This window comes from Rhinatrema bivittatum, chromosome 5 (genome assembly GCF_901001135.1).
Source record: "Rhinatrema bivittatum chromosome 5, aRhiBiv1.1, whole genome shotgun sequence".
In the NCBI taxonomy this organism is placed as follows: Eukaryota; Metazoa; Chordata; class Amphibia; order Gymnophiona; family Rhinatrematidae; genus Rhinatrema; species Rhinatrema bivittatum.
In genome coordinates, this window is record NC_042619.1 from 294,450,232 (window position 1) to 294,522,320 (window position 72,089).

General features: G+C 44.8%; 1 long non-coding RNA gene across 2 annotated transcripts; it reads right to left on the reverse strand.

Annotated features, from left to right (window-relative positions):
- Positions 1-18,202: 18,202 nt before the first annotated feature.
- On the reverse strand, positions 18,203-57,197 carry LOC115091644. Of its 2 annotated transcripts, none has more exons than XR_003856791.1 (3): positions 56,837-57,197; positions 18,671-18,835; positions 18,203-18,437 (listed from the first exon to the last, which is right to left on the reverse strand). It is a non-coding gene; the product is annotated as an uncharacterized LOC115091644 (long non-coding RNA). The 2 variants fall into 2 exon arrangements; XR_003856790.1 differs by lacking the exon at positions 56,837-57,197 and adding an exon at positions 19,641-19,775.
- Positions 57,198-72,089: the final 14,892 nt, after the last annotated feature.

Genomic DNA, 72,089 nt, shown 5'->3' on the forward strand with positions numbered 1-72,089 from the left:
AGCGCCCTCTTCCTATTACACCAAGTTTCCTTATTCCTTCAGCCTCCTTTAATTTTCTCCCTACTACGCTCTACTGCCTTCAGTCCCTATTAATCAGTGACTTTTAATCCCCTACCCAACAATCATGATATCTGGTTTATGTTTCTCCTCAGCCCCTATTAACTATTATTGTAGCTTCACTGATTAAATATTGTTCTAAAATCGTTCTCTGTAAAGCTCCTTTAGATTCTATATATCCATATTGTTTAAAAACTGTTCTAAAACCATACCCTGTAAAGCTACTTTAGCTTTAATGTTTTTCTATATTGTTTAAATACTGTTCTAAAACCGTTCCCTGTAAAGTTCCTTTAGCTGCATATCTAGTTCATTGGAAACCGGTGATGTTTCCAAACGAATGTCGGTATATAAAATAAATAAATACTGTCTGAATCCAATTCTGTTATCCTTTGCCGTTGAATCAGAGAGCAATGATGGAGTTGCATTAACAGTATGTAGGCTTATTGGTTAAGGGTAGTAACCACCCCAACAGCAAGTTACCCCTATCTTCATTTCCATCCTCTAGATTTTAGGGATCCACGGTGTTTATCCCATGCCCTTGATGGACCTTGGTCTGACCCAGCATGGGAATTCTTATATTCTTATGTTCTTTGGGCTATAATATCATGAATCTTCATCCTAACTACTTGGGTTCACCCCTATTTTTATTTCTTAGCACAAGCATCACAGAAAGTCTTTAGCCAAAATTCTACCTAACATGGATCCTAAATTTTGCCACTAGATGGTACCATTGCATGATGATTGGGGCTGCTTTCCAGCATCCCCAACTTCTCCTGACCTGGGAAGTAGAGGCCTGTTTCAAGAATCAAGCCCAGCTCCCTTCACATAGCAGCAAGCACCTGTTGCCACTGAGCCATTAAATTGGCCCATTCAAATTATTTAACCTGAACCAAATGAGAAGTGAAATCTTTAATCAAACATAGGAATCTATCCTTGAGGCCATTCTCCTTGGAGCTTTGGTCAAGATGATAAACAACAGCAATTCACGAAAAATAAGGGGAGTCAAGCTAAGCAGTATGTATTTCACAACAAATATAAGATAGAAGAATGATGGAAAGAGGTTGGGAATGCAAAGGATTAGAAAACAGCAATTCAATTCCATCACCAATGCTTTTCTTTATGTGACCCACTTTGCCTGTCACTAGTATTTTTGCCCTGTTTCACCTTCTAAAGGGGGTTTTGCATTTTTGCATTCTTCTTTTGCTTTCTCTTTTTGTCTTGATTTTTTGCCATTCTCCAGGTGGACAGATTAGATGGTGTTGCATTTGGCGGTCCAAGGTCCTGCCTCATGGACCACTGCACTTATCTCTAGCCCCAAGCCCAGGGGAACATATTCCATCACCAGGGAAGACCCCTGAATGGATGTCCAGCAGGTCACCACACAGCCTGCTGTCAACACTGCTGCTTTCCCCAGGTCCTCCTACATTATGTGCACCACCGACGATGATAAATTTAAAGGGCCTGCGGCAGGAAAAGGCCAGTGGCACCCGATGATAACCTCACTAAAAAAGGCCTATAAAAGGCCACAGCAGCAGCTCCTCCTTGCCTCGGCAATAGAAGAACTAGTGTCTAGTAGAGTGAGTTGCCTCAGTATTCCTGCCTGTGTTCCTGATCTCCTGTGTTCTTGTCTCAGTGGTCCTTGTCTTTGTATCAGTCTTCAGTTCTTCATGTGGTCTTTGTCTTTTAGTCAGTCTTCTGCATCATCTGTCTCCTTGCCTGCTCGCTTGTGCTGTTCCTCACCTCCCTGCCTGCCTATCTGTCCCATCTTTCCTTGGACGGATTTTCAGTTCTGACTTCGACCTGCCTTGGACTCAGCTTGACCACTGCCTGCTACTGACCACCGCCTAATACTCAACTACACTTGGTCCCCACCTGCCACTGACCACAGCCTGATTCTTGACTGTTCTTGAACTCCATCTGCCAGACCATTGCTTGCTCTCCGATAACATCTGAACTCCACCTGCCCTGGACCTTGACCTGTTACCAAATCATCTCAATAGACCTCCAGTTTGTTAGCGGAGGCCCCCGCCTAAGACCTGATGGCCCCGGCACCCGAGGGCTCAACCTAAGGGGTGAAGCTCCAGCTGGGCCTCCGCCTCATCAGGTTCCGCCAGCCGACAGTTGGGACCTGCAGGACTCCAACCTTCAGATTGCGCCAACTGAAGATGGTGTTGGTGGTCATTATCTCTCTTCAAGAGGACTGATCAAGAGAGAAGTTTTGAGAGTGGAAGATTTTAGAAGACTTTGCTATTTTTGAAGTTGAACCAGTTCCTGAAGGAAGGGGAAACCCTGGTATCTGGAAAGGCTGGATTCTATCTCTGTTAATAGTGTGAAAATGTTTTGAGATCTTGGACATTGCTGAGAAGTTTTTGGATTCATCTATTTTGGACTGCTAGTTTTGAGCAAAACATTTTTGTCATCTTTTTCCAGTCCTTGTTTATGCTGGAATTTCAAAAATACTACCCTACCCTCCAAGGGGAAGGGATCATGGAAATGGATGCTGATGCAGGGTAAGAAAAAAATCTAGGAGTGTCATGGATAAAGAGACAACAGTTATTCTCACTTTGATTTTCCTAATGCTATTTCTCATTTTTTCTAAATTGGCTTGAATTTTGATTTTCAAACGCAAGAAAAAAAATTTTTGAATACCATTGCTGGACTCTGTGATTTCTTTTTGCTCATCCTTGGACACTGAGACGCTTTAAGTGGAACATATAAGTTGTAGGGATGTGCATTTGTTTCATACGTTTCCTATACAAGCATGTAATATGAAACATATGAAACATGAAATGAATGCACATCTAATTGGCATATAATGGGAAACTATGAAATGAATTAAATGAATGAAACAAATGCCCATCCCTAATAGGTTGTGGTCTTCTTTATTTGTCCTCCTGGAGGACTCCCTTGCTCAGTGATTAGAAGCTGTGGAGTGAGACCCAAACAGAGTAACCATATCCATGACTGCATTCAGCACCCAGGAGGTTATCCTTCCCCCTGCCAGATGGACCCCAATATTGTAGTTCCCTGATTCCAGCCAGCAAGCCAACTGAGGAACATCAGAAAAAAACTTGAATTTTTTTACTATGGAAGGAAATCTCCTTGTATATAAAATATTGCTTTAGAACAAGGTCTTTGTTTATTTCAGAACAATAGGAGACCATGAGTATGGCCCTTGATGAAATATCTTCTTAGGATGTCTTCAAAAAAACTGATAAATCAAGAATATCCATAAGAATGGCATCCATAGCTCATTCGCCTTAATTCACTGCTCTCTTCTTCAATGGAATATAAATTCTTGAGAGGGTAATAACCTTCTCAATGGAAAATTTTTAAAATTCTCAGAGATATTTCTTAAATAGTTCCTGTGTGGACAGTAACATGAACCTTGGAAAATTAAGCAGCTATACATTTTTTGCTCTAGCTGCATGCTCCAGGGACTTCAGGTTGTTGTACAATGCCAGACTGTTCTTAATACAGACAACACCAGAGGCATGTAATGTAAAATCTGGGTTCTTAATGAGGATACCATCCTCTCCACTTCACCCAGCTGCTTTTTGTATAATAAATTGTATAATAAATTCAATCAATGTGCTTTCAGTGCAAATAACTACCCGCTAGCTAACATCCAGAAGGGTGACATTTGGCGGTACGGCTGAATAAAGCCCTTTCACAACCTCTCTTCTGCTGAGGAGGTAAAATGACCACCGGCACTGGACAGTCTCTGCGAGGACACCACAGTGTTTAATTATTAGATGTTCTGTTTGTCACCTGTTTTAAAAATATTTATTCTTTTTACTAATATGGTTTTACTGTTATGATTGTTTTATATTTCTTGATTTTACTGTTTAATATTTTATGAGGAATGATAATGTTTCAGTTTTTCCATTGTTGCACTACATACAGAGCCTGTCTTGTTGCAGTTTCCTGTTCAGATTTTGTCTGCACTTTCTATTTATGTTTCATGGTCTCTTTTTCTATTCTTTATTTGGTGAAGAGCTGTCTGCCTTCTACATGTGACTGAGATGAAATATTCTGCTTGTGTAGAGATCTATAGCAGCTTGGCTTGTTCTGTTTCCTAACAGCAGGTGTACTGGTGTATTAGGGTCTGGTGTAACATTTGCAGTGTTGCCTTTTTCATAGGAAAGCAACACTATTACTGTTTGAAGGCTGTCAATTAGCGCTGTTTTGGTATAGGAGGTTTACTATATTGTAATTCAATTTACTTATGGCTGTCTTAAGGGTCAAGGCCATATCCAACATGTGTTACAGTAGGCCAAATACCGTACCTCAGTAGTACATGTAAATATATACACATTTTTATATGTGATTATTTTCCTCAAAGACTGTACTTTGATGTCCTTTTTCATGTAAGCTCTTGTATTAATGCATACTTTTTAATTGTGTATGGGAAGGGCTGGGGGGAGGAGGAGGAAACAAGGCTGTAAGGATCACCTAGGATGCCACACACATACCACCACTATTCACCCATCTCCCACTTCCCCAATGCACAGATGCTAGGGAAACATGGGAGACAGGTGGCAGGGTTTGAGAGTGTGGCTGGGTTAACAGACTCCTAGAAATATTATCATTGACACTCTGCTTCCTCTGGGAACCCAATCTCTGTCTCTCATAGCTTTTAAAATTACCAAAAGGGCCAGACTCCAAGGAGTCTCCCCACCTCCTTTGCCTTCTTGTGATTTGATCTATGCCATGCCTGGAGGGGAGGGGAGGGGCACAATCTCATTGCTTGCCTCAGGCAGCAGATTGCCTTCAGCTGCCCCTGGGTGAAACTCCAGTCTGTCCTGCTCCATGAAGCGTGAGCCAGCTATCAGCATAGGCCTTGTAAGTCCACCTATGAGGTTGCGCCAACTATGTCATCACAGCACTAAGGGCTCACAGGCACCATGGTCATCACACATCATCATCAGCTGTGGCAAGAAAAGTTCAAAGAGTAGCACAGTAAACTCCCAAATCAATCAGCAGCATGGAGGAGTGTTTCTTATGTCCAGATTGATCAAAACCCCTGAAACAACTGAGGCATCTATAAACAAGTTATCTTATGCAAGAGTTTATGGACATTGCAGCAAAACATTATCATCCATAGGGTCCCATTTCAAACTTGAAGCCCCAAGTGATGCTGCAGGATTCCCCATCATCTTGTTGCCCATTTTCTGCCAAAAGTGTTGCAGGAATGGACTCTTGGGCTGAGGCAGAGATGGAGCAACTTGTAGGGAGGAGACCCACAGGTCCCCATCATTGGCAGGCAGAGACCCAACAGGAACTTCACCAATACCAGCCTACGTTCCCCTTGGGTTGAGTCCTCGGGTGCCAGGGACAGCTGGCCTTAGGTGCAGGCCTCTGTGAAGGTGATGATCCATCATGATGGAGACATTACAGGCCAGCACTGAGAAAGAGGTAAAGTCAAGGCAAGCAGCGATCAGGGCAGGCAGCGGTCAGACACAGTCAAGTTCAGGCTGTGGTCGGAAGCAGGCAGAGTTCGGAAAGTGTCTAGGTCCAGGCGGTGGTTGAGGCAGGCGGAGTTCAATCAGATTTGGTGAGATGGCAGTGGTCAAAGGCAGGCAGAAGTCAAGCAGTGTCATAGTGCAGTCCATGGGTCAAGCCAGAAGTCCAATCCAAGGGGGATGGAGAATGAAGACAGGGACCACAGGAGCAGGAGATGCTGAAGACAGATAGGGAAGACTGACCACAAAGACAAGAACTCAGGAACACACAGCAGGAACAGGAACCAGGAACAAGGACACAGACGCAAAGTACTTCTCAAAACGAGATGACCTATTGGTGAGGCACTGGAGGGTTCTCTGTCTCAGTCTTTTATAGGGCTGGCTGAATGACGTCATCAGGGGGCATCTTCCTAGGTTTCCCACCGCTGGTCCTTTAAAGTTAGGGATCATGGAAGTGTACCTTAAGGTTCCAGCGACGTACTGCCGCGAAGAGGAGAGCAATCGCAGTGCAGCCTCTCGCCGCACTCTGAGGAGGCCTGATGCCAGGGAGCAGATGGGGGCCTGGAGGCAGGTGGGTGGCTGCATGTCAGAAGTCTAGCTTGACATCGGGAGTTGGAGAGGACGGGTCAGGGCTGGAGGTAATAGCGGTAGCCACAGGACGGGCCCGGGGTCCACCAAATGCAACAAAAAGAAGGGAAAAAAATACAAGTAAAGGAAATCTAACAGACTATAAAGTGCTTCTGTTTCAGAAGCCATTTGGACTTTCTGTAGCAGCCATCTGGGTTTTTGATTACAAAATACTTTTAATATATATATAGTTGTATTGTATATACTGTACATATGTCCAGAGTTGGGGAAGGGGTTTCTAATGAAATCAGATTGGTTTAGCTAGGTCCAGCTTGCTAAAAGGAATAAATCTGCATGTATATTTGGAAGCAGGATTAGAAATTGTCCTGCTAAAACCACTGAACACACCTCACATTCCTGTATATCCACATCTAACAATTGCCCTACCTCCGACTCGAGTAGATGTTCATGATGGCTGATTTAGGGCTAAGAACCTGCATTCATAAACAGTACAGCCTGGCCACACCCTTTACTTGTTCATTACAGAAAATCAAGAATAAACCAGAAAGCTTTTATTTTTCCTTGGGTCAATTTCTCAGGTTTGCAAACCATAAAGTGTCACCTTCTCGGATGAACAGGCGAGCAGGCAGAATTTATCACAATTAACAGGAGCTTTGACATGTAACTCTTGTAAGGCCCATAGAAGTGATCAAATGGTCTTTTAAAGTGAATTTTGTCAGTGTACAGCAGTTTGCTGGAGTGTGCTGTTCTCAGTAATTTACAGTGATTGTAAAAAAAAAAAAAGACACTTTCTTCTGCCAAAAACATTTCAGAGATCCTAGACACACTGTGCACATACTGACATGGAATGGTTTAAAATCTTTTACAATGTGTGTTATACAGTAAGATACAAAAAAACCATAACCTCAAAAAAATGTGAGTATATAAAGACTAAAAAAAATCATGCTATCATTAATAAACACAGCAAATCTTTAAATGTTTCTTGACAAACACACTCTAACGCCATATACTAATCCAGAGTCCAAGACTAATTTAAACTTCTGTACCCAACCACTGTGAAGCAGCCAGCACTGTGGCGGTTCTAAAGTAAAGATAACCCAGAGTTACCATAAAGTTGCCACACACATTTTGGCCACCTGGAAGTTATTTTAAGAAAATTGCTTATTCCCCAGTGGACTTCCCCAGGCCCGCTGCAATGGGGTAGGGTCACGTGCAGTGGAAGAGATGGAAGATGGACTTTTCTTATCAGCCTCAGCAGATCCAGGGATTTCTGCATCAATCCACAACATTTTTGGCACCAGCAGTGTGGTTTTATTCAGGGCTATTGCAAAGAGTAGGTAACCAGGGCAGCTGCCTAAGGCACCAAGCCCTGGGGGCACCACCGTGCTTTTTTGAGTTATTCTGTGAGTCTGTGAACATGCAAGCCGCATGGGCACCGTTTTGTCCAACGAGCAGCGACTGCCCTGGCTTTATTATAGGGATTATGTTAATTTCACTTTCTCACAATATGCTGGAAATCTGAGTTCAGACCAGTTATTCCATGACAGTTGCATTTAAAAAAAAAATAGTTTTGTTTTTTTTAACTCAGTGGGAAATAAAGCTTTAAATGCTTGAAAGGCTGTATAGCATATTGGCTTGACTTTCTGTAGTCAGAAAAAATGCTGTCAGCTTATTTCACACATTTCTTATAATCCTATCCAATGACTTCAGTCCTGATGAAGATATAAAATAATCAATTTTAGTAATGTTGATGAGATCACACATGTAAGATAGTCCTAAAATTCCCCTTACTGGTATGTAGCTTTAAAGGTTACTAGTCTCTGAGGGCAATGGTGTGAGTATGCTGATTTCCCTGCCATAGATGGGAGGGGTTTAGGAGGTAAGCCTTTAATATAAATCCCTTGTGTGGGAGGCGTCTTGGGGGCAGCTGAGGCTCGGAAGGAGCTAGATAGACTCCAGGGAGTGGTTTCCTTTGGCCAGAGAAACTGGGATTTGAAGAAAGTGCACCACAGTCCTCAAGAAGTCGGAGGAGAAGAAAAGGAATCTGGAGGAGTAGGAAGGAAAGGCAATACTCACACCGTTTCCCTCAGAGTACTGGGGCACTGCTGCTGGCCATTAATTAGAACTGGAGACTTGGAGAGTGGAGACCAAAGAACTGTGAGATCCCAGAATTTCACCACAATGTCTCAACCTTTCCTTGAAGTGTGTGCTGGATATGCCTAAACCCCTGTGACCTGCTTCTTTTTCTTTTTTTCAGAATTTCATCAAGAAATAACTGTTATTTTTACAGTCAATACAGATTGGACATTGGCCTTGGTTGGAGATTACTGAGTGTGCTTGGATACTTGGAAGAGTGAGAGGAATACATCACAGAGGCAGGGCCTTGAAAACAAACCTTTTCCCCCTGGTACATGAGCTCAGAGATATGGGATATAGAATGCCAGCCCCTACCCACCAAGATACCCTGGTTACCGCCACAGACGGACACCAGAGGTACATACATTTCATAAATGTTATTAAAGGAAGAGTATTTTCCTTTCCTCCTTGTAGATACAGGCATTTAATGGCATTTAGCTCGTATATGAGCAACAAGTAACACTTTCATCATAATAGGTATATATTAAAAGGACTTTTGTCAAGCTGTGTTTTATTTTAATGGCAAGGTTTGTTTTTATAGTTCTTTTTTTATTGCGGTTTAAATCAAACTGAGGTCTTAAAACTAGAAGGATTTAATTTGTTGTAGCTACAGCTCTGACGACGATGTTCCCTTTTCCTCTGTCGCTAAGATATTTTCAGCTCTGCGGGTTTAAGGGCTGTCCATCTGGCTTTAATCAAGGTAGCCAAAGGATCTGCTGCGGCTATTATGAGCACCAGGACTGTGCCTATAGTTTTCAAAGTTCATGAAATGCAAAGCCGGGGTTATAAGCTTTTGCTGTATATGTTAGTCAGTGTCTCCCAACCCAGTTCTCAAGGACCACCCAAGTTTTCAGGATATCTACCATGAATATGCATGAGATTATGTTTGCATGCAATGCCTCCGTTCTATGCAAATGCATCTCATCCATATTTAACTGCATTATACCATGGTCATTTCACTTCTGGCTGCTGTTTTGTATGTTTTCCCCTCCTGGAAATGTATTTTCTATTGTACTATGGTGCTGTTCCTGGAGGGACAATTCTTTCAAACTTTATTTATAAACTTTTAAAAATACAAACATATGCAGAAGTATGATGACCATCATCAGAATGCATCATTGTGATGAACAGAAAATGCTCACCATATTGTAACAGTATATTGGTTGGCTATTCTGAACTGAACATCTGCTTTCAGTCTAGCTCCTTGTAAAGGGATGTGAACATCATGAAAAAGAAACCCACTATCACAACTGGAATAAATTGACACCTTTTTAAGTTAGTCTCAACAGAGAAGTAAAAGACTGAACAGACGAAGACAGTAAATTTTTCTTTCACTCTTAGAAGTGATCTTGCTTAGGCAGAGAGATTTGATAAGAAATGATTTCTTTGGAAAGGTTAATAAAGGTTGGATTGATTATTTTTTTTTCTTAAGCTGGAGGTTTAAACCTTCTGATTTGCCAGTGTTTGCAATATAATTATTGTATTCCCCACTGGGGTTGGTTGGCAAGTGTTATTCCTCCTTCCCTCCATATTATACAAATTCTCTATCTCAGCCTAAAGGCCGAGAAGGGACTGTCCTCAACTCATAGCTCATACTCTGTGCTTGGATTGCAGCCAAAATAAAAGGATGAAAACTGCCCACATCATCAAAGTCAATGCATAGTTGAGTACATCAGCTATGAACTCACTGACACCTTGACTGGGCTCCCTTGTGTCATAGTAAAATTGTCCTACTAAATGTTATCAGTAGAGATGTGTGCAAGCATTGTCACCCACACAAAACAGAAAATTCATAATCTGGAGTATCCTGCACAAAACAAATTCTTCTTTTGCTTTAACCTTCTGGAGAGAGATGTCCTCATTGTTTTCTAACTCATGGTAAAACCTTCATGCATTATAGAATGAATGCATAATGAAACACTATCTACCTCACTATTCATTCAGCATTATTTTTTCAGTAAGTCTATAAGAAAAGCTTTCATTAAACAGGCAAAGAACAAATTCTTCTGAAACAGTTTGTGAAGTAAGAAGATGACAGTTTTTGCACATCCTTGATCTCAGGATCAAGAATCTAGTCTTTTGGGAATTTGTCCTCAACTTTGACTCAGTTCTGGCAGTGTCTGTATTACAAATGATGAGCTTCAGAATCTCAGCAGGTTTCTTGAACTTTAGGGTAAATTTGGAATATGATTCCAGTTTTGAACTTCAACCCCAATTATTATTAAATTTCATCACAGTTGTCCCAAATTTCCATACTAATCAGGCCATTGGAATTCAGATTGAATTAAGAGCAGAGCAATAAGGAACTCAGTTCTTGCAAGGTGAATGAAACACACATTCTGCTTGTTCCTTGTCTTAAATACAGCTATAGCTATAGATATATATGAATATGTATAAGAGAAAATTATAGAGTTTGCCCTTGAAAATACCATACATAGCAGTGGTTTCTGATTCTGTCCTATTGACCCAATAGCCAGCTGGGTTTTTAGGATTTTGAATGTAGCCCCTCTTCAAATGTTGGCTAGAAATGCAGGAGACACACTTAATGTCAAGTCAAAGTCTCTTCAAACCCTGGCATGGATTCTCCAAACTGGGGGGGAGGGGGGGGAGGGTTTGGAAATATCCCTCCAGAGCCCAGGGCATTGTACAAAGGTCTTGCTATGGGTGGGAACTCGATGCTTAAGTCTCCCAGTTTACCACGGTCAAATAAACAGACTTAACCCTCAGATTGAGGGTTCTAAAGTAAAAGTTAAGAACATAAGAAGAACCATGCTGGATCAGACCAAGGTCCATTGAACCCGGTATTCTGTCTCCAAAGGTGGCCAGTCTGGGTCATAAGTACCCGACAGATCCCCAATAGTTGATCTATTTCTTGTATCTCACTCCCAGGGATTAGCGCAGGCTAATAACTGTTTATGGACTTTTCCTTCAGGAATTTGTACAGTTCTCTTGATTGAGCGTTGAGTGAAAAAATACTTCTTATGATTTGTTTTAAATCTGCTGGATGCTAGTTTCATGGAATGTCCCCTAGTCCTAGTGTTGTTTGAAAGAGTAAATAACCATTTCTTATTTACCCATTCCAACCTGTCAGATTTGGTTTATTGTAATAAGCTGGCACCAAACATACTTTCTTCTACTTGCATCCATAATCAGTCTCAAACTCCCAATTTCAAACTTAATCTGTGATCTGTGTATGTGTCCTCTGGTATTTTTTCCCCAGGATTCCCTCTCTTCCAAGGAAGCAGAACATGAGTGGCTCACCCTTTCCAAAAAATACCTGTGGTCGACTGCTTGACTCCACAAACTCCACTCATCTCCATCCTGTTCTCTAGGGTAGAGACTCCTTAAAGGATTCTCCAGTCAAAATCCTTGAAATTCCCAGTTCTTCTCTCAGATGTTACACTGGTGTTGTGGGTGTGGACCCTTGGGCCAAGGTGGAGTTGGTTCAACCTGCAGGGTGAAGCTCTGCAGGTCCCACCATCAGCTGGCAGAACTAAATGAGGCAGAGGCCCAACTGGAGCTTCACCTATACCAGCCCTTGTTTCCCTTAGGTTGAGCTCTCGGGTGCCAGGGCCTCTGCTGATGAGCTGAAGGTCCATAGTGATGGTTGGGTTGCAGGTCAGGGTCTGGGTCTGGGCAGGCAGGATACAGACATACTCAGAGAGCAGGCAGTGGTCAACAGCAGGTGGAGTTCAGGCATGGTTGGGAATCAGGGAGTGGTTAGTGGCAGGCAGAGTTCAAGTGTAGTCCAAGGCAGACCGAAGTCAGAACCGGAGAAGCATCCAAGGGATGGAGGAACAGATAGGCAGGCAGGGGGAGCAAGGATCAGCACAGGTGGGCAGGCAAGGTGACAGAAGACACTAAAGAATGAAAGACTGATCACAAATGAAAACGAGGACCACCGAAACAAGATACATATGAGACCAAAACCTGAAGAGACAAAGACCATGAGCCCAAGAGACGAAGACCAGGAATACAAGCAGGAATGCTGAGGCAAATCACTCTTCTAGAAAGTAGTGGACCTTTTGCCAAGGCACAGAGGAGCTGCTACAGTGGCCTTAGTTAGTGAGGTCAACATCAGGTGCCACTGGCCTTTTCCCACTGCAGGCCCTTTAAATGAATCAGTGGCGAGTGCTTGTGCACCTTAAGAGGTCTCAGGGAGAGTGGCGGCGTCAGAAGCCAGTTGAATGTGGCAGCCTGCCTCGTGTCCATTCTGGGGCCTTCCCTGGCACTGGAATTTGCTCCCCTGGGCTTGGCACTGGAGGTAAATGTGGTGGTCCGCAGGGCAGACAACTGGATCTTTTGAGCTGGAAGATCCCAAAAATCACATAGCAGGGGAAGTAAAATCTTTTCCTTTCCCCTCTCCTCTCTCTTGAGCAGGAAGGGTGGACACAAAAACTTACTTCCAAAATCACAAGTTCATCAAGAACTCCATAAATACTCAAAATACAGAAAAGCCATAATCCAGCCACTGGATGTGAGAGAGAAAAAGGCGGTTTCTCTCTTCCTAGCCTCACTCAGTGCAGGAGTGGAATCTCATACCAGAGCAGGGATAGAGGAACCAGCAAAAGAGAATCTTCCCCTTCAAACTCGAACACAAAATCCTACACTCATACCAGGCATCACCTGCTCTTGACCAAGAAGGCCACCACCAGTGTAGAAGCTTCAAAAGGGTATTGTAGCAAAATGATGTGCCCCATTCCTACTTCCTTAAAGGTCCTGCACCAGGGCCAGATATGAACAGAGATCCACATGGTGTTTCGGCACAAAATAAATAGGTACAGTATATATTTGCATATATTAGAAACTCAAAATATGCAAATTTGTCATGCAACACTAACTGGCTGTGGGATCAATAAGACAGGTTTGGGACCCACTGATCTATAGCTAGTTATACCTATATATCTATTTTAACCTATAAAAATATCTATTGTGTGTGTTGACTCATATCCCAGAAGGGTGGGTGGAATTGTAACTACATTTTCCCCTGATACTCTTTATCATGCAGGGCTAAAGACTATAATCCTGGAATTAATGACTTGAGTAGGAAGCTAAGACCTTTCTTTCTCACTGCATGCATGACTTTCCCTCCTAACACATACATTATTCAGCACTTGAAACAGTAGATATTGTTGTCCAGGAATGTAATTAGTGGCTGGCACCTGTTTCATTTCTTTGAGTTTTTAATGCTGTGTTTAGTTAATGTCCATATTCCTGCTGAAAGCAGGTGGACTGCATGTAGCTGGAGCCAATAATATAACTGCTATTTTCTTGTTATGTGTACCCGACTACTTATTTTCCAGCTGTGTCATACACCTGGTAATGCTGAATCTTTACACAGAAATTGTAAAAATAAAATGTCTACCTGTTTTCCTGCAGCATAATGTCAATGTGTATTTTACAAAAGTGTTTCATTCACAGGTACTCGGGTAGAGCTAGCTTTTGGGGTGTGCAACCTGTGCAGTCACACTAGGGGTGCCAGCAACTCCCTCTAATGTAACCAAAGAGCCACCGGCTGCTGCTGCTGCCGGCTCCCCTCCTGATAGGACAAAGAAGAGACACTGCAGCAAGGCCGTCACAGACCCCATACTTCGACTCAAGAAGATGAAAAGGCCATGGTCCGGCAGTGCCACTATGAACCCAATCCCACAGCAGCCCAAAAAGACGAGTAGGCTGTGGTGCAGCAGGGTCACTGCAAATCTCATCCCATGGTGGCCCAGGAATACAAGGAAGCTGTGGTGAGGCAAGTCCACCACAGACTGTTATAATTAGTGAGGTTTGGGTGGACCCTTGGACACTGTGGCAGCTGACCATGCCCACGGGGGGAAGTCCCGTGAGGGGTCACAGGTCAAGCTCAGCTTAGGACACACAAACACAGAGATTGATCTTTTATTAGACAATGTGATGAAGCCACCAGAGGTGGCAGTAGTGAGCAGTAGAAGTAGCCCAGCTGGGCTACTATCCCTCAGGCGCTGGAACAGCGACTCCTCCAGTAGCAGTGCTGTAATGGAACGAACTGAGAATAATGAGTACAGTGGAATATGCACAAGCCCCAGTATGGAGAACCCCAGGATAGGGAGAGCAGGCCCTCGAGGAGCGAGTACCTGATCCCTGGGAGCTGAGAGGCTTGAAGGTAATGTACTCACACAGCGGTTCCACGTAGGAGATGGCACTAGGGCTGGCCCTTGAGGAGCGAGTACCTGGTTCCAGGGAACAGCTCTGAGGTGAAGCTGGTAGTACTCACTGGTGTTGAACACAGCAAATCCTTCCAGGCAGAAGAGAAGGTAGGAGCAGGCAGTGAGTCAGGGAACATGGGCCCTCGAGGAGCGAGTACCAGTTTCCTGATAGTGACCTGAAAAGCAAGTGAGGCCCCTGAGGAGCGGGTACCCCGTTAGCGTTAAGTCCAATGGAAATTGGAGAGGCAGAGTAGCTGGGTACGGAGAGCGAATCCCATCCATAAGATTCCCCTTGCTAACTCAAAGGCTAGCAAACATTGTAGGCTTTAAATATCTGGGCAGCGTGACGTCATCACAGGGGGACGCCCCTGAGGTTCACGCCAAGTAGGAAATAAGAGCGAGGGCCACGCAGCGTGTGCGCCCTAAGGTACCAGCGGAGCATGGTGGGAGGCAGCGCCCAAGCCGGTCCGGGGACGCCAGAGAGGACGGCAGGCAGACATCGCGGCAGCCAGGCATCCATCCATAGCGAGAGGAGGTGCAAAGAAAGAAAGGTAGGCGGAGTGAAGCCATCGGGAAGGGACGGTTGCAACACAGACCTTATCGAGTTTTGGCAGAAGAGGAGGAGGCCACAGTGTAGCAGGGCCACTGCGGACCCCATCCCGAGATGGTCCAAGAAGACAAGGCCCTGAAGCAGGGCTGCCATGGAATCCATCCCACAGTCGCCAAGTAGAAGAGAGAGGAGGCTTTGATAGAATGTATGTTTGTGTGTGTGTGTATGTGTGTGTGTGAAAGTAAAAGCCTATGTGTGTGTAAAAGTGAGAATCTGTGTACGTATATGTGTGTGAACATGTGAGAGTCTGTGTATGTGTGTGTATGAGGGAGTTTGTGAGAGAATATGTGTGAAAGTGAGAGCCAGTATGTGTGTAAGGGAAAATGTAAGAGCTTGTATGTGTGTGAAGAAGCATGTGAGAGTAAGAGCCTGTGTGTGTGTGTGTGTCTGTGTGTGCGCGCGCGCACATGTAAAAGAGAACACATGATAGAGCCTGTGTGAGGGAGAGAGCATGTGATATTGAAAGTGTATGTGGGGGGGGGGTTCGTGTGAGAGAGCAAGCCTGTGAAAGTGAAAGTGTGTGGGGGAGGAAGAGAGAGCTTGTGAGAGTGAAAGTGTGTGTGTGAGAGATAGAGCCTGTTAGAGTGAGAGCTTGTGTGTGTGGAAAGGAGACCCTGGGAAAGGAGTTAGAAGAAAACTGAGAAGAGGAAAGCAGGAAAAAAAGACCAGGATCAGATGACAAAGATAGAAAAAAGCATTTTATTTCCAGTTTAGTGATTGGAATATGTCAGCTTTGGAAATGTGCATCTCTGTTATGTTAGTGTTTTGCACACTATAAGAGGACATGCATTTGTCTTTTTTTCTTCAGTGTTGCACTGCATGCAGAGTCTGGCTTCTTGGGATTTCTATTTGTTTTGTTTGTATGTTTCTATTTCTAGTTTGTGGTAACATGTTCTCTGTGTGTGGTCAAGGATAAGGATTCTGCTAGTGTGTAAGGATGTGTAGCAGTCTGGCTTGTTCTGTTTTTTCAGGAGGAGATGTATTGGTGTTCTAGGGCCTGGTATAATATTTGCAAGGCTGCCTCTTTGCTGTAGTTTGAGTCAAGGGAATTAGTAATGTTATGGTATGGAAGATTTACTATATAGATTGTAAGTTATGATTTTATAGGGTTTTGTTTCACTTCACAAAGGGCCTTGCTTTGCTTTGACAAGGCGAGACAGGAATTTACCTGTTTTCATAGGGTGAATTATAAGTGAAAACCTACTACTTCTACATTGCATCCATTGTTGTAAGTGTTAGATGCAGTGTGTGTTTATAGAACTTGAAGTCTGGGTTTTATTTTAGGGTTCTGTCCCATCCTGTATAGACTTCAGACTTCACTGGAGTTGCCTGATCTTCCAGGGTTAGGGGAGGAAGCATGATGGCACCAAAAGTGCCAAAGGGTGGTAAAAGCCTAAATTTATTACTGGCGGAGCAAGACTGGATACCTGCTGAGTGGAGAAGAGGTACCCAAAGAGGCTATAGGTGGTGATGCAAGTGAAGCCAGTATTCTTCCCTGAGGGGGAGGGGGTGCCAATTTCAGTTTTTGCACAGGGCACTCACTGGTTGGCCTAAAGCCAGCCCTGTACCAGGTCTTAGTCATAGAGCATAAGTACATAAGAACATGCCATACTGGGTCAGACCATCAAGCCCAGTATCCTGTTTCCAACAGTGGCTAATCCAGGCCACAAGTACCTGGCAAGTACCCAAACATTAGATGGATCACAAGCTACTATTGCTTATTAATTACCATCATAGCAGTTTATGGATGTATCCTCTATGAACTTATCCAAACCTTTTTTAAACCCTGTTACACTAACTGCTGTTACCACATGAATAGGTGCTGAGAGAAAAACAATTGTCTTCAATTTGTTTTAAATGAGCTACATGCTAACTTCATGGAGTGCCCCTTAGTCCTCCTATTATCTGAGAGAGTAAATAACTGATTTACATTAACTTGTTCAAATCCTTTCATGATTTGTAGACTTCAATCATATCCCCCCCTCAGTCGTCTCTTCTCTAAACTGAACAGGGCTAACGTCTTTAGCCTTTCCTCATAGGGCAGCCATTCCATGCCCCTTATCACTTTGGTCGCCTTTCTCTGCACTTTCTCCAGTGCAGCTATATCTTTTTTGAGATGCAGAGACCAGAATTGCACACAGTATTCAAGGTGTGGTCTCACCATGGAGCGATACAGAGGCATTATGACATCCTCCATTTTATATTCCATTCCCTTCTTACTAATTCCTAACATTCTGTTTGCTTTTTTGATTGCCACAGCACACTGGGCTGACGATTTCAATGTATTATCCACTATGATGCCTAGATTTCTTTCCTGGGTAATAATTCCTAAGATAGAACCTAACATCGTGTAACTATAGCAAGAGTTATTTTTCCCTATATGCATCACTTTGCACTGCTATATGCATCACTATATGCATCACTATATGCATCACTGCTATATGCATCACTTTCATCTGCTATTTGGAAGCCCAATCTTCCAGTCTCACAAGGTCCTTCTGCAATTCATCAAAATCCGCTTGGAATTTAATTACTCTGCATAATTTTGTGTCATCCACAAATTTGATCACCTCATTCATTGTACCCCTTTCCAGATCATTTATAAATATATTAAAAAGCACCGGTCCAAGTACAAATCCCTGAGGCACTCCACTGTTTACCTTTTTCCACTGTGAAAATTGACCATTTAATCCTACTCTCGGTTTCCTATCTTAACTAACTTGCAGTCCATAAAAGGACATCGCCTCCTATCCCATGACTTTTTAGTTTTCTTAGAAGCCTCTCATGCGGGACTTTGTAAAACGCATTCTGAAAATCCAAATACACCACATCTACTGGTTCACCTTTGTCCAAATGCTTATTCACCCCTTCAAAAAAATGTAGATTTCTGAGGCAAGACTTTCCTTGAGTAAATCCATTTTGGCTGTGTCCCATCAAACCATGTCTATCTAAATGTTTTGTGATTTTATTCTTTATAACAGTTTCCATGCTTTTTCCCAGCACTGAAGTCAGGCTCACCAGTCTATAGTTTCCAGGATCACTCCTGGATCCCTTTTGAAATATTGGGGTTACATTGGACATTTTCCAATCTTCAGGTACATCAGATGATTTTAATGATAGGTTACAAATTTTTATTAATAGGTCTGAAATTTCATTTTTTAGTTCTTTCAGTACCCTGGGGTGTTTACCATCCAGTCCAGGTGATTTACTACTCTTCAGTTTGTCAATCAGGCCTACCATACACAGTCCCACTAAATCCTGGCATGGTGTCTCTGAAATTGGGGGAGGATAGACCTCCAAGATCCAAGGCATAGTGTAGTCTCTTTATCTCTGTCTGTAAGCTCAGCCTCTGTATTTCTGCAACTTCCCATTGCCGAGAAACAGGATGGACACCAATGTGATATTCTAAAAAGAAAAACATACTTTTAGCTTGTTCAGTGGAAATGAATTGGCTCCAAATACATTTTCTTCTTGTCACATTTAGAATCAACAATAAACCAAGTCCAAACTTATCTATATCTGTGCTCTTTTAGTCCTATCCCAGGGGCCCCCTTTCTTTCTGTGGATGGACTAAAAGGCTTCCCAGGGTGTACTGGAATGGGTTCTTCTATCCCTTAAAGATCTCCATTGTACAATACCTAGGGTCCACTGCTTGATCCTGAAATCTCCAATCTTCTCCTCTCCAGATTCTGTTGCTGAAACTCCAGTGTGGAGTCTCTGGTTTCTCCTATCTGCTTCTGGCTCTGGATTACAGTTGACATCCATTCCTTCTCTTCCAGAATTCTCTGCCAGATTTTAAAACACTGCAAACAAGAGAAATCCTTCTTTTTCTCAGGCAGGAAGAGTGGACAAAAACGTCCCCTAAACAAAAATTACCTAAATATCACTGAGACCTTTTCGGCAATCACTGGGTGTGTGTCAGCAAATCGATCTATTTCCTAAACTCCTCAGCAATGATATTGAGCAAACACTTAAAAAGAACAGAGAAACTACAAAACTCAGCTCCTTCTTCTCCTTTAACTTCCTAACTAAAATTTCCAAACTGAAGGCAAGGGACACTTGCTTATGCAGACAGGAATCAACCACTGCGGCAGCCCTCAGTGGGAGTGCTGGGGCAAGATGCAGCATTGAGGTGCATTCCTCTACTCTGTACTGCTTAGTCTCAACCATAGGACTAATCATAGAGATCCTAATGCTCTACAATAAATTATAAGAAATCCATACTGTATTGGGTAAAAGTATTTATTTTATTTATTTATTGGTACTAGTAATCCACTTTTCTGTGATCAACCAAGATGGTTTACCCAGGTTACACAGTATATTAGAAGGCATAACGTTAAATAACATGCCATAATAAAAGAGCATAGACAAAAACATTCAGGGCCCAATATTGAAAGATATCCAGGTATGTTACTTAGCTGGATATTGCTTATCCAGCTAAGTTACATACATGCAAAGCACACCCCGACATTCCTCTAACATGCCTTTTTTTGCAGATATATGTATGTTATATGATCCATTTGGAAAACACATCTTATGCATGAATGCTTCACATACTCACACACAGTATATGCCAGTTTTGTGCATGTAACTCTTTTGAAAATTTACCCCATATTGTATAATTCCAGCCTCGATGGTTCATCAATAGCAAACTCAGTAATAGTGACACACACTCCCTCCATTTTCAGATACTTTATGAAGTAACGCAAAAGCCTGCAAAGTTGCTCAGAACCCACAGTATCTGAAAGGCAGAATTTAAATCAAATAAGTAAATAAATATAGAGTAAGTCTGCCATAATAAAATACCACTAACTCCCAGATCTCAAACAACAACCCTATATGAAAAGGCCCTAGAACAATACATCTTTGATTGGGAAAACAGAGTAAGCCAAACTGCAAGAGAACCCTACACAGAAACTACCCGCCAGCAGAACTTCTCCCTTCAGGCACAGACCCTCACCAAATGCAGAATAACTGAGCACAAATGAGAAACAGAAATATGTAGAGAAACACTGGGTTCTTGTTTGCTTTGCAGTCCACTGCAGCTTCCCCAACCTTCCCAGTTGGGTTTGCTGCAGACTGGAGGGGTGGCATTGGACTACAGTATAGAGTGGCTAGTCCTTGCTCTGCAGGATCTCTTCCAGGCTCACCCCCTCCCCTCCTGTCCATAAATGAAAGGAGGTAAGAGAATGGATTAGGGAGGGAGCAGAGTAGTTCCAACCCCCACCCCTATCCCCTCCTGTTTCCTGCACCCTGCCTAGAAGAGGAGGGGCTGGAGCAGGAAGCAGAGGGCTGTTCTCTGCTGCCTGAGATTCAGGATACTGGCCAATAGAGGTATTAGGGCAGAACCCTGTGTGCTCGTTCATTGGACCTCCTGCTATGCAATGGCTGTGGCAGTTGCCCCTTTAGACCATAGGTAAAAGCATCTGTGTTCCATTCTTAACTCACCTCACCCAGTCATTCCAGGGACAGCCCATGACTGGGGATGGGGCATGCACCATGGCTCCTTCCGGAACCCTGCAAGCATGGGTCCTAAATGCAACCACAAAGGGTCACCATTGCACAATGTCTTTGACTGCCTAACCCCAGGAGCTGTGTACATTGCCTCCACAGCATCCCAAGCTCCAATCAACCCAGGGAGTGGAAGGCATGTATTGGCCACTATTGGACACAGGATGCTGGGCTTGATGGACCCTCGGTCAGACCCAATATGACAATTTCTTCTGACCTGAACCAGGAATCAAACCCAGCTCCCGCCACATTGTGTTGAACAACACTGCTACTGAGCCAGTGAGCCATGTACAAGAATTAAAAAAGGAGAGCCATGAATGGTTTTATTCCCCTATGAAAATTATTGAATGTATTTGTCCATCCAATATGCAGAAGCTATGCATGACACATATGCAGGGATATGTTCTTTGAATATGGATATGTATGTTGCAGTATCAAATTTATATATCAACAGAATATATATACTTATACTAGTATTGGTTAATAGACTTTATACACAAGCACAGTGTGCACATGTACTTACAGCCTGAAGACTAAATCTCTCATTTTGATAAAGGGTCTAATTTTAAGATTGTGATACTGATTTTTTTTTTTCATGAAAATGGCCCAACAGTTGTAGGCTCTCTGATGAGAGAATCTATGAATGGTCTGTGGGAACCCTGCCTGTGACATCAGTTAAAATTCCAGTCATACTGTCATCTCATCATAGCTATCTATAGATCATCTATAAAAGCACGTAGCTGTTCACTGTGCTGCATTTTTTAATGTAAGCATATATTTAGTTATCTGTGCACGTCATACGTTTAAACTTTTGTTTTCTCTTCTGCCCATTCATTTTCCATTTTTAGCTTTCCTTTCCAAAATGTGTTTATTGTAATATTTTAGGAAATGCTATAAATTCCTTGATCATTTCTGGAAAGCATCAAAAACTTTAATTCATGGGAAACGTGTACTTTTTTTTTTTTTCTTTTAAAAGGAAAACAGATGTTTATCGGTCTTTCCAGTCATGAATGCAACAGTTTATCGGCACAGCAATTTGTAGCAAATTAGAATAGAAAATATTGGTGCAGAGTTAATGAGGTATATTGATTGCCAGGAAATGAGTTTATTTGAAATAAGGAAAAATAATCATTTTAATCAACTTGGCTGTTTATAAGGCTGTTAAAAAAAAAAAAAAGTCTCTCTTTCTATCAAAGCTCCATGTCCAACATATTGTGCTACCATTCCTATTTCTCTGCCACTAGAGGGCACTAATGTTACAGATTTTTGCTTTGGCATTAAGGTTAATATTTTGTGCAAACTAAAAAATTAAGAGCAACAAAATAGGTATCTGCCCACACAAAAAAAAGCAGTAGCAAGATTCAGGGCTTGGCATTTGGGAAAACAAATTTTCATTGACGTAGTAGAGACAAGTTTAAAGTATTTAGTCAGAAATATCTAATAATAACAACTAATGTTGCTTTGAATTAGCCAGATTACCTGGGCTGGCCTCAGCAGGAAGATTTTATGTAAAATATGTCAAATAAATACATTATCAATCATCCTTAATTTTAATAGATACCAGTAATTCTTTTTTCCAAAGCCAGTATTTCCCAAACCTTCTCTAATCATTTTAAAACATCAAAAATCTTATATGACTTTTTTTTAAAATGAATGACTATCGCTACTTTAGTAGTTAGAAATCTTTTTACACCCATTTTTGTTATGCTCAGTGGACATGAGTGCCAGTGGGTGCTCCTAAGCATGGACCAGATGTGCGCCCCTGCGGTGAGACTAGTCCCTCTGGGTAGAGACAAGGAATCTGGAGCACCGGAGCCTCCGCCAGGACCTGCACGCCCCGGAAAGACCACCAATGCTATGGTGGGCTCTGAACGTCCTCCGACTGTTCCCAGCCCTTTCGGCCTGCCGCAGGGAGCAGCAGAGGCAGCAGGCCGGACAGAGGTCAGGTTAGCTGAAGGCCTTGGAACAGATGAGACGAGGTCTTGGAACTTGGAACAGATGAGACGGGGTCTTGGAACTTGGAACAGACGAGACAGGCGAGCACAGTCCCTCAGGCGCCCTACACAGCCCGTAGGCTGGTCGCAGACCATGCGGGTAGCGGGCAAGCTCAGGACAAGACACAAAGGGGGTCCTCCCTTTTCTTTGGGAGATCCAGGAAGGACAACTGGAACTGTTCCGCTGTTTTGCTCTATGCTTCCTGTGCTTTGCTATGTGCCTGTTTCCTTGTTCCATTTGCTTGTTTCCTTCTTCCATTTGCTTGTTTTCTTGTTCCATTTGCCTGTTTTCTAGGCGCTTCCTGCAGGTCATGTAGAATGGACAAGGGACACGGAACAAGAAGAACAAGAAAACAGGCAAATGGAACAAGAAAACAAGCATATGGAACAAGAAAACAGGCAAATGGAACAAGGAAACAGGCACATAGCAAAGCACAGGAAGCACGGAGCAAAACAGCGGAACACAGGAACAAGCAAACAGCAGAGCACAGGAACAAGCAACAGAGGAGCACAGGAACAGGAAAAGAAACAGCGGAGCACAGGAAACACGGAGCAAGACAAGAATACAACAAAGGAGCGGAGAACAACCAGAATACAACAACGGAGCCTTGGAACAGACGAGGCGAGACCTTGGAACTTGGAACAGACGAGACGGGGTCTTAGAACTTGGAACAGACGAGAAAGGCGAGCACAGTCCCTCAGTCACCCTACACAGCCCGTAAGCTGGTCACGGACCACACTGTCCTCTATGCACCCTACACAGCCGGAAGGCTGGTCACAGACCACGAAGGGAGCGGGCATGCTCAGGACAAGACACAAAGAAAGGATTGAGCAACCCCTGGATCCTCTGAGGTCGGAACTAGGGAACTTGAGGAAGCTCAACAATAAACTAGGGAACTTGAGGAACCTCAACAATAAAAACAGGAACCTCCAGAGGCATGGGTTACTTGGAACCTGGGTCATCAGGACTGGAACATCAGGGATACTGCAGAAATCATCAAGGATCAGGAGACGAAGACATCAGGGAGTCTCAGGAACAAAGACAAGATAGCCAGGCAGGAACAAGACAGAGAAGTCCTAGGGAGGACTGAACCCTTGCCAAGCAGGCAGAAGAGGCAACTCCCTGGGAGGAGCTCCACAAGGGCCACACCCATGTTGGCCCTTTAAATCAGGAGAGAAGCCACGGGCCTGCCCCTAAGGAAGGAAGGGGCAGGACCCTGGACAGTGGCCATGCTGCCGCTGCAACGCTGAGCCGGAGAGGAGAAAGCTGAGCCTCAGGGCAGGCCTCAACAACTTCAGTGGCGTCCAAGACACCGAAAGAGGGTTCAGGGGTGGCTCCCCTGCAAGGCAAGTCCGCAGATGCGGCCTCCACGCCACGGGAACAAATGACAGTGTTGGGGGCTTCCTACTGCATCGGGGAGGCCCGGCACGGCTCCTGTGATGGCAGCCGACTGCGAGTCCCCAGCTTCAACTGTGGCCTCCAGGCCAAGGTAAGAGCCTGGAGCCCAGGATTGCAACAATTTTCCATGAGTCCTTAATAAGGAAGTTGAACTTACACATCCTAGCAGGGACAATTTCATTTTTCTATCCAGCTCTATGGATAGTGTAATGATTTTGTCTCTCTAGTCAATAATCGTACAACCCTTCCACCACTTGTGGGGGAAAACAGCTCTGTTTTCTCACATTTTTCATTAACTTCTCCATTACCATATTTCAGCCCAGGTGATGCTCACTGTGGAATTGATGGAGGAGGGATTTGAGTCAGTGGGAGGTCCTATTAATATGAAGCTAACATTCAAGACACTGTCATATGTACACTGTTGATATTGATGCTTTTATATATATATATATATATATATATATATATTTTTTTTTATTTTTTTTTAAATGGGTATTATATTCCCCTGGTCAATTAAAGAAAGCAGGCTGTAAGGAAAACCTGGGAAGGAGATCCAGTAAGTGAAACAGATCAGAATAAGAGTCAGACTTCAACTCCCACAAGACACAGGGATTCTGGAGGGGGAGGAACCACCCAGGCTTTACCTCACGGAGGAGAAGAAAGAGCCCAGGCACGGTGAAGAAGGTTGAGGACTGGTCAGAAAGAGGGGTGGAGAAGGAACAGGAAAGAACCAGGATAAAAGACAGAGGATGTGGAGGTGTTGAGTATCTTTGAGGACGAGTCTGAGCCAATGGACCTGCGAGGCCAGTGATGGAGATCCCCCTCCAGAGAAGGATATACTCAGGGAGTCTTCAGCTCAGGAGTTCTAAGTCAGCACTGTCATACCGTAGGTGGATGAAGTAGCAGCCATAGGGAAAGGGGAAGTACAAACTCCAGATGCAGTCTATGGAGGGAGGTGGCAGTAGGGCTTGGTTCCCCTTGAAAAGGCCCATAGAGTGCAAGCCAGTAGTAGGCTCTGGAGCAGCATGTATGAGGATTAAGGAAAGAATCGCTTTATTACTGCATGATTTTGGGACTGTTGTTGTTGTTTGATGAAGTATGGTAATAGAGGCTTTGAACTACTGGGGCAACTTGGAACTGTTTGCAAAAGCCCAGCTGTTGCGTGGGCCGGCCACGTGACCAACTCCACTTACCGGCACAGCCAGTCCCTCGGCAGTGATTCTTCAGCGTCTCTCCCAGGGCGCCTCCCCCGCTAGGGGCACCAACGCAGGCAGACCCATGCGCGGGCGGGCTTCCAGACACTCGTCCCGCCTCTTAAAGGGACCAGGGACCAGGAAGTGCCCCAGCCCCGGGAAATGATGTCAGGTCTGGCACCTTATTTAGTCTTGTACCCCAGAAGTCTGCTTTGCCTTGCAACAGGTCTCCACCTAGTGAGCAGCTGTCCGTTGAGCCTTTGTCTGAGTTCCTGCCTGTGCCCCTGCCTTGCTTCCTGCCTCCATGTTCCTGTTCCAGCCCGTCTGCCTCCGTGTTCCTGCCCTGCTTCCCATCTCCTGTCCGGCTTGTCTTGATTCTGACCTCAGAAAGTCCCTGGATTCTGCTTGCCTGCCACCTGCCCCTGACTTCGGAATGCCCCTGGATTCTGCCTGCTTATTGCCTGCCTCTGACCTTGGAACGCCCCTGGATTCTGCCTGCCTCTGACCTCAGAATGCCCCTGGATTCTGCCTGCTTGCTGCCTGCCTCTGACCTCGGAACGCCCCTGGATTCTGCCTGCCTCTGACCTCGGAATGCCCCTGGATTCTGCCTGCTTGCTGCCTGCCTCTGACCTCGGAACGCCCCTGGATTCTGCCTGCCTGCTGCCTGCCTCTGACCTCAGAATGCCCCTGGATTCTGCTTGCTTGCTGCCTGCCTCTAACCTCGGAATGCCCCTAAATTCTGCTGGCTTGCCACCTGTCTCTGACCTCAGAATGACCCTGGATTCTGCCTGCCTGCCGCCTGCCTCTGACCTCGGAACGCCCCTGAATTCTGCTTGCTTGCCGCCTGCCTCTGACCTCGGAACGCCCCTGCATTCTGTTTGCTTGCCGCCTGCCTCTGACCTTGGAATGCCCCTGGATTCTGCCTGCTTGCTGCCTGCCTCTGATCTCGGAACGCTCCTGGATTCTGCCTGCCTGCCTGCCGCCTGCCTCTGACCTCGGAATGCCCCTGAATTCTGCTTGCTTGCTGCCTGCCTCTGACCTCGGAACGCCCCTGAATTCTGCTTGCTTGCCACCTGTCTCTGACCTCGAAACGCCCCTGGATTCTGCCTGCTTGTCACTTGTCTCTGACCTCGAAACACCCCTGGATTCTGCTTGTTTGATGTCTGCCTCTGACCTCGGAACGCCCCTGGATTCTGCTTGCTTGTCACTTGTCTCTGACCTCGAAATGCCCCTGGATTCTGCTTGCTTGTCACTTGTCTCTGACCTCGAAACGCCCCTGGATTCTGCTTGTTTGATGTCTGCCTCTGACCTCGGAACGCCCCTGGATTCTGCCTGCTTGCTGCCTGCCTCTGACCTCAGTATGTTCCTTGACTCTACCCGTTCAGTACCTAGCCAACCTCTTCTTTATCTGACTTCGTGGGATCTTCTTCTTCCTCAGGAACCCCGCCTAAGTCCTGCCTGCCCCGGCACCCAAGGGTGCAACCTGCAGGGAATGAGGGTGGGTACAGTGAAGGTCCAGCTCAGGTTCCTGCACCTCCAGTTCCACCTACCGACGGCGGGCACCTGCGGGACGTCACAGCAGGTAGTGCTAACCTCGCCTCGGCTAAGGGTCCAAACCTCGGCTGGCAACGGCCAACACCAGCTCGCCAACTAAGGTGAGAGGACCCAGATCCCTAGCTATGTCAGCCTGGAAGGAACAGGGTAAAGTAAGGCTATAGAGATTGCAGTACCTGGCCTGGAGAGTCTTCGAGGCAGGAACCAGGAGAAGCTGCAAGGAGGAGTTAGGCAGCAGGACCATGGAGAAACACCCCCAGAGACTTCACCAGCATTTCAGTTTCTTATTTAATTAGAGAATTTCAGCTGGATTGTGACTGGGAGAGTGGCCACTGGCACAAACCCACAATGATAGATAAATACATAGCTACACTGTTGCACTGATGCTTTTAATGTTACTTATTTATCTGTATACTGTTGTTACTGATGATTTGGTTTTTATGGCACTAGTATACTGCACGGTGTAAGTCACTGTGGGCAGTTCTTTTCTGGTAAGCTTCCCATAAAATATAAGCGCTGTAATGTTAAAATGAGCACACGAGCGCACATACACAGGAATTTTAAATCGTGCACGTAAGTGTGTGCGTTAGGTGTAGTTTAAATCAAACGTGCTTATAGTTGCTCCTAATCTTAAGCAGTTATGTGAGAAAGCGTTCTTTGCATATCTTTCTTGGGAACTTGTCAGCTTTAATGCACAGCAGCTAAGCAGATTTTAAAACGTGCATGCATGAAAGAAAGTAGCCAGTTTGCCCCATTAGACTACCAGTTTGCCCAGCCTAATTCTGGGTCATCCATTCCTCTCTGTTTCTTCAGCCTGTATCCCCCCCCCCCCCCCAGTTTACCCTGACCTTTCACCCAGTTGTTTAAGGCCTAAAATGAGTTTTCTTCAGGCTTACATTTCATCAAGAGCAGAAATAAATAATGCAGCTAAGAGCCTGATGAGGGCGTGGGATTTAAAATCCGTATTTACTCGCGGAAATGTTGGCCCCACCTTGGAATGCCCTTGACAAACGCTAACTCGGTAGAACTCTGAGCTGATCTTTAGAACCGTTTTATTCATTTATTTTCACTTAATATCCTGCCTTTCCCATAATATCAAAGTGGCTTGCAAAGTTATCATAAAATGCAATGCCTAGCAATGCCCCATCCTCAACCCACAACTCCCAAGGACTCCCCAACCCACTCTCCATCCACTAACACCATGCATCGAGCCCCACAACCCAAACCACTGTTCACCCACAAATCCCGAATAACACTGACCCACCCTCCACCCACCACTCCCACACATCCACATCCGGTGCCTTAGCATCCAGTTTCCCTGTTCCTCTGGATAATGTAGTGCAAATTGCTATGTTAATCCACTCAAGTGCAGCATAACGTGCAGGAAATGTGAAAAGGAGTGCTACTGCAATGGTAAGACAGGCCAGAAGGTAAAGACAAGAATACATTTAGACAGACACAAAATCCTATGTCACAGAGGACAGCAAGGCAATGCCTACTCAGGGGAGGATTTTACAGGCGCAGACCACCACATCGATGACCCCTATGATCAGGATGTTAAGCAGTAAACTTAGAACAACCCAGGAATGAAAGACATTTGCAATCAAAATGATCAAACACTTTGGAACTCACATAAAAGCAATGAACAGAGGCTTGGGAGATTTTTAATGCGCTGCCAATCACAAAATCCTAGAACTCCATACTCAGAAACATTTAGCCGAATGACTCAGAGGTTATCTGGCTGAATGAATATCTGGCTAAATTTTAGCTGGATAATTTTATTATCTGTCTAAAATGTGGCTGGATAAGTCAGGGGCATTCGGAGGACATAACTGGGAAGAGCTGAGTTAGTTGGAAAAGGTTTCCGGCTAAGTCTAGTTGTCCCGTAGTCTTGTCCTAAAATTATCTAGATAAACTTACCTGGCTAACTTTAGGATAGCGAGATATATTCAGCTAGATATATTCAGGTGGCAGGCAAGCAGAATCCAGGGGCGTTCCAAGGTCAGAGGCAGGCAGCAAGCAGGCAGAATCCAGGGGCATTCCGAGGTCAGGGGCAGGTGGCAGGCAAGCAGAATCCAGGGGCATTCTGAGGTCAGAATCAAGACAAGCCGGACAGGAGATGGGAAGCAGGGTAGGAACACGGAGGCAGACGGGCGGGAACAGGAACATGGAGGCAGGAAGCAAGGCAGGGGCACAGGCAGGAACTCAGACAAAGGCACCACTGAGTGTATAGGCTATAAGTTAGCCAGATAAGTTTATCTGGTTAACTTGCCCATCTGAGCAGCGGCTTGATATGGACCTCCTACGTCTGTCACCTTCTTATTATTCTAACACATCAAAACCCTCCTCCCCATGTCCTTCATCCAATGTTTTCCAACCATCTCCTGGAAGCCCACCTATCCAGTCAGGTTTTCAGGATTTCCCCAATGAATATATTTTATATATAAATGTATCTCATTTATTTATTTTAGTTATTTATTTATTTATTTTTAAGTATTTATATCCCGCGCCCTCCAATGTTCGGGGCAGGTTACAAAAAAAATACCATACATAGTTGTTACAAGTAAATCAAAATATAAAAACAAATTAAAATAATACAACAAAAATTAATTGTAGTAAACATCTGTTTAAAAGCCCAGGGGACAAAGAAATTATAGAAAGTAGTTAAGACTAATTTTGGGAGGTGGATAAGTCACAAAGATCTGGAAAGGCTAGTCTGAAGAGATGATGTTTCAGTGCCTTCTTAAATTCTTTGTTGTTGGAAAGCAATCTAAGGCTAGGAGGTAAGGGGTTCCATAAGATTGGGCCTGCAACTGAGAAGGTGTGTTCTCGTGTCATGTTCAATCTAGTTGATTTTGCTGATGGAATTTGTAGTAGAAGTTGATTTTTTGACCTTAGGTTTCTGCAAGGGGTGTATAGATGTAAAGTAACGGATAGCCATGAATTGTAATTATTTTGAATAAGATTGTGTATTATTGTTTAAGGTTTTGTATTGAATTCGCCATTTGATAGGAAGCCACTGTAGGTGGAAAAGGGTTGGGGATTTATGATCATGTAGCTCACAAATGGAAAGAAGTCTTGTTGCAGCATTTTGAACAAGCTGGAGGGGGCATAAAGCAGTTTGAGGCAGACCTAAGTAGAGAGAGTTACAGTAGTCCAGGACTGTTAGAATCAGGGACTGAAGTACTGTACGGAAGAGAGATGAGTCAAGTAATGGTTTGATGTGTTTGAGTAATTGGAATTTATAAAAAGAGGATTTAGTGATAGATTTGATATGATTGGATAGATTTAAATTTGGGTCTAAAATGATGCCAAGATTATGGACTTGATCAGAGATTTTAATGGGCATGTTGTCAACCGAGATAGAGTTGGGAATATTTTCAAACTGTGGGTGTATTTTCAGTTTTTGCTAGATTTAGGAAGAATTTATTGTGAGATAACCGTGTTTTAACTGTGGATACTAGGCAAAGTTCAAGAAATTTTAGAGTGGAATTCCAGTTGTGTTTGGTTAGGAAATAGAATTGTATGTCGTTGGCTTACAAGCTATTAGACCTATGAGAAGGTTTTGGACCCTAATGGTAGAGTGGTCCCCTACCTTGAGTGTGGAGACAGTGAGGAATGACCCCCACGGGTAGTCCTAGGCCTGGGACAGACAGCAGAGAGCAGATCCAGTAACAATGCAGTTTCGGGGCAGGCAGCAAGACAAGACAGCAATCCAATAACAATCCGAATAGCACGAGAGACAGCAACCAAGAACGCACCAGCACAAGCAAGCCTGTAGCCGAGGTACTAGCTGTGCGGAGTGTCCGGGTTTAAATGCCCCTTTTCCCGCACTTTGACTTGACACATCATGAAATCAGCGTGAGGGGGCGGAGCTTTCAGGCGTCTTGACCCACGTGTAGCAGTGCATGGCCATGCTGCTGACGGAGGAGAGCCACACGAAATCGGGGGGTGTCCCATGGACCCAAGGTGCGTCGTAACACAAGCAGTAGGATACACCTAGAGTGGATAGTAATTGGCAAAACGACATGATGTAGATGTTGAATACTAGTGCTCCTGATAATGCAGACCCTTGTGGGACTCCTGTTTTTAGAGTGAATTGATCTGAGTTAGAATGATTTATAAAAATACATTGGGATCTTTTTGAAAGATAAGATTGAAACCAGGAATAGCCTGTCCTAGTTATGCCTGTGCTGGCAAGACAAGATAATAGGATGTCATGATTTATGGTGTCAAATGCAGCGGAAAGGTCTAAGAAAACAGAAATATATGAGGTCCCTACATCAAAGCCATGGTGATTAATGTCTGTGCTTGAAATAAATTGATATTGGTCCAGCAGTGAGTGATCATCTAAAAATGTTGTGAGTTGGGAAATCCTGAAATGCTGTGAGTTGGGAAATCCTGAAATCCTGACTGGCTAGATGTGCATCCAGGAGAGGGTTGGGAAACATTGGCATGAAGGAGATGGGGAGGAGGGTGTTGATGTGTTAGAATCAGGGGCGGTTCAAGGCAATCTGCTGCCTGAGGTAAAGGATGAAATGGCGCTCCCTCCCCCATGGCCTGGTGCAGGTGAAATCACCGAGGGGCAGAGCAGGGGGAAGGCAATGGAGGATAAAGTGACTTGCCCAAGGTCACAAGGAATGGCAGTAGGATTTGAACCCTGGCTTCTCTTACTTGCAGCCCATTGTTCTTACCACTGAGTTTTTGGGCCTGTTAGTTTTTTGTTCTCAGTCTTTGCCATCTGCACTAGGGGGTTCCGGAGAAATGTTTAATGGGGGCGGGACTGCCTTTGGCCACCCCACCCCGTGTCTAGAAATAGGACTCCTCCATTCCCTATTGCTTGCCTCTCATCCTTCTCCAGGATCTGCCCCCTCGGGGTGTGAGAGGTTGGTGAATGGTGGGAGTCTGTGTGTGTGAGACACTCTCTCTTAGGGCTGATACAAGACAAACTTTACAGCCTTTCATTCCCCCTTCCCTTCTCTCCCCACATAATTAAAACTTATGTATTCTTTTCCATTTTAAAATGTATTAACTTCCCCAACCTTAAAAGGCAGATTGCATATGGAAAACAGACATTCAAATTATAAACTTCAAAAGTAAAAATATCACCTACAACAACATATATATTATATAGGCATACACTGCAAAAAAAACCCCATACTTTCAATAATAATAGTTTAATAGACTTAATAAACTACCTTTCTCATAGTAACCAAGGCAGTTTACTGGATCCCATATGGTATTAGGTCTATGGTAAAGTGCACTGAGTGTGGACTTGGCCCACAGAAAGCCAGGAATAAACTGAACTACAATTTCAATATAGTAAGCCTTCCATATCTTAACTGCCAGGAAAACAGGTTAAAGCCAGGTTGTTGTAAATCCCTATACAGAAACTACATGCTAGCAGAATACCTAAAGCCTCGCTCATACAAGCAGAACACAGATAGACTCTCACCAAATACAGAATAAAGAGATCATAAAATATAAACTGAAATGTGCAGACAAAAACTGAACTGGAAATCTCAAGAAGCCAAACGCTGTAAGCAATACAAACACAATCAAGAAATATAAAACATTAAACATACCAATAAAAAGAATGTCAAATCTGCTGATAAATTCAGCCAATTAAAAACACATATAAAAATGTTTAAAATATTACCAAACCCTAAAAAAATATTTCAAAACAGCAGACACATCACATCCAATAATTAAAACTAACAAGGATTAAAACAAAAAATCTCCCACTCTCCATAGCTGGGAACTTTAGATTTCCAGTCCTCCTGAGATTGTTGTAGATTGGAGGAGGGTGCACAGTCTTTAACCTCTCTCACACTCATATGTACAGGTACTCTCAGGACGGGCAGAAGAACTAGGCGAGCTAGGCCTGGGCCTAGGGGGACACTGCCGCCGCTCGCGAGTCAATGAGTCAGGGTGAGGCGACCGCTTCAGGTGGCAGAATTTTAAAGAAGCAAAAAAATGCCCCTTCAAAATTCTGCCCAGCCCCGCTTCACCCTGCCTTCCCCCCATCGCGCCACCCTCCCGACCCCCCCCCCCCTCCCAAGACTCACGAAAACCCCTGGTGATCCAGCGGGGGTCCCGGGAACAATCTGCCACTCCAGGGCCCCCCACTGGACCACCAGGGGTTTTCATGAGTCTTGGAGGGGTCAGGAAGATGGAGGGGTTATTTTATTTAAATATGGGAGGCGGCACAGGGGATGGGGGAGCGGCAGCATGTGGTCCCTGCCCCTGGAGTCGGGACTGCGACCAGGGGCGGGGCGGAGATGACGGCACGACCGGTGGGGGGGGGGAGGGGTGTCTCAAGGCAGAAGGTGCCTAGGGCGCCTAATCCCCCTTGCACTGGCCCTGGGAACTCTCTCTTACACACCACACACACGCACACGCACACACACACACACACACACACACACACGCACACACATACACACCATCTCGATCCATGGGACTCCGGGCGGAAGCCACTGAGCTGCCCTGCTCTCCGTCTGCCATGCTGCACTCTTTCACCTGTGCCAGCACCACCGCGGGACCTTTCTTTTCCTGGCAGGGAGAAACCCTGCCAGCACGTCCAAATGCCGCACCACCACGGGACGCCGGGACCTTTCTTTTGCCGGTGGGGAGTGGAAACCCCGCCAGCATGTCGCTGCTCCACGCCACCAGTCCTGCCGCCAAACATTTTCCTACATAAAGGGGGAGGTGGCTGTGGTAGGAAGGTTTCAGGGGGCAATTTTGCTGCCTCGAAATCTTGCCGCATGAAGCGGCCACCTCACCCTGCCTCATTAAAGAACCTCCCCTGGTTTGAATGATAAGACAGTGACAGAAAGACAGCAGGAGGTCCATATTCAGTCGCCGTGCAGCTCGGCATGTTTACAAGATAAACTTGTCTGGCTAACTTAGCCTATACATTCAGGGGTGTGGTTGCACCACTGAATATATCTAGATTTCCTAAAGTTAGCCGGGTAAGTTTATCTGAATGAATATGCATGAGATACATTTATATCACATGCATATTGGGGAAATCCTGAAAACCTGACTGGCTAGGTCTGCTTCCAGGAGAGGATTGGGAACCACTGATTCACACCACTGCAATTATTTTTCTTCACTTCTATGTAGGGACCTTCGTTTTCAATTTTTATTATATTTTTCCTGGAAATTTCAATGTTATAACAAAAATCAGTGGAAATGACTTTTCCACTGATTTTTCCCCTTTGTTTTTATAACAATGTTATTTTTCCACTGATTTTCCGCTGATTTTCCCATTTTTCACTGGTCCCACAACGAATGCAAGGCAGCTGCCAGGCGAGTCGCTACATTGGCCTATCCACCCCTGCATACAGTTCAAGCTTCTTTTACTCGCCTGCAAATGCCTTCACTCTGCAACTCCTCATTACCAATCTTCTCCTCTCTCGCCCTATACCCTTCCTCATGAACTCTGCAGCTTTTCTTCATACACTTTTTCTCCACCTTGCTGCACCATACGATAGGAATATAATTCCTGAGTCACTGGGCCTTGCTCCCTCTCTGGCCATATTCAAGACGTCTAAAAACTCTCCTTTTTTGGGACTGCTTTTAGATCATAAACCTACTGTACAATAAATACACTTCCCACAGACTCTTGTTTGACTAGATTGTATGCTTCCTGGAGCAGGGACTGCCTTTTCTATTTGTCCGTACGTTGCTGTGTATGTAAAGTAGAGCTTTAAAAATAAGTAGTATTAAGTTATAAGGAGCAGCAGCAGTGGCTGCCGAGCTGCTGATCCTCATGGCCCCCTCCTCCCTCTAGTCACGTACTTCCACAGTTTGAAAGTAGAAGCACGTCAATAGGAAGAAGAGGAAGTGCGGCCATCAGCAGCACTGAGCATGCTCCAAGTCCCCATGGCCCTTCCTATTGCTATGCAGTAACAAAGGTGAAGCAGGAAAGAGTTAAAGCAGGAGAAAGATAGTGACAAAAAAGTGAAGGGGAAGTGGGGAGAGAAATGGGGAGGAGAAGGAGTTTGGGAAGGAGTGAGTAGGGTGAAGGTGTGAGGAGGAAGGAGAGAAGTGGAGGAAGGGTGGGGAGGAGAGATGAGTGGAAATGGAAAGAGGAGATAAAATAAGGAAGGGAGTAGAGATAAAATGGGAAAGAGGGCTGCATGGAGGAGAGCGATAAGGAAGGAGGGAAAGAGAAAGCAAGATTTATTTATTTATTTATTTATAATCTTTTATATACCGACGAACGTTGGGAACATCTCATCGGTTCACAGTAAACAAAATGCAGCTAACGAGCTTTACAGAGAACAATGAACAATCATTAATAGGTAAACTAGCTTTACAGAGAACAAGCAATAATAGGGACTTTGTTTTACAGAGAACTATAAACATTCAATAAAAGGGGGAACAAACGAGGTAGGGAAGGGAGGATCTGGGAGTTAGGGGGGGATCTAAACAGTGAGTAGAGAGAATGGGATTAAGAAATACAGGAAATCTAGTGCATTAAAATAAGTTGGTGTTCAAAATATGAGGCAGGAGAATGTAGAATTAAGATGGGAAATAGGCACTTATGAGTAGGCTTGGGTGAAGAGGGCAGTTTTCAGGTTCTGCTTAAATTTCTTGTGACAGGGTTCCTGACGCAGGAAGGCGGGGAGTTTGTTCCACAAGACGGGTCCTGCCACAGATAGTGCCCGGGCTCTGGTGGAGCAGAGTTTATACTGCCTAGGGGAAGGGATGGGAAGTGTTGCTCTATGTTGTTGCCTAATGGGTCTGTTTGAACTGTGAAAGGTAAGGTGCTCAGGGAACCAGTGCATGTTTTGGTTATGGAGGGCTTTGTGGATAAGTGTGAGGGTTTTGTATGTTATTCTAAGATGAGGGAAAGATGTTATATTTTGTATGTTATAAGATGAGGGAAAGATGTGAGGGATGTGTAATAGCAGCAGCAGGAAGAGAGAACAGTATGTGAAAGGTGAAGAAGGGTGAGTGTGTATGAGGAGGAGAGGAGTAGGGATGTGAATCGTTTTCCATATCGTCTTAACGATAGAAATCGTGTGGCAGGGCAAGAAAATCGTCTTAGGCACGATTTTTTAGTTAAAAAATCGTTAAAAATCGTTTTTCCGATTAGTGCGCACTAACTCGAGTTAGTGCGCACTAACGGGAGTTAGTGCGCACTAACTGGGAGTTAGTGCGCACTAACTGAAAATGATACAATTTGACACTTTTCAGGTCAGTTAAGGTCAGTTTAGGAATGAATATGTATTCCTATTGGCTGCCCTCTTATTTATTCATGTTACCAAGTTTCCTACTGACAGTATATGGGGGATGGGAAATGGAAACAGTTGGTAGCTTGACAAAACAAGTAATGTGATCAGTCAATGTGACTAGAACTTGTGCCCTAACCCTGATACCAGGGGTATTGTGATCTTCCTGCACACAGTGCCCTATCCCTATTAATACCAGGAGTGTTGTGATCTTCCTGCACACAGTGCCCTATCCCTAATACCAGGGGTGTTGTGATCTTCCTGCACACAGTGCCCTATTCCTGATACTGGGGGTGTTGTGATCTTCCTGCACACAGTGCCCTATTCCTGATACCGGGGGTGTTGTGATCTTCTTGCACACATCCCGATATCAGGGATAGGGCACTGTGTGCAGGAAGATCACAACACTCCTGGTATTAATAGGGATAGGGCACTGCATGCAGGAAGATCACAACACTCCTGGTATTAATAGGGATAGGGCACTGCATGCAGGAAGATCACAACACCCCTGGTATCAGGGATAGGGCACTGTGTGCAGGAAGATCACAATACCCCGGAGGAGTGAGGGTCAGGCAGCTCCCCCCTGTCTGTGAAGCCAGCCTCTCACTAGTAATGCAGGGAGGGAGCTGTCTCAGACTTCACCATCCTCCCCCCCCCCCCCCTTACCCACACACCATTCACTAGCTGGGACATGGGGGAAGTCAGGAGTGAGGGTCAGGCAGCTCCCCCCTGTCTGTGAAGCCAGCCTCTCACTAGTAATGCAGGGAGGGAGCTGTCTCAGACTTCACCATCCACCCCCCCCCCCTCACCCACACACCATTCACTAGCTGGGACATGGGGGAAGTCAGGAGTGAGGGACAGGCAGCTCCCCCCTGTCTGTGAAGCCAGCCTCTCACTAGTAATGCAGGGAGGGAGCTGTCTCAGACTTCACCATCCTCCCCCCCCCCTCACCCACACACCATTCACTAGCTGGGACATGGGGGAAGTCAGGAGTGAGGGTCAGGCAGCTCCCCCCTGTCTGTGAAGCCAGCCTCTCACTAGTAATGCAGGGAGGGAGCTGTCTCAGACTTCACCATCCTCCCCCCCCCCCTCACCCACACACCATTCACTAGCTGGGACATGGGGGAAGTCAGGAGTGAGGGTCAGGCAGCTCCCCCCTGTCTGTGAAGCCAGCCTCTCACTAGTAATGCAGGGAGGGAGCTGTCTCAGACTTCACCATCCTCCCCCCCCCCCCCTCACCCACACACCATTCACTAGCTGGGACATGGGGGAAGTCAGGAGTGAGGGTCAGGCAGCTCCCCCCTGTCTGTGAAGCCAGCCTCTCACTAGTAATGCAGGGAGGGAGCTGTCTCAGACTTCACCATCCTCCCCCCCCCTCACCCACACACCATTCACTAGCTGGGACATGGGGGAAGTCAGGAGTGAGGGTCAGGCAGCTCCCCCCTGTCTGTGAAGCCAGCCTCTCACTAGTAATGCAGGGAGGGAGCTGTCTCAGACTTCACCATCCTCCCCCCCCCCCCCCTCACCCACACACCATTCACTAGCTGGGACATGGGGGAAGTCAGGAGTGAGGGTCAGGCAGCTCCCCCCTGTCTGTGAAGCCAGCCTCTCACTAGTAATGCAGGGAGGGAGCTGTCTCAGACTTCACCATCCTCCCCCCCCCCCTCACCCACACACCATTCACTAGCTGGGACATGGGGAAGTCAGGAGTGAGGGTCAGGCAGCTCCCCCCTGTCTGTGAAGCCAGCCTCTCACTAGTAATGCAGGGAGGGAGCTGTCTCAGACTTCACCATCCTCCCCCCCCCCCCCCTCACCCACACACCATTCACTAGCTGGGACATGGGGGAAGTCAGGAGTGAGGGTCAGGCAGCTCCCCCCTGTCTGTGAAGCCAGCCTCTCACTAGTAATGCAGGGAGGGAGCTGTCTCAGACTTCACCATCCTCCCCCCCCCCCCCTCACCCACACACCATTCACTAGCTGGGACATGGGGGAAGTCAGGAGTGAGGGTCAGGCAGCTCCCCCTGTCTGTGAAGCCAGCCTCTCACTAGTAATGCAGGGAGGGAGCTGTCTCAGACTGGTATCAGGGTTAGGGCACTGTGTGCAGGAAGATCACAACACTCCTGGTATTAATAGGGATAGGGCACTGTAAGAGATGACTGTAGTAGATTGAATAAAGATCTGATGTTTCTGCTCTCCTCACACCAAACAAAAACAACACACAAGCAGAGAAGCCCTTCTTACAAAGCTGAGCTAGTGAGTTAAGTAGGAGGAAAAGTAAACATACTGGTGCCAGTGTGGCTACTTAAAAAATACACTTACCAACAATCAATTACATATATTTGAACTGTGTACAGTTCCAGCCAGGACCACCTTTCTAAAATGCACAGTGATTGGCAAATTCAACATGCACTAGCATTTCAGGTGCCTGCTAACAAAAATAATAAACAAACAAGTTCTAGTCACGTGAGTGCTGATCATTACATTACTTTTTTTGTCAAGCTTCCAACTGTTTCCATTTCACATCCCCCCAACCATATTGGTAACATCAATAGATAAGAGCACAGCCAGCCAATAGGAATACATACATACATATTCATTCCTAAGTGACCTTTACTGACCTGGGAAGTGTGAACACTTTGTTTCATTTTCTGTTGGTGTTCGTTAGTTTCCAGTTCCATTTCCCATCCCCCCAACCATCACCTCAGTGGTAACCTTGGTAATATCAATAGATAAGAGGGCAGCCAGCCAATAGGAACACATATTCATTCCTAACTGACCTTCAGTGACCTGGAAAGTGTTTATTTGTATCATTTTCAGTTAGTGCGCACTAAATCGAGTTAGTGCGCACTAACGGGGAGTTAGTGCGCACTAACTCGAGTTAGTGCGCACTAACACGATTTAACGATTTTTAACGATAAATCGTTAGAATTTCTATTGTATCGTGTTCTATAACGATTTAAGACGATATAAACATTATCGGACGATAATTTTAATCGTTGAAAAACGATTCACATCCCTAGAGAGGAGTAAGGGACATGTATGAGAGGAGGAGGAGGAAGGAGAATGGAAGAATGTCGGTATGATAAATAGAAAGATAAGGAATAAGGAAAGCAAAAGAAATGGGAAAAATATAAGCAAAAGAAAGATGGCAAGAAGGTGGAAAAATCTCAAGGAAAAGCTGGGAGAATAGAATGGATAAGAAAAGAAGGAAACTTAGATATCAAAAGGAGAGAGGAAATATGGGAAACAGAAAATTGAATAAAGAAGGAAAAGCTAGAGAAATGAAAATAAACTAAAGAATACATAAAACTGGAAAGAAATCGAAAGCTCAACAAATAAACATAAAGGGATATTCAAAACATAGCCAGCTATCTACGTTAACCAAGTAATTAGGCTAGCTTAGATGGGAAATTCAGCAATGCAGCTGAATATCCCCAGATAAATCGCTACTTAGCAAGATAACATCCATCTAAGTTTAGACCTGCTATTGAGCCTGTCTAACTAATCCAGCTAAATCTGAATATCAATACTTAGCCGGATAATTTATCCATTAGGCCCATTGCCTGCCCACAGGTTATCCAGCCACTGAAGATAGCCAGATATCCAGCAGCAGCTAGTTAGCCGGATAAGGCCTACTTATCTGGCTAAGTAGCTTTTGAATATCAACCTCAAAATTGACTAAAAGATCAAAAAATAGAAAGGTTTGAAAATATTTTCACTTGCCCTCTTGAAGCTGCATCTGAACAGGTGGGAGGGTTGAGGCTGGTGAGGTTGGACCTGGGGGTGGAGATAGAGATGGAGCAAGTTCAAAATTGAAATTCTTCCCTTTAAGGCTTTGCAGTGGGCTGTTCCCCCGACCTTTCTAGTCTCATCGTCCCCCATCGCCCAGGGCACCTTCTTTATTCATCACAGAAGGAGTTATTAGATTTACCATCACCAAGATCTATAAGACTAGAAAGCACAGCAGAACATGGCACCTAATCTCTGAAATTCTTTCACACTAGCCCATGCCATACAGCTGGAAAAGGAATACCTCACATTTAGGAAAACCTTAAAGGCATTTCTATTCTAAAAGCTTACTCAACTTATTAGCGTCTTCTAAGCCAGAATTACAAAGCTGATGTCACTTATTATTGGAGCTCATCATTTAGCAAATTTTAAGTTCCTCATATATATCTTTTACAATTTTATAAATTTTTGCTGTTTTATTTATTGTTTTCTGTTTTCATTTGTTATTAATGTTTTTATACCATTACTATGATTATCATCTTACCTAGCAAGTATATATTTATTACTATTGTTTTATAATGATTTTTTTTTTAATTATGCCCTGTCTAGGTTGATATTCTATTAGTTTAGTTTATTGTTGCTCTATAATGCTTTTTTACAATACTGTACTTATTATACTATACCCTAAGTTGATATTCTGTTACTTTATTTTATAAGAACATAAGAATTGCCATACTGGGTCAGACCAAAGATCCATCAAGCCCAGTATCCTGTTTCCAACAGTGGCCAATTCAGGATACTGGACTTGATGGACCCTTGGTCTGACCCAGTATGCCAATTCTTATGTACATCTTTTTGATTTACAACTATAAGACACTACAATCAATTAAGAACATAAATCACAATAACAATAAGTGTGATGGGGGAAGGAGGAAGTTTGCACTTTCCCTTCCCCCACTAATCCATGACCATCTAAAGATGGAAAGTAAATTCAACCCTCCCTCTGCAAGTCTGCCCTCCCTATGCTGTCATCTCTGCAAACAAGGGGCCCAATGCAATAAGGTGTACTCAGCAGATCACAGTTTTACGCACAGTTGCTGTTGCGTCTGCTGCCTGCGGAGCCCTGTGGGTGACTTTATTCACGTGATGCCACGCTACCGCAGCGGAGCCAATCCCGGGCTCCCTCGTAGCAGCTAGGAGCAGCTGCCAATGCTGTCCTTATCTTCACGGCCCTGAGTGCTGCTGCTCCCATGCTGCTGTGAAGCTACTGATGATTCCAGCTCTTCACGGCCTGACTGCTGCCAACGCCGCCAACATCCTGCTCCTGCACTCAACCTCCCAGGCACGCGCACCTCTCTTCAGAATTTAAAGGGCCCACGGCAGGAAAAGCCCTGCGGCCCTTGCTGATGACATCATCGCCCTTGAACTATTTAAGGCTGGTTCCTGCCTTCAGCCCTTGCCTTAGCAATAGGTCTTCTCCTTCTGGAGCAGTGGTTTGCTATGTTTCCTGAGTTTGTTCCTGCCTTCCGTCCCGTCGAACTGATCTTGGCTTGATTCCGGACTGGTCATTGAACTTCGCTTCATGCTGCCTGTCTCGACCTTTGCCTGGACTCCGACCTTGAGCTTCACTGTCTGCTCCTGACTTCAGCCTGTGTACCTACTTCTCATGCTTTTCTGAATCCCTGACTGCTTCTTCTACTGGCCCTTCAGAGTCCTGCCTGCTATGTTTCGACTACCTGGACTTCCATCTCTGCAGAGGCCCCACCTAAGATCAGCCAGCCCCGGCACCTGAGGGCTCAACCTAAGGGGAACGTGGGCTGGTATTGGTGACGCTCCAGCTGGGCCTCTGCTTCAACCAGCTTCGCCTACTGATGGTGGGGACCTGTAAGGTTCCTCCTCACAGGTTAGCGTCAACTCCCCCCTCGGTCCAAGAGTCTACCAGCATAACAGTTGCACACACATTTTTTCTGTACAAACTTTACTCCCGATGCAGCAAGGAGGTCTGCACATAAAAAATGTTAGCATAGAACTGTTACACCCTGATTGGAGTCCTTGCATGGAAAGTCCATGCAAATGAAGGCATTAGCTATGTTTCCACCCCCATCCCCCAATGCAGACAAGAGTGCTGGCTTAATTCATGTTTTCTTCACACTGGAAAATGTATTTTTAGGTCAGTACCTGAAATAACATGCTGCTCTGGCGGGGATCCACAGGCCAGTCATCTTAATGAGAAATATATCCTTGGTAACTGATGAAAATGCAGGGTTGAGGTGAGGTGGAGTACAGGTAACTGCTTTAACCTCAGATCTCCCCCCACCACACCACATCTATGTGCACAAATAGAATGCACTCATCTGGGTGAGGGAGGGAAGGCAGCTAACATATAAGTGGAACCCATGGGCTGGGGGGAATTTAGTTAAGTCGACAAAAATAAAACCCAGACTTCAATAAAAGATAAAGGATGGATGGATGGACTTCCTTCAACATAAAATTCAAAAGGAAAAAAAATCAGCTTTTCCAAAAAGAGAAAAGGTACCTTTTCTTCCTTCATAACCCAGATCTTAATCCTTAAGGCATAAGGGTATTCCTCCCCCAAGGAGAGGAATAAAACTAAAGCAGGAACAACTCCATCCTGTCTCCTCAAAGGTTACTAAAAAAAATCCACAGTGTTTTGCCTTCGCTATATATATTTCCTTGTTATACTGCCACCCTTTGTCATCTTATTGATATTGCACAACTTGGATTCTCTGCATGTTGTAAAGTTCTCCCTCCTGATTGGTTGTCTTGATTCCAAGCTCTCTAATGGATCTTAGAGAGCTTGGAAAGGCTTCTCTCTTTCTCTGCCTTTCTCCTCTTCCTATTGATCCCTTGCCACTAGAAATGCCTGGGAAAGTTTACTTCCTGCAATTTCCTTTAAATGGAACTGGGCTCTCTGAATCCTGCCTCAAGCTCCACAGAAGCATTGCTTTTTACCATTCATATTCTATAGCTTCTATCTCAGTTCCAGTTGTTTCCTTCAGGCTGCTAAGCTTCCAGACAGTACTTATCACAATTGTGACAATCTCTTCTATCTATGCAGCTACTCTTGTTGCCTTTTCATTGTGTGAGTGCTGAAATGTTCAAGATTCTAATAAATGTTTGGTATTCAAGGACTGAGATTTTTCTGGTATTTGAAGCTGGGAATAAGATTTAATTGACTGTGTGCTCAAGCTAAAAAGATCAGGGGCAGGGGGCAGTACACACACCAAAAAAATGGTAATTCTGGTTTTTATAAAGCCAGGACAATGTCATTACAGCAGCCCACATGGGGGAGCTATTACAACCAAACATATTTATCTTCAACCTACACAGATGGTACAGTTACTCTACTAGAAGCTTAATAGGGTTTTCTGCATAAAGTTTAAAACCAAACAAGAAACATTCTACTGAGATTTTAATCATACTTTGTTTGCTCAATAAACCTCAAGACTATGGTGTTTAAAGAAATGGTCTCTCTGATTTTCATATTTTCTTATTCAGTGAAAGACTATATGGAGGCAATTTTCAAATGAGTCACATGCGTAAATGTAACATACTATTGTAGCAATTTTCAAAAGCCATGTAATTAGGTAAAGTGCACTTTCGCAAGTAAATCCTATGGACAATTTAATGGCATAGATTGTAGCAATTTTCAAAAGCCTACTTACTCAAGTAAAGTGCATTTACCTGCGTAAACCCCAATTTCAAGCTTGTAAATGCTTTTTCAAATCAGGTGTAACCTAGAGCTAATGAAAACAAAGCTATTCCTCATTGTGCAAACTCTGCATCATCCAATAAAGCAAAGCAGGATCTTAGCTCTGTAATGCTGATGATCATGGTGACGGTTGAGCCAAGAATAACAAGCAGACACTCAGACTACAAAGCAGTGCAAAATCAGAGAGATTTCAGCAATGCCAAATTTAAAGTGTTTGAGTTAATCGGATGTATCCACACCCCCGCCCTCTTCCCTCCACTTCAAGCAGAGCAATGGTGAAATATACACTGGCATTTGCTCCTCATTGTGGTACACATTCCAGCACTTAAAAAAAACCCATAATAATTCCTTATGTAGCCCCTCTTCTGGATATAACTATAAAGGCATGAGCTTACTAAATACCAGGGCTTAGTCCATGCACGCTCCCACTAAACCCTGACAGGGATTCTCTGAAACAAGTGGGTGGGTAAACCTTCAGAGGCCAAGGCACAGAGTAAGTCTCTCTTCTGCCATGCACCCCAGGACTCTTTTCAATATTTATTTATTTTAAAATACTTAGATTCCGCTGCCTCCAGGGATCAGTTCGGCACGGATTACAATAAAGAGTCATAAAAAATAATACAATATAATGACAAACATTCCCTTCTAAAATACACAATACAGAGACAAATATTTAAAGTATTCAAACCAATAAAATTAATCGTCCTGCCTCATCCAAAAGCTTGACTGAAATAAAATGCCTTTAATTGCTTCCTAAAAGCTTTATAATCCTGCTGCAGTCTCAAATCAATTGGAAGTTTATTCCATTCGTAAGGAGCTAGATACGAAAAAGCTCGTCCTCTAGTTGAAACCTTCTTGAACTATTTCACTGGGGCGACAACTAATAATTGAGTACCTTTAGATTTTAAAGAATGACTCGGGGTTATAAAATGCAAGACAATCTTTCAATACACAAGGGGAAGAAATATTTAACAATTTAAAGACAAACAGAGGTGTGCAGGCCAAACAATGCCATTTTGTGAAATGTTGTGGTATTTGGGGGTGGATTTTCATTGTGTTAATGAGTTCCCAATTTTTTTTGTTTTTTAAAGTTTCGGAAAGTGTGCGCAATATTTGTGCACAGCATGCACTATTTGAAAACTGCACATTATTTGGCAAATAATGCGCACTATGCAGAAAAAGTGCATACTAAAAACAATAGAAGAAAAAAAGAAATTTTGTGGGGTTTTTTCCCTATTGTTTCATTTTGAAAATGATGAGAAACGACATAGATAATGTCATTCAAATGAATGCACATCCCTAGTTTCCAGAACCCTGCAATCCAGCCACTAGGTGTTGCCATTGTGTGTTGGCTATGAATCCTTCCCGCCTCCATGAGCTGTGAACATTGTTGGTGTACAGTTTTGTTTCATTCTATTTTGTTTGTAGTTACATGCAAGTTAGAATTTGCACCATTTTGTATTTATTTTGACCTGAATAGAAATTTAGATGGGGTTATTCCTTTTTTATTTTTCATACCTGGGTGGCCACTGGGGCAAACCTAACTGTAGACTTTCCAAAGAGCATCCACATTACCCCCAAATATCATAATGTGTCTTAAACTCGGTAACCTCTGGATGTCCACTGTACTCCATGCTCACAGATGCCAAGTCTATCATTTTGGGCAAAGATTTTAATATATTTGTGAGAGAGATTAAGATCGCCTCCCTAAAACTGAACCAAAGAAGGTCCTATCCTCTATCTTCCATTCTGAATGTTAAAGGAACAACTGCTGTCCTGAAATTCCCTTTGAATCTAGCAGTATCCATGATTTCAGCAGTGTCACATGGAATGGGTTCTGATTGGCTGATATGTTAGTTTGGGTAATGTTGGTGGCATCATAAATAGTATGGATTTGGGCTAGTCAGATCTGTTGTATGTGAAGTATTTTATTATTTTTTGGCTAACCTGCCAGTTCCAAAGAACTAGGGGTTCCATGAAAAACTTAAAAAATTAGTGCTTGAACCATACAAATTTTCACTTGATACAGAGCAAGTATTTCTGCTTTTAAAATACCCTGCAGTATGAAGAGGGTACAGTTTTTTCTTTTAAAACCCACTGCTTTCCAAAGCCATTGCTTTTCCTCTCCAAAACAGAAGGCAGGCATTGTGCAGATCTAGTTATTTCAAAATGTGCATGAATTTGGGGTAAGTTTGCCAAGTAAAGACTTTCATGTTCATCCAATTTTTAAAAGTAATCTTTCAAAGTAGCGATTCACCAAAATACACAATTTTGCAAACTGAACGCTTTGGCCAGGAAACAAATGTCAGAGTGCTGCTTTCATGTTCCTTTTTGAATGCTAGTTCTCAGATCCCTTTGCTATCATATCAGTGCTGTAGCAGAAGGAATAGTTTGGAACTCCACTAAATTTACTGCAAAAATCCATGCTCTTTTGCCAGCTCGCACAAGCTTCTCCTCCCCTACCCTCCATTATTTATGGTTATAATTCTGTGGAGCTTGTGGATTCCCCATGAAATTTGTCATGAACTGGAACCTGCTAGGGATATATTATATACAGCACATCCTGGAAATAAATTAACCTGTGGGTCTGAAGTCACCAGGGATCCTTGAAAATCTACAGGATAGTCCCAAGATCCAGCCCCATTGTGATCACTCAAGCAAGAACATCAAAAAGTCAGATTATATATTATTTTAAGCACTTTGTTTAAGGCACTGGCTTTGAATTTGCATTCCGAAGTTTTACTGGTGTGATGGGTTCCAGGATTCACTGCAGCGTGCTGTGATTGCTCAGTGAAAACGTCTTGGAGCAATTCCCTTATCGTAATAACATTAATAGTTTTCATAATCATAGCTTTATTTCTTCTGGATTTCATAATTTCAGCTATGATGGGATTGCACACACATCAACTTGTCATAACTTAAATGGAAAAATCTTCGCTTCAAAACGGATCATAATCAGAAATGATTATTGTGCATTCAGCAGTTTAGCACATTTAAATGCTGTCCTTTTTGTATTTTGCTCTTCAAGTTTTGGGGCTGAAATATACATAATACTTCAGAAAGTGAACCACTAGTGACCTGGTCATGGGTAGTTGTATTGTAATGTATGATTTTCCTTAATAATGCTATTTATACAAGATTAGTTGTGTAAAGTATAAAACAGAGAAAAGTGTGTGGAAGGGGGATGTGAAGAGTAAAAACCCACTGCACATCATACACAAGCAAATAGAAAGTCATCAAAACTAAAAAAAAAAAGTTCTGTATTGGAAAAAATATATATAGCTTGTAGATCTTTAAAAACCCTGAAGCCGTTGCATTTCAACATTTTTAATTACCATTTCAAGGAAGGAAAAAGCATTGGATCTCAGTTTCACAAAATTGTACAGCAAGCTCTTCTAAAAAAAATAAAAATGTTCTAAGGCAGGGCAAAATATTGACCGTATGATTACACGCCTCCTAAATGAGAGCGCAGGGGAAGGTGTGCTGGAGGGGTGACTGTATACCCAAGAGCCCAGGCTGCACTGCAAGCTTACTTCTTTCTCTGCAACGTGAATACTAATTTCTGACACATCAATGGGGGCCAAGGGCAATTGGACCACAATTAGTTAGTGGTTTGTACTAAGCCATGCTGGGCAGATGAATGTAAAACTAGTTCACTTGCTGACAGGCAGTCGAGTCTGCTCCCTCACAGGTAAATTTTAAAACATGTGCGCAGGCGTCCATGTGTGCAGTTCCTGGCGCGTGCACCTGGACATGCTGACTTTATAACATGCGCACGCCAATGCGCGCATGATATAAAATCCGCTACCTGTGCACATGCGCGTGGCGACGCGATAGGCCTTTCCCCATTTCCCTCCCAGGAGCAGACTGGGAGGGAACTTCCTAAATCCTCTAGCTAACCTGCCTCCCTTTTGCCCTATCCCCCAACCCCTAAAACCCCGCCATCATTTTTTTGTTGATGCTGTTTTCATGCTTCCCTGCTCTCGTAGGTTGTGCGGGCCTGTGCCTAATGGCGCCTTCCTGGCACACCCATGCCCCGCCCAGACCCTGCACCCAGCCCGCCCCTTTTTTAATCGAGCCCGTTTTCGGCGCGTACTGGGAGATACGCGCGTGGCTGCAGGCCTTTGAAAAAGCCCGCGACGCGCGGGGCCGCACAGGTATCTCCCGGTATCTGCACGCATAGGGCTTTCAAAAGCAGCCATTAGTGATTACTTTATAGGGTTAATTTTAAAACTGCCCGCATCAGTGGAAAGTCTGCGGGTACTTTTTAGCTACGTACTTTCACGTGAAAATGAGTGTAAAGTACAGTTCATACTTTCCCTTTGAAATTATCCCAACAAAACTATCCGCATAAACTTGCACTTGCTAATTTGTATGTATAGTGTTGAGAAAATTATCTGGAATTTTCTAAACGTATATGCAGTGATGGATTTAGGATTTTGGTGGCCCGAGGCGCTGTTTATGCTGTCGCCTCCTGTCATCCCCCTTTTCTTCCCCCCACCCCCCAAGGCTGGACAACAGGGGGCAGAAGGTCTAAGGCACAGTCACCCCTAGTTTCCTGTGGCAGCTCATGGGTAGATCCTGTAGCAAAAATGGAAAAATTCTGAAGCAAATTGGCAAACATTTCATTCTTTATATTACATTATAAAACTAAAGTGGTTTTACACTATAATTTATATGAATTTTATTGGAAGGCAGCCTGCTCCCCCTCTCCCCCCCAGATTTCTGCTGGCCTAGGCACAGGCTTAGTGTGCCTGTTGACAAATCTAGGCCTGACTATATGCAGAAGTACAGACCCTCCCTTGTGAATACCTTCTCCTTGCAGATAAAAAATATGCTATTGTTGTACTCTGTTCTGGACACCATTGGTAATAAAATATAATAAGAAATATTGAGGCCGCTATTCAGCTATCTGGCTAAATTAACGAGGGTATTCAGGGGCACAGCCCCAGCACTGAATAATATTCCCGGATGTCTAACTGGCTAACTTTAGGAGAGCCCTTAGGGCCGACCAGAGGTATGTGGGTAAGTCTGTGCCGCCCAGAAATGCTTCCCGCCTGCCCCTGGATTGCCTCAGAGTTAATGCGCCTAAATTCTAGGCACACATCTCGTTGTGCACCTAGATTTTAGGCGCATGTGGCGCTGAGGATCACCAGCTTCGGAATATTGGCCTCAACATTATTATTGTTTATTATCATATGCACCGAGACCCTATGCACCACATACTTTTACCATCCTGCATGGCAGCTGGGCAATTTTGTAAAGGTCTGTTTCCATGGGTAAACCATGCTTTTACCTATAGAAATGGCTTTGGTATGTTTGTCTTGACTAGATTGTAAGCTCCTGGGAGCAGGGACTTTCTCTTAGGTGTATGTGTACAGTGCTGCGTATGACTAGTAGCATTTAAAGGTTATTAATAGTAGTAGCAGAGGCAGCATGTTAACCCTTTTCTCTCCCCTCCTCCCCAACACACTGGCCCTTGGCCGGTAAAGTTTCATCCTATTCACTTAAGCGCTGGATTCTGGTATAATCATGTTTTCTTTACTTATAAACATTTGACGTCTTATGCCACCCAGCACACTGGCCGCTTGTCAAAATGTGTTGGGTTTTTTTTTTTTTTTCCAAGCTGGTCTTTTTATAGCAAGTAGAAACAAGAGGACAGGGCAAACGAGGGAAGGCTTCTTTTTCACACTAGCCGGTGTGACTCAGTCGACAGGACACCCTTGAAGGGCTAGATGCCGAAAGATGTGAGGCGGCTGCTGGGTTGCAGAATCTTTCGTGCCGCATTTCAGCTGTTGTGTAAGCAGGGTCAGGAAAACCCTGTTCTGAAGGAGGAAGCTGTCTTTTTTTTTTTTTTCCTTTCAGGCAACACTAATTTAGCGCAGTAAGTGAAGCTTTTTTTGGGCATCAGACAGGAGTCAGGGCAAAGAGTCCTGGCAGCAGCAGCAGCTTAGTCTCAAGGGGGCGGGGGGGGGGGAGAGGCAGACAATTAACAGCAAGAGGCAGACGGGCCTGAGTTTTCGGCAGTCTGACTGGAGCCTTGCTCTTGTGTCTAATGTCTTTGGGTAATTCTTCTCAGGAAGGGCTGGGAGCGGTGTGTCTGTCTGCTGAGATCTTCCTGCCGAAAGCAGCTCTGCGCTGGAAGAGCGTGTCCACTTACATGGTGCAGGCTGTACACGGACATCCTGAGATGCTCCCCACACCCAAAACATCTGGATTCACAATACAGTGTGCCCGGACAACCCAAAAAAGTGTAATTCTTTCTATAAATGGGCAAACTAAAACAAAATTAAAAGGTTGTAATGCAAAATAAATCATGGAAGACTTTATAAAGTCAAAACGGGCCTTCTCTGACCTGTTTCATAAAAAAATATGCACTCTAAACATTATTACAGATTTTTCTGATGGTGGTGGTGGTGGTGGGGCAATGGTGGTTAGAGCAAAGAGACCCTGAATCAGTTCCTATAAGACTTCCCTGTATCAGATCAACAGGGGTACAGCTTTTGTCTCCTCAATAAAATATTCTAACAACTAAGACAACCGGTCTACATTTGTTTGATCAGCTTCTTGGCTCTAACAGACCGTCTACCGTATTGTTTTTGGGACCTGCTATTAAGTAAGTTGACTTAGAAAATGGCCACTGCTATTACTAGCATCAGTTGCATGGGATCTGCTTAGTTTTTGGGTACTTGGCAGGTTCTTATGGCCTGGGTTGGCCACTGTTGGAAACAGGATGCTGGGCTTGATGGACCCTTGGTCTGACCCAGTATGGCATGTTCTTATGTTCTTAACAGGATTATCCTTTATTCTGCGATGTGCCGGTATTATGGCGGTATTATTCTAGTTAGTAGAAGGGGAGGAGCGTGGGTGGGGTTTGGGCAGAGTTATCTCCCAGCAGCGCTGTGGGCGATAATAATAATGATGCACAGCAGGAAATAGCTATACCACGGTGGGTAAAACCACACCACAGCGATGCAGCTGGTTGCCCACTATCGCCCGCCCCCCCCCCCCCCCGGGCCAGCTATCTTGTACAGTGCTGTGTACACTGATGGCATACATCAATGTTTCCCAAATCTCTCCTGGAACAAGTACATCTATTCAGTCAGGTTTTCAGCATTGCCACAATAGATAAGTATGTGATAGATTTGCATACAGTGGGGACCCAATATATGTAAATCTCTCTCTTGCATATTCATTACAGATATCCTGAAAACCAGACTGGTTAGGGGGCCCTCCGGGAGAGAGTTGGGAAACGCTGGCATAGATACATAATAAATGTTGCCTAATAATTGTTCAATCTCTAGGGAAGGTAGTTTAGATCAAAGTTGAGGGGGGGGGGGGGTGAGGGGCTTTCGCCTTGGCGTGTTCTTCCTGCCTCTTTGGTCCTCCGGCTCATTCAGCACCAGGGCTGTGATCTGGTGCATAGCTTCATTTGCCACTACCCAGGGATTTTTTTTTTTCTCACAAATGTATATCTCCTCCCAACTTGCTTTAGTCCAATCCCTGGCTCTTTCTTGATTCTGCAGTGCATGGGCCCTAAATTCAGTCACTAGGTGTCACTATTGTCCAATGACTGGGACTCCCACTCCACCGCAGAGGCTGTGAACACTACTGTCGCAGCATCCCCAACCCTGGGAATGACCCAGGGAGTGGAAGACCTGGCTTGGAAACGCTGCGTGGCAGTGCACAGAACTGCAACTGAGCCTTCTTTTAAAACTGCTTCATTAACCAGTTTGATGAAGTTGAACAAAAACCCACATGAACCACTCATGGAACCCTTTTTTTTTCAAACAGAACAGAGTTGCTGGCACAAAATCCAAAGGAGAGGGGTATTCGACATTCACTTTGGAATTCTGCGGATAGGCAGGTTCCCTCAGATCCATTCCAGAATTCCTTGACATTTTGCTGAGATCCTTGGGGAGGTAGGTTTTTTTCCCATTGATCATGGGAAAATCTGTTGTCATTCCCAAAAGAGGCTGAATCTGCCTGTTTGGAATGTGGCTGTAACTATCTCACCTTTGTCTATTTATTCTAAGTCTTATAATTCATGTTTATTCTATGCCAGTAATTAAATGTCAGTAAGAATTTTTTAAACATTTTTAGGCAATATCATCTAGACTCTTGAAGCTTTTGAAAAATGGACTATTTTTCATGGCTTTGAATCCAGTGTTAAGAAAATTAGGATGATGCAGTACTGACTGTGATGAAAAGCTATGTAAGTATCACTGTGGTGCATCTAATTTATGTGAACAGAACAATATTTTATGTATTTACTAACAAAAATTGCCCAACATTGCTCAGGTAGTCTGGTCTATAACAGCATGCATGTGTGTGTACCTGTATGAGTGCACCTGAGTGTGTACGCATGTGTGTACCTGTGCTTGTGTATGTGGGGACATGTGCTTGTGTCTGGGGGAGAGGCTTGTATATATGTGTATGTCTCTGCATATTTGTTTGAGTGCTTGTGCCTGTGTGTCTCTGCCTATGTGTCTGTGCCTGACTATATGTGTGTGTATATACAGTTATGCATGTGGGAGCCAGTGTGTGTGTGTGTGTGCAAGCCTGTGCATGCTTGTGTGAGTTTGGCCACACTTCTGTGCAGGTTGTGCCCACTAGTGTGAGTTTGTGCATGCTTCTCTGTACTTGTGTGCAACTGTGTCTGCCTGTAACTGTGTGTGGGAGCATGAGAGGCATGTAGACATAGGCATATACACAGGTGTGTTGCCTGAGTTGTCTGGTCAATAATATCCTGGGTTTGTGTGCCTGGATGTGTGTAACTATGTGTATACCTGTGCCTGGGCGTGCCTGTGCATGTGAGTGTGTGTGTGTATGTATGTATTTGGGGGAGTCTGAGTGTGAGTTTCTGTCTGTGTATCTGCCTGTGCTTATGTGTGTATATGTGAATGTGTGTGAGAGAGAGAGAGAGAGAGAGAGAGAGAGAGAAAGCTTTACAGACAGAGCATGCTATCTTTGCACAGAGCAGCTTCCACTGTTCCAGGCACCACCTGGTGACCACAAACAGACAGTGTGACCAACCAACTGACAAAAGCCTTTTATATATATATATATATATATATATGATCATGTTTCTTAGGTCATACAACTAACTGTGCTGCTGTATTCTGGATCAGCTTTAACCAATAGAGGCTTATTCCTGTTATCCCCTGATAAATGGTATTGCAGAAGTTGAGTCTGTTATTAATTAGCTGATATATTAACATTTTTAGGACAGCCATCAAAAAATAAGGATGCCGTTGATGGAGCAGAAGATTTAGGAGGACCCCTCCCTCCAGCTAATGCAGCCATAATAGGATACACATCTATGTTTTATGACCAATAAATGTTGAACATAAAATAACACAGAATGATACAGGAGAATAACATTTCAAGCATGATCAATGTCTGCTTCTGGGCCTGGGAATAATGCTCCCTGTAAGTTATGCAGGAGATTTCCAACAAAATTTTCCCTGCCAGGCATGTTCCAGCCTTCCCACGGTTTACACTTCACAAGTCAAGCAGCTCCTACAGATTGAGGCCTCACACAGTTTAAGCTATGGGATGGCTGGAGCATGCCTGAGAGGAAGAAATACGTTGATGGTCTCCTGTAAGGAGATTTCTCAGCCCTGTGCTCACAATCTTTCTCCTCCTGTGCCACAGTAAAGACATTCTCCAGGACTGGGGTGACTCCTTTCTCCACCCTGACTTCAGTAAAATTATGGTAACTGTGTGAGGGCTCGTTATCAGGAAAATCTTCAAGGAATATGTCCATGCTTGGGGCTCTAAAAGAGAGAGCCTCCCCTCCCCCCACCTGATCAGAGAACTGTCCAGTGGGGCAAATGGGAGTGAATTAGGACTCTGCTTTGGTATCAAACATTTGTTTCCTTGCCTTAAGACTGGCCCAAGAGGCGGTTACAAAATGTCCCATGCCTGCCAAGAATCTGGTGAGATAACATCGGGGCGCCAACTGCTTTAACCCTAAATCTTCCTCTACTGACTCAAGGACTGCTTCTTTTTTTGCCAGTATAAATACTCCAAGAAACATTTAGAAAAACCAATGGAAAGACTGATTTCAAATGATATGCTTGGCTGAAAGCTCAGAGCACTATCGAGGGACAGAATATGAGGGCAGAGAGCATTCATCTGCTATGCCCCAAAATTATAGAATAAGGTGTCACTATCCATGTGCCTTACGACATCATGCCTTGCCTTCAGAAAAACAGTCATGGCTTGGCTATTTAACCAGGCCCTTTCCCTAAATTCCACTTCAAATACTGTGACCAGGAGACCATATAAGTTCATAAGAAATTGCCATACTGGGTCAGCCCTGTTATGCTCAGGCTTGTGAACCCTTGGGCCGATGGGAGGATGTATACCTTAGGAGGTGGATCCATAGGTTCTCCCGTCGGGTGGCGAGGCTGAACAGAAGATGCGACCAGCTGACCCTCGGCCCTGGAGACTGAGGCAACTGTGGAGACATGACGTCAAGGAGAGTAACTGTGTCTTTGCCACTGGAAGTCTGCGGTCCCCCCAGAAGGAGCCCGTAGGGACCCGGGCCGCTGGAACTTAGGTGGACCTTTGAGAGGTCAAGGCGTCGAGAGAACGGTGCAAGGGCTAACTGGAGCTTCACCCCTGGAAGCCCACGGTCCCCCCGGGAGGAGCCCGTAGGGACCCGGGCCACTGGGACTTAGGTGGGCCAGAGGGTCGTCGCTTACCAGTCCGAGGTCACACACCAAAGGATCACCGCTTGCCAGTCCAAAGTCAGAAACCAAGAATCACTGAGACGAGACAGGAACCAAGGAGCAAGGATCCAAAGTACAAGAACTCACCGAAGCAAGCAGACCTGACTATGTGGAACGTTGCCAAGTCAAGGAATGAGCAGAGGAAGCCCTCCTTTTATACTTCCTCTGCTCTGGCTCATTGGAGACAGCTGAAAGTAGTTAAAGGGTTGAGGTCCCTTTAAATCTGGTGAGGAGGCGGTGGCCATCTTAGATTCCGGCCATGGGGGAGAAGCTGCCTGATGCCGTGCGGGAGGAGCAGGGATGGCTCCCAGCCCGGCGGTAATCCCAGGGGCCCGCGCCGACACGCAGGAACAACGGGCACTGGACCACGGCTCTTCTACCAATGCTGCCGCGGCGGGTCGCCGTCGCGGTCAGGTAGGGGGCTGCGCCCGTGGTGGTCTGCAGGCGCAGAACACAACAAGACCAAGGGTCCATCAAGCCCAGCATCCTGTTTCCAACAGTGGCCAATCCAAGCTATAAGAACCTGGCAAATACCTAAACACTAAGTCTATCCCAAACTACTGATGCTAGTAATAGTGGCTATTTTCTAAGTTAACTTGATTAATAGCAGGTAATGGACTTTTCCAAGAACTTATCCAAACCTTTTTTAAACCCAGCTACACTAACTGCACTAACCACCATATCCTCTGGTAACAAACTCCAGAGTTTAATTGTATGTTGAGTGAAGCTACATCTACATGCTAACTTCATGGAGTGTCCCCTAGTCCTTCTATTATCCGAAAGAGTAAATAACCAATTCACTTTTACCCATTCAAGACCTCTCATGATCTTAAAGACCTCTATCATATCCCCCCTTAGCCGTCTCTTCTCCAAGCTGAACAGTCCTAACCTCTTTAGCCTTTCCTCATAGGGGAACTGTTCCATCCCCTTTATCATTTTGGTCATCCTTCACTGTGCCTTCTCCATCGCAGCTATGTCTTTTTTGAGATGCTGCGACCAGAATTGTACACAGTATTCAAGGTGCAGTCTCACTATGGAGCGATACAGAGGCATTCTGACATTTTCCATTTTATTCACCATTCCCTTTCTAATCAACCTTCTCCTGACTTCCTAACTTAGTGACTCTTACTGCCTCTGCCTAGGTGCCTGCCTTATTCCAGTGAATCCTTATTATTACATCTTCATTACCCTCTCTTTCTGTTCCATCTAGTAGACTAGGACCATACTGCTACGCTCTAGAAGACCATTAAAATCCTCCTCGTTCCTCTAATCACAGCTTATATGGCCTTTTTTAATATGCCCCACCTTTGTGTTTCCCTATATTGATCGCAAATTGAAATGCAAATGTAACAGAAATGTAACTATAAATTTGCTTGTATGCGCCTTGAGACCAGTTTGGTAAAGGCAGTGTTACGTGTGCCGCCCACGGCAGACCCGCGGTGCGGCCCTCTCACCTTTCTATACAGACTCCAGCTTCTGGTTCCTCCTTGTTAGCGGCGGTGGACCGCTGGCTCTGACCTTGGGCCACCCCGGTGCCTCCGGCTATGCCACAGTTCCCAGCGACTCAGCTCAAGATACCTTTGCTCGACGGGCCTCTCTGCGTGGCCCATGGAGAGACGTCACTACCCGTGTTGCGCCCTTCCCTAGACGCGTGCGCGCGCTTCACTGATCCTTTTGAAGGGCCCACGGCTGGAACTTGGCCGCAGCCCCGGATGATGAAGTCAAACTCTTCAGTGTATTTAAGCTTAGGCCTCGCTCCATAGCATTGCCTTTGCAACAGGTCTCCTCGCTACTCGTTGCTGATAGAGAATCGTCTCTACGCTTTGTTCCTGACCCTCGTTGTTCCTGGTTCCTGTTCTCCTCGTTCCTGTCCTGTCTATGTTTTGGATTGGCTGCACGGATATCGACTTTGCTTTGCCTGACCACGCTTCAACCTATCTCCAGAGCCAGACCTCCGCTACGTCTGACTACGCTTCAGCCTACCTCCAGACCCAGACCTTTGCTATGTCTGACTACACTATAGTCTATCTCCAGACCTTGATCATTGCTTTGATTGACTCTCGCTATTGACTTCTCTGTGATCAGATCTCAGCATTGCTTGCCATGACCTCTGCTTTGCCATTGGCCCTGATCCAAGCATGTCGTTGATGCCTCTCCTAGCCTACTCCCTGGAAGTGGACTTATTAGGCTTCAGCCTACCTTTGCTCGAGCGCCCTCAGCCAACCTCAGTTCCATTGGCGCCCGAGTTCCAGTATCTTACCCAGTCTAGAGTAGGACTACGCCACCTATCATCTGCTGTCTCTGGGCTGAACCAACCACTCTTGCTAACCAACCTCGAGGCCCACCGTCCTGCCAGCCCTGGCACCCACAGGCTCAACCCGTGGGGAACTAGGGCTGGTATAGGTGAAGCTCCAGGGACCTCTGTCTATCAGCCCACTCCACCTGCCGACGGTGGGGACCCGTAGGTCACTACCTATGGGTTGCGTCAACCCCACCTCGGCCCAAGAGTCCACCTCCGACGCAACAGGCAGAATGTTTATAAATAGATGTGAGGCTCATCCAGCCTGCCAACCATATCGCTGTGTGGTAGCTGCAAGTCAGGAAAGAAAACCCACATCTTTAGTTTGAAAATCCATTCTCTCTGTGCAGTGAATGAGTTTAAAAACAGCCATGCAAGCAGAATATGGCCTACAGCAGGTTCCATTACCTGGAAGGGTTTCATTTTTATGCTTCAGTTTCATCATTGGATTTCTGCACAGACACCTAGGACTGTGCCTAGTGCAGCATATTTCTGAGAGCAGGCTTTGGGGGCCTGACTTCATGCCAGCTCCTGCTGTTTCCTGCAGTCCACCCAGAACGATGCATCTGAAGAGATGCGTTCTCCCATGCCGTTTCTTGCTTGCCTGGGATAGAGGGTGCCGAGGCATGCCAGCTCCTGTTGTTCCCGATCAGACCACAGGGCTAAAGAATTGTTGCTTCCCACACTGCTCCTGGTGGCCTACTAGGACATGGGCCAGCTCGTTCCCAGCCATCAGAGGGCCAGAGATCTTCAGGGAGCTGCTCCAAGGTCCAAAGAGCAGGAGGAATGAACAGCACCAGATGTATGCGGTGTAGGAGCGAGAAATAGAAAAATTAAAGGTCAAGGGCACACAGTAGCAACGGAAATATTTAGGGCAACATTGATAGGCCCAGGGAGGGAAGAAATTACAGGCTGGGAAGTCGCCCTGGAGGTCTACGGGAGGGAGGGGGGAGGTTTGCAGGAGCAACTGATAGCTCTATCTGTCACTGACTGGAGATATTTTAATTATTAGCCATGGTCAAAATGGGAGGTAAAGAAAACAAGATCTTTAATCTTTCTTCCCAGGTTTTGTATTTGCTGGCAGTAAAATAGTGACTTTCTTGCTAAAGAGCTATCTGTTTGTAGGAGCTTGACAGCACTAATCAAACATTATAATGAACAAAGCAACCCTGATTTCTGTCAGTGGGTGTTAGCCACAAGTTAGCTAGTAACAAGTCCCTTAGGTAAACAAGTGGAGCTGACAGATTTTCATCTACTTTTCTGCCAGCAGCTGAGGTGTGCCCAGCTGTCTGTAACTACCTCTGTAGCTTTTAATGCTTCCCTGATGTCCATTTGTCTGATTAAGGCATATGTCTAGCTACTGTCAGCTAGGATTGCAGCCTCCCCTGAGGATGTCAAAAGGTAGCAGAGTCGTCAACTTTCAAAACTATGTGATGGTATCAACAGCTGTGTGCCCTTTCATGAGTTAACATTTCAAGGTCTCCTGAGTGGGGAAGACCTTGGGCTGTACTTGATCTGAAGTTACTAGGTCTAACTAGGAGAAAATATTGATTGGGCATGCATTACTGCTGGATGGCCACTGGATGGCACCAAGCATAGTGTTTGAGCTGTGAATTGCATTGCATTATTGCAATGTTTTTACCTAAAGTTACGGGGGGGGGGGGGGGGGGTGTAGGCTTCCCCTACTTCCAGAGCGATGATTGACTGGGAGTGGCACAGGAGGGTATAAATCATGGCTCAGTTTGTCTGAGCATGGAATGGAGGAAGAGAGGGAACTCCAGGATACATGGAGCCTGGATTAGATAGCCAGCAGGCTGCTGGGGCCCAACAGGGGGCTTTTCCCATAAAGGGAGGAGGCCTGAAGCCAAGGATTTCGAAGATGACGCAGTTCCTTCCCCTGAGGAAATGGCCAGTAGCTAGCAATAAGAGGTGGTTCCAAAGGGAGGAATGCCCCAAGGAGGTGAGAATATGAAGAACAGGAAGACCAGCACACTGCTCTACGGAGAGGTGTGAGTATTGAAGAAGACTAGAAGAAAGGGGACTGGAATGAGTTACCCCCAGAAGTTAGGAATGTAAGCCCCATGTCCCATTTGTGACTCAGTTGAAGGATGTGAGAAGTAATTCAGGGATGTCAGTCCCACATCCCACATTGGAGTCAGGTGTTTAAAAGGAAGAGGAATCTGAAGAGTGGGATTCTCCTGTCCTTGGGTCAAGAAAGGCAGATAATATTTTGGAGAAATCCCTGGTACCTGAGTATTAAGGGATGAAAGCTTTACATTCCATTTAATGGTATTTTGAGAGAGTGGTGATGGAAGAGGGGAAAGAATGCCATGATCTGGAAGTTGTATTCCAAGTTCTGGGATGCAAAGTTATTACCATTGTTGATAAATGCTTTCCTTCGCTGAGTATCCTATGAACTCTGAATTATTCAGTACGCTCTGAATACTTTCTAAAAGACTTATAAATATGGACATCGCAGAAAATAAAAGTTGAGTATTTGATTTAACCTTGGAGCGGTGTGAATTTTGTGGGACTCCAAGCATGACCACCACTTAAAAATCTAGTCTGCTTTTTTGGCACTTCAAAGCAGATTATATTCAGGTACTTACCGTAGGTATTTCCCTGTTCCCAGAAGGCTTACAATCTAAGTACCTGATTCACTAAAGAGCTTTTCCATAGACACAAAATGGGAGAAAAGCCTTAATGAATCTGGCCCTAAGTTTGTATCTGAGACAACAGAGGGTAAAGTGACTTGCCCAAGGACACAAAGGGCAGCAGTGAGATTTGAACCCTGGTTTCACTGGCTCTAACTGCTAGGCTACTCTTCCATTCCTACACCTGCTCCACTGCCTCTAACTGGGTCGACTATCTGCATGACCCATTTTGCTGAACCCATCAAATAAATTAGAGAGCCTGACTCTTAGTTCAAATGTGTCAGGGCCTCTTGTTTTATGTGTCCACGGAAAGGGTTATATAAAATTGGTGCCCAACATGGGGCACAAAGGCAGTGTGGAAGGGATAGTGTATTTGTGGGAGCAGTTTGTTCAGAATTTTGCATGTGTGCGTTACTTTTTGCACAATGGAAGTCTGGCTCACATAGAGCACAATGGAGGCAAGATGACTGCCATGGTAGAATGCAAAGGCCTTTTGCACCAGAAGAGGAAGAAGAAGGCTTCCAAGTCTGCATGAATCAGAACACTAAGAGGAAGTAAAGGAGTTTCCTTGCCAGCGTGGCCAAAGACGTCATCTGGGTATGGTGCTAGGTGCTAGCCAAACTTGTTGACTGAACGAGGCCAGAATCACCATAAAAAGAGGGGTGCCATCTTGTTTCCCATGGAGTTCAATGTTGGAGAGTGTGAAGCAAACAGTGTCAATGACCAAAACAGAAGGTGCCCACTGTGAGTGACAGAAGTCAAGTGGAGGTTTCTGAGAAAATTCCTCTTCAGAGAGTTGCTTCTGAGTCAGTGAAAGAAGAGAAAAAGTTGTGGCGAGTGCAGTGGAAAGTGTTCAAAACCCAGATTGTCCAAGTTGCCTTATTGGAGTTAAAGAAGGGCAAAGATGGAATTTGAATTATGGAGCAGGCAGGTGCTCAAAGAAGGTAGCTATCCAGCTACAATGCCTGTGCTATAGTAAATGCAGTCTCCTACCTAACCTGGAGTTCACTTGTGGCCACTGCAGTGAACCAGACGTTCAGGAGAAGGAGCAGCAGGAGCTGATGAAACTGGTGGGGGATTCGCCAGTTGTCAGCCTCCAGAGACACACCAGCAAACAAGATTGCAACGAGACCCCCGCCTTATGAAGTGTGCAGGACCCTCCCGGAGCCAGCAAAGGAGATGGTGAGACCTAGCCCAGAGGTATGAGTGCGCCTAGCGATGTGACCAGGGTCAAGGTATGGGATGAAGGGGAAGCAGCACGCATCAGAGATGGTAAGAACATAAGGGTCATCAACCCCAGCATCCTGTTTGCAATAGTGGCCAATCCAGGCTACAAGTTAAGCGCATAACCCTTAAAAAAAACCCCTGCGCGAGCCAAGCCTATTTTGCATAGGCTTGGCGGCGCACGCAAGCCCCGGGACACGTGTAAGTCCCAGGGCTTTGCTAGGGGGGCGTGTCGGGGGGGGGGGGCGGCGTGACGTTTGGGGCATTCCGGGGGGCATGACCGAGGCCTCCGGACCAGCCCCCGGGTCGGGTGATGGCGCAGCAGCGGGCCACCAGCGCGCGAGAGTTACGCCTGCTTCAGGCAGGCGTAAATTGTGCGATAAAGGTAGGGGGGGTTTAGAAAGGGCCAGGGGGGTGGGTTAGGTAGGGGAAGGGAGGGGAAGGTGCGGGGGGGGGTGGAAGGAAAGTTCCCTCTGAGGCCGCTCCGATTTCAGAGCGGCCTCGGAGGGAACGGGCAGCACGCGCAGGGCTCGGCACGCACAAGTTGCACAAATGTGCACCCCCTTGCACCCACCGACCCTGTATCTTATAAAATCCGGTGTACTTTTGTTTGCGCCAGGTGCACGAACAAAAGTATGTGCGCGCTGTTTTTTAAAATGTACCCCTATGTGGCTATTCCCTAAGCCAACTTGATTAATAGTAGTTAATGGACTTCTCCTCCAAGAACTTTATCCAAATATTTTTTAAACACTAACTGCACTGACCACATCTTTATTTATTTATTTATTTGTTGGTTTTTCTATACCGACATTCGTGGGTACATCATGCCGGTTTACAATGTAACTGTTCAACAAGTGGAGAAATACAAATAACAGGATGGGGGAGTGGGAGCAGTGGAGAAGCGAGGAGAGAGAGCAACAGCAAGGATGGGTAGAAGGAGCGAAATTGATAGGAACAGAACTGAAAGCTGTAAAAGTTTAACATACATAATAAATAATAAATGTACATGTTATAAGGAAAATCGATATATGTACATGTTATAATGATGGATACATGAGATACATGAGAGTACATGAAAGATACATGGATAAATGGGTACATGGATAAATGAGAAACATATTATATAGGTAAATATACAAGATAGATTTCAAAATTATGCATATTGTCAAATGGGGCTACACATGGGAAGCGTAAATGACTGGAGACAACAGCTGGGGACTGGGGGGGGGGGGGGGCAGAGGGAAACAGGCAAAGGGAGGAGATTACTATTTCTTAGTATGTACATTATGAGAAAAACAAGAGAGAGGAGTCCTGGAGGGGGTGTGATAGTAACAGTTGTCTGAGCTATGTTTGGTCCACATCTGGATAGGCCATTTTAAAGAGCCATGTCTTGATTCCTTTTTTAAATATGCGCAGACAAGGTTCTAAGTGGAGTTCAGTGGGCAAGGTATTCCAGAGGGAGGGACCGGCAATGGAGAAGGCTCTTTCTCTCGTAAAAGTGAGGTGTGCAGTTTTGAGGGTGGGAGTGTAGAGGGTTCCTGCGAGGTTGGATCTGGATGGACGACTGGAGGAGCGGAAATGAGGCGCATTCTCAAGCCAGGTGTGATTGTTGTTGTATAGCAGGTTGTGGAGAATGGTGAGGGTTTTGTATCTTTGTATCATCTTCTGGTAACAAATTCCAGAGCTTAATTGTGCATTGAGTGAAAAAGAATTAATTTTAAATGTCCTACATGCTAACTTCATGGAGTGCTCCCTAGTCCTTCTATTATCTGAAAGAGTAAATAACCAATTCATATTTATCCATTCTAGATAGACTTCTCATGATTTTAAAGACCTCTCATGATTTTAAAGATCTCTATCATATCCCCCCCACAGTCGTCTCTTCTCCAAGCTAATCAGCCTTAACCGCTTTAGCTTTTCCTCATAGGAGAGATGTTTCATCCCCTTTATCATTTTGATTTTTCTGTACCTTCTCCACTGCAACTATATCTTTTTTGAGATGCGGCGACCAGAATTGTACACAGTATTCAAGGTGCGGTCTCACCATGGAGTGATACAGAGGCATTATGACATTTTCCGTTTTATTCACCATTCCCTTCCTAATAATTCCTAACATTCTGTTTGTTTTTTTGACTGCTTATCTTGGGTGTCATGGAGTCATCCAGAGGAGCAGCCAGGAGTGAACATAGGACAAGACTGTGTTGATGACACAGGAGATGTCTGCGGGATTGGCTGCAGAGGGAGGTACCAGGCCAAACGTCCTGTCACGGTTGTCCACGGTGCTTGTAGTCCTGGTGAGCAATGTACCGGAGGCCATGAACTATTGCACGGCCTACACTTGGGAGGAGTGGAATGCAGTGAGGGAAAGGCTCAAGGAGACTTTGAAGAGACTCAGCCTCCATATGACACTCATGGATATGCTTCCAGAATGGTTTTGATCTGGTCACAGTCAGCCTGTCATGTATGTGGTGGAACAGGGCCCATGCTTCAGTCTTTTCCCCTTACTCATTTCACTGACAGGAAGAATGCAATGTTTCCTAGCTATGTCCATCTCCTCCTCTGCTGGCTTCAAGTCTAAATGCCTGCAGGTCCTGAAAGACTACGGGGCCCCATATAGTTCAGACTTCAGATTGAAACCAGCAGAGGAGGAGGCAGAGGTAGGTAAGTGCTGTTCTCTATGTGTTTGCGAGGGGAAGAGAATCACACCAAAGAAGGAAAAGGCTCATACTCATAGCGTGAAGGCCCACACAGATGATTTGTGAAATACGCTTACAAGGTCATGGTTGAAAACTACATAAAGTCATTTAAGGTTCAAAAATGTACATGCATGTTGATTGTTGAACACTGATAAACTGTGTCTACGTTTAGCTCCGTAACAGGTTAATATTTCATTATTATATTTATTCCAATTCATCCCTCACTTTCCAGTGTATGCTCAAGGCAGGTACCTTGTGTTTGAAAAGCAACTGAATAACAAACACCACCCTCAAGGGTCACCCATCAGCCTGGTTTTCAGCATATCCACAATGTGTGTTTGTGAGATTTTATAGTTGCAATGTCAAGTTATGACAGGTTGCTTGTAGTATGTTCATAAAGAGGTATAGCCAATGAAGTTGGATGACCAGATGAAGGTTGAGTAAAGCCAGTAAAACTAGGCCTAGCTTGGGAGGCATGAGACAGGAACACTGGAGCAAGGACTGCAGGGATGGATGCAGAGCAGGGAGTAAGACCAGACAAGCAGAGGATCTGGAAGATGTATTCCAAGAGACTTCTTAACCAGCAAAGGTGTAGCTTTCTTTATATTCTACCACCAATCAGGGCATACCATATGCTAGACCAATGAGTCTTTCCAAAGCATGTCTAACTTCCTGTCAACTATAGAGTAAAAATACCCTAGCCTTTCCCTTACTCTGCATCTCCCCTGGCTCCTCCACAGCTTCTCAGCTTCTTCCTTACAGGATCAACATTCAAGGCACCTGGTGGTGCCTAACACTTCCCCCATCCTATGGGTGGACTCCAGATGCCCTCAAAGTCCCCTGGGGTCCCTAAACAAAAGCAAAATCAAATACAGCAATACTGAACATTTTCTATCAAATAAAATATTTATTTAAAAGAACAATTATTTAATTGAACATTCTCTTCTAACTGAATCAGACACTACAAACCAATCACTACAATGTTTTACTTCTTGTTAAACTTGTTTATCTTTCCTTTAACTCTAATCCCAGTTAGAATAACCCCTGTTTTATTGTAACTTTCTCTTCCGTGCACTTGTTTATACTCCTGTAATGTATACTCTTATGTTTTAGTTATGTAGTTATAATGTATTGATCACCCCTTGTTTTATGTAAACCGACATGATACGTACTCCCGTGAATGCCGGTATAGAAAAACACAAATAAATAAAATAAATAAATAAACAACCAGTGGAGGCACAGTTCAGAGTGGGCATAACATCAGACTTTTCCAGCCTGGAATTAGAAACAGAGCCCAGCCCAAAGGCTGGGTCTGGAGCTGGTGCAGAATCCAGTATGGAGTCTGGATCTGGAGCCAGTGTATTACTCAGTCTGAAAGCTGGATCTGGAGCCATTACAGGGCTCAATCTGAAATACAGGTCAGAAGCCAATGGGGGCCAGGTCTGGAGTCAGGGTTAGAAGCTGATGAGGGGCCCAATCTGGAATTTAGATTTGGAGGTGTGCGTGGCCTGATCTGGAGACACAATAACCAGAAATGAAGCTATTAGTGAAATTGGCATAGGAGTTGCTGAAGGAGCTAGCGCAGGCTGGAACAGTTGCTGGAGTTGCCAGTATAGGAATTGCCTGAAAAGCTGGCGAAGCCTGGAAAGGAGTCCCTGGAGGAGCTGGAGCAGCCCAGAATGAGGATACTGGAATTGATTAGAATGGAGTCTTTGGAGGAGCTGGAGATGCCTGTGTAAGAAGGCACTGCAGTAGGCCTTTCCCTAGAATATATCCAGTCATTATTTCTCCATCTGGCTCCTCTAGAATAGAGGTCATGGCAGCCACAAAGCCTTCCACCTTGTCCTAGATTGAGCTGAATGCTCCAATAGGAGATTAGCCCATTGTAAGGCCATCCCTGAGAGGAGGCTGCATATGAGGTCCACTGTGACCTTGTTAGTGGGATACTCAAGAGGATACTTCAGGAATCAGTGGCAGCAATGTTAAATGAGGCTCTGAAACTATCCACGGGTGCCATCAAATGTTTCCGGGAAGGACAAGGGAGGTTCCCAGATGTCAACAGAGGTTGCAGGGAAGCACTAGACTGCATCTTCAGCTTACCTCTGAAATCCCTGCAGGGTCTCCTTTAATTGGGCCAGGGTCAGGGCATCCATAGTGGAAGCTTGAGAAAGCCTCTTTAGCCTGAGTTTATTCTTTAAGCTGGTACAAACTGTGAAAGTAAATCCAATTGCTAGCAGTATGCTCAGGAAAAGGCATAACTGAAGAGGCTGGATGGCCAGATGAAGAATGAGCCAAGGCCAATGAAATCAGGCCCAGCTTGGGAGGGGATAGGGCAAACAATGGAAAATGTCATAATGCCTCTGTATCGCTCCATAGTGAGACCACACCTTGAATACTGTGTACAATTCTGGTCACGTCATCTCAAAAAAAATATAGTTGTGATGGAGAAGGTACAGAGAAGGGCAACCAAAATGATAAAGGGGATGGAACAGCTTCCCATATGAGGAAAGGCTGAAGAGGTTAGGGCTGTTCAGCTTGGAGAAGGGATGGCTGAGGGGGGATATGATAGAGGTCTTTAAGATCATGAGAGGTCTAGAACGGGTAGATGTGAATCGGTTATTTACTCTTTCAGATAATAGAAAGACTAGGGGGCACTCCATGAAGTTAGCATGTGGCACATTTAAACTAATCGGAGAAAGTTCTTTTTCACTCAACGCACAATTAAACTCTGGAATTTGTTGTCAGAGGATGTGGTTAGTGCAGTTAGTATAGCTGGGTTCAAAAACGGTTTGGTTAAGTTCAAGGAGGAGAAGTCCATTACCTGCTATTAATTAAGTTGACTTAGAAAATAGCCACTGCTATTACTAGCAACAGTAACATGGAATAGACTTAGTTTTTGAGTATTTGCCAGGTTCTTATGGCCTAGATTAGCCACTGTTGGAAACAGGATGCTGGGCTTGATGGACCCTTGGTCTGACCCAGTATGGCATGTTCTTATGTTCTTAGATCAACTTCAAAAGGAGTCCAGAAGCCAAGAGTTTCAAGATCAAATAGGAGAGCCCAACTGGATCTCCACAATGGGTAAAAAAGGACACAAACTGGGAACATCTGGGACTCTGTTGGACTGTAGGTGCAATATATATTGGGATTTAGGAGAGCCCTACAATAGGTTTTCCTTTCCCGGCTGGGAGCCTTGCCCCTCAGCTTCTTCAGGAGATGAATGGCTACTAGGGAGTGGTGAAAAGGACACCTGCACGGAGGAAAAAGGGAGAGTAACAGTCTGTAAGCGCACAGGGAACACAGAGGTGAAGCATCAAGTAATGTACTGATTGGTCATTTTTTAAAATGCTGCTAAATCAAAGTAAAGTTTCTTTTGAACACCCACATCATGCCCTGCCTGTTTCTACAACACTAACATCACCAAAGGGGACAGTAACACACCTCTGGGAGGATTTCTGCTCACGACCTGGGCCTAAAGGTTTGAGCCTTTCCCCCATAGGAAGAATCTGCTTCTTGGGACTTGTTAAAATTGGGAAAGTGGTAAAAGAAAATAGCCCCACGAGAAATTCTTTTCTGTGTCCTTGGAAACCCATAAAAATTCGGAAAAGGGTTTACAATTGTTTTGACTGTTAATAAAGTTCTGTCTGCGAATAAGGACTGAGTTAAGCTTTCTGTTAAAGCCGTGCATAGGAAATGCATAGTGGAGCCAGAATATAAATATCCCCTGGCCTTCCTTTGACTCTGCATTTCCCCTGGATCCTTGGTAGCTCTGCCTTCCAGGGTCACCGGTTTAAGGCTATGTGGCACCTGCTGATTGATTCATTTATTTACAATTACGTATTACCCACTCCCTCCAAAAGTCATGGTGGGGACAATCGAAACATCCATAGCTCTGATTTTATCGTCTTTTACTAAGAAATACTTTGGCCTAATATAAAGCCTTGACAGAGTGCTGTGTGGAGAGGACTGAAACAGAAATTAATCATGGGCTGGACTGATCATGGAACAGGTCTTTAAAGGCAGCATTAAAGAAAAAGGTCCTCGTTGGTATGGAGATGTAAGGCTGGGGAGCTCCTTAGGGTGGGGCCTGCAATGGAAAAAGCCCTTTCCCTTCTGGAGTCAAGCCAGGCATGTCTTGGAGAAGGGATTTCTAGGACCGGGAGTGTATAATGTTAGTGTAGCATTTGTCCGGAGAGAAGTGATATTATGGAGGAAATTATGGATAATGGAGGCCAACTTATATTGGATGTGCCATTGGATTGGGAGCCAGTGTCATTCGAATAGGACTGGGGTTATATGATCATTAATCTTTGATCCAGTTAACAGATGGGCAGCCGAGTTTTGAGTGATCTGCAGGGCTCTAATGGCACTTTGTGGTAGTCCAATTGCAATAGTCCGGGGAGGAAAAGATAAGTGATTGAAGGACTCTTCTAAAGCCTGTAGGTTTTTAGAAAGGTTTGAGGTGCCTGATTCCTACATGCACACATTTCTGGCCTAAGATGGTTACAGCTTTCTATTTTCAGTAACAGACCAATGGATGGCCCTCAAGAGACAATTTATGCATGGTTTAAGTGACAGAACTAATCCTCTCTTTTTAGGGCTCTCTCCACAAAAGACTTTAGTTCATTTTCTCCAGCAGCCTGCCAGAGAAAGGTAGAGAGAGGTCACCATTTCTTACCACAAGCAAAAGTTGTGAAAACAGGTGAGTTTCACCCTGTACAGCTCATTCTCAAAAAAATACATTATGCTCCAAATTTATAGGACCATGGACATTTCCAATTTTAATTTTTTTTTTTTTTTACTAAATCTGCCAGCTTCCCTAGACCAGAGCTTCCCAAACTGGGAGTCAGGACCCAAAATGGCATCACAAAATCTTCAGCTGGGGTCACAAATGCCTCAAAGAGCAGCACTCATCAGACACTGCCAGCAGCAGCAGCCATTCATAATGGAAGTCATCATGAGGCCTATGAGCCAGCATATACTCACAGGCCCGCAGAAGCTTGCTGTGATAACAGGAAGCCTTCCACAAGGAGGGATCGGGGCAACCAGTGCCATAGCCAGGCCATTTGGCAGTGGGCAAGTATAAAAGTGTGCCCTCACTCCGAAAACAACTTATAGCACCACGAGCTGGGAGATTGTTAAATGTTGGGGACCTTCATTTTCATTTTGACCCAGCAGTTTCCTCCTGCTCCTCTGGGCTTCCAGCGCAATCAGAACCCGTACAGGGATCCTGGCGCCATGAACCTTCATTCAAAAACGGAACTAAAAACCTCAAGAAACCAGACTCTGCATGCCATGCAACACCAGAGAAAGAGACCCAGAAATACATTTCCTCCTGTATTGTGCAAAATAAAAGATAGCGAGAGCTACACATTCCAAAGTTGACACAGTCCATTCACTAAACTGAATATAAAAAAAATGTTTTTCTATCCTTGCTGTCTGGACATTTTATTTTTTTTAATCACTTTGGTCCTCATCTCTTATACTGTTTTCCTCTTGTTGGTCTCCCAATTCCTTTATAGGGTATCCTGTTCATTTTCTGTTTCACCTTTCTCCTCATATCTTCTTCAGTTCCTCCCCTATATCTCTAGCTAATATTAATTTTTCCCTTTTTTTCATTCTTTTTATCTCTGGCTCTCTATTCACTCATCTAGATTTCAGCCTTCCTTCTCTTCCTCCAGTTCTCTGTGCCAATCTACACCTCACCATCTCCCCCCTTTATTGCCCCCTCTCAGTTCTTCCTCATCCCCTCATTGAGTTGCTCCTTTTACCATATCCAGCTATCTAGCTACCCTAACCTTCCCCTCAACAGCTGCATCCTTTCTTGTTCTCTAGAAAACCCCTCACCCCCAAATCCTCCTTCTCTCTGTTTCCCCTTTGCTTATCTTCCTTCTACTCTCTACTCTTCCCTAGGGCCAGTATATGGATATTAGGCACCCTATGTGAATTTTACAGCCTGGCACCCTCCTCCTTCCCAGTCATGCCCTCCCCACACACAATCACAAGTTATGCATTTAGGGCCAGATTTTAGTACCTACGCGCGGGCATAGATTTGTGCGTGCAACCATGCGCGCACAAATCTACCCCCGATTTTATAACATGCACGGGTAGCAGCACACATGTTATAAAATCCAGGGTTGGCGCACGCAAGGGGGTGCACACTTGTGCACCTTGTGCGCGCTGAGCCCTAGGGGAGCCCCGATGGCTTTTCCTGTTCCCTCTGAGGCCGCTCCGAAATGGGAGTGGCCTTGGAGGGAACTTTACTTCCGCCCCCCCACCTTCCCCTCCCTTTCCCTCCCTTCCCCTACCTAACCCGCCCCCCAGCCCTACCTAAACCCCCCCTGACCTTTGTTTAATAAGTTGCACCTGCCTCCGGGTATGCGTAGGTTGTGCTCGCCAGCCGAGTGCCTGTGCGCGATCCCCCAGGTCAGCCACTGTGCCGGAGGCCTCGGTCCCGCCCCCTCCCCGTACCACCCCTTTCACAAAGCCCTGGGATATACGCGCGTCCTGGGGCTTGCGCACATTGCCGGGCCTATGCAAAATAGGCTCGGCACGCACAGGAGAGGTTACGCGCATAAATCCTTTGAAAATCTGGCCCTTAGAATTTACTTTCACTAAAAGTCCATTTTACATGAAAAAGAACTTTGAGGTAAAAATATCACGTACAACTGTCACATGTGAAGCACACAGATAAATACTCACTAAATACAGAATAAAGAGATCACAAATTAGAAATAGAAACGTGCAAACAAAAACAACTGAACTGGAAACCGCAACAAGCCAGACTCTGAATGCAGTGCAAGAAGGGAAAAACAGAAATGCCACCATTCCTCATAAAACATCAAACAATAAATCAAGCAATATAAAGCATCAATCATAATAGTAAAACCATACTAATAAAAAGAATAGTTCAAAACAACTGACAAATAGAATAACATCCAATAATTAAAAAATATAAAATTTTTCCAAATGGCAATAAAATATTTCAAAACAGCAGATATATCAAATAACCAATTAATAAAACTACGGTAATAAGGATTAATAAATCCCCCACTTTCCATACCTGTGAACTTTTTGATTGCCAGATGTCCTGAGATTTTCATGGATTGTCAGGGAGAGAGGAGGAATTTGTTGCATACAAACTTTCTCCTCTCTCTCATACATATGCTCATTTGCTTTCTCACTCTCACATGCTCAACCATACGCACACATACACATGTCAGTTCACTCTCACATGCTCAATCGTACATACATATATGCTGGTTTGCACTCTCGCATGCTCAGTCATACACACTCACTCATTTGCTCTCTCACATTTGCAATCATATACGCACGCTCATAAGTTCTCTCACATGCTCAATCATACACACACATGCTCGTTGCTCTCACATGCTTAGCGAATGAGCATGTGTGTATATGTGACTCTCAGATGCTTAAGCATACACACAAGCTCATTCACTTTCATATGCATAATCACACACACTCGTTCGCTCTCTCACATGCTCATTCGCTCTCTCACAAGCACAATCATACACACACACTTGTTTGCTCTCTCACATGCACAATCATACACATACACATTCTCATTCGCTCTCTCACATGCACAATCACACACAAACACGTTCATTTGCTTTCTCTCTTTCACATACATGATTGTTCACTCTCTCTTTCACATGCTCATACACACACACACACACACACACACACAATCCTTTGCTCTCTCTCTCACACAAACATATGCTCAATCATACATACAAACAGAATAAACCAGGTCTAATGAAAATCTTCTCTTTAAATTATGCAAAACAATTTCTTTTTTTGTAGAGAGAGAGAAGTTTGTGACTAATATCTAACATCTTATTGTTTTAGGAGCGTACCCTGACACAGCCATAACAGTGAAATATGAATCATGTCGGGCTGCTTATATTTAATTTTGAGATTTAAAATATAAGTACAAAAATTTGCATAAGCGAGATACTTTAAAAGAAGAAATATATTTACAAGCCACAATTTCACTTTTGAATTTTGCACTTAAAATTAGAGAGAAATAGATGACCGCTGATGAGATGGGTAGCCTTTGAGTGCTGTTTAATGCACCGTGCTAAATGAGGTCATTTCTCTCCACAAAAAAGAATTGCTGTTTTGCATATTATAAAGAGAGCATTTTGATTAGATCTGGTTTATTCTGTTGGTTTGTTATTGATGTCAGAGTAACTCCCAGTATTTTGAGATCCATCATACACACACACACACACACAAGCTCAGTCATGCACCACACGGTCTTTGCTCGCTTTTTCTCTCTGCAGGAGCAGGGTGGGAGTCCGCTTTCTTTTTTCAAACGTTTGGGCCATGCTGTTCCTAAATGCCAGGGTGGAAAGAAAGCTGCTGCTGCTGCTGCTTCGTGGGCTGCGCTTCCCAGGGTGGGAGGTGGAAGGCAGCTCTGCTGGCCGCACTCGAACTGCCGAAGTGGGGTGGGAGGCCAATGCTGCTTCTTGCGGACCTGCGGGCTGTGCTTTTCTGACTGTCGGGGCGGGGTGGGAGACTGATGGTTCTACTTTTTGGCCATGTTATCCCTAAATGTCGGGGTGGGGAGGAGATGAAGGAGGCTGACGCTGCTCCTCGGGCTCCACTCCTTCTGACTTCTGGGGTTGGGAAACTGACGCTGCTCTTGAAAATCCGCGGCCTGCTCTAACTACAGACCGAGTGGAAGGGCGCTGCAGCCCCTCCCCTCCCAAGGACAAACCTGAGCATAGGCAGGATACCAGGAATAAGCCCCTCTGGCGGCTGAGTTTCTGAGGCGCCAAAGCTGTATCAGAGGAGGGGAAGGAGATCATCTATCACATTCTGAGAGTGGTGGCACCCCCTGATGGATGGCACCTATGGCCGAGGCCATATCGGCCATAGGCTAGTTATGACTCTGGGTGCCACTGCAGGGGATATGAGCTTGCAATACCTCACAGGCCCAGTTATGACTTCCATTACTAATGCTGTTGCCGCCTGCAGGTCATAGTCAGGCTTGGGGCCATCTATGAGGAAAGGGATGTGTGTGCATGAGCCAGTGGAGATTGCCACTGTTCATCTCTCCTT